This window comes from Physeter macrocephalus, chromosome 16 (genome assembly GCF_002837175.3).
Source record: "Physeter macrocephalus isolate SW-GA chromosome 16, ASM283717v5, whole genome shotgun sequence".
NCBI lineage: Eukaryota > Metazoa > Chordata > Mammalia > Artiodactyla > Physeteridae > Physeter > Physeter macrocephalus.
In genome coordinates, this window is record NC_041229.1 from 47,143,284 (window position 1) to 47,215,372 (window position 72,089).

General features: G+C 39.4%; 1 protein-coding gene across 1 annotated transcript; it reads right to left on the reverse strand.

Moving 5' to 3' along the window:
* Positions 1-11,665: 11,665 nt before the first annotated feature.
* Positions 11,666-56,399, reverse strand: CCDC83 (coiled-coil domain containing 83). Its single transcript, XM_028501022.2, has 10 exons — positions 56,163-56,399; positions 50,071-50,155; positions 43,262-43,424; positions 39,517-39,684; positions 31,234-31,325; positions 28,188-28,256; positions 22,580-22,701; positions 17,828-17,907; positions 16,932-17,143; positions 11,666-12,607 (listed from the first exon to the last, which is right to left on the reverse strand). Exons 1-10 carry the CDS (start codon positions 56,258-56,260, stop codon positions 12,446-12,448), a joined length of 1,251 nt encoding a protein of 416 aa, XP_028356823.1. The 5' UTR covers positions 56,261-56,399; the 3' UTR covers positions 11,666-12,445.
* Between the last annotated feature and the right edge of the window lie 15,690 nt (positions 56,400-72,089).

Genomic DNA, 72,089 nt, shown 5'->3' on the forward strand with positions numbered 1-72,089 from the left:
TAGTATATATTGACTGAAAAAAATGTACATATAAATGTTTTCCAGTGGTCAACTGTACTTAGGAATATATTTAACCAAGGAGGTCAAAGGTCTATACACTGAAAACTATAAGACACTGATGAAAGAAATTGAAGAAGACATAAATGGAAAGCTATTCTGTGCTCATGCATTAGAAGAATTAATATTATTAAAATGTCCACACTACCCAAAGCACTCTACAGATTCCATGCTAGCTAGCCCTATCCAATAGCATTTTTCACAGAAATAGGAAAAACAGTCCTAAAATTTGTATGGAATCACAAAAGACGCTGAATAGTCAAAGCAATCTTGAGAAAGAGCAACAAAGCTGGAGGTATCATGCTTCCTGATTTCAAACTACATTACAAAGCTATAGTCATCAAAACAGTATGGTATTAGCATAAAAACAGACACATAGATCAGTGGAACAGAATATAGAGCCCAGAAACAAACCCCGGCATATATGGTCAATTTTCAGTATAGGAGCGGAAAATATACAATGGGGAAAGGATAGTCTCTTCAATACTTGATGTGAGGAAAACTGGATTGCCACATGCAAAAGAATAAAAGTGGACCCCTATCTTATACCATATACAAAAATCAACTCAATTAAAGGCTTAAATGTAAGACCTGAGCCTGGAAAAACTCTAGAAGAAAACGGGGTAAGCTCCTCACCATTGGTCTTAGCAATTATTTTTTGGATTTGACACCAAAAGCAAAGGTAACAAAAGCAAAAATAAAATAGTGGGATTACATCAACTAAAAAGCTTTTGTGCAGCAAAAGAAACTAAACAAAACAAAAAGAAAAGGCAGCTTAATGAAAAGAGAAGATATTTGCAAATGATACATCTGATAAGGGGTTAATATCCAAAATATATAAAGAATTCATAAACTCAACATCAAAAAAAAAAACAGTTTAAAAATGGGCAGAAGGCCTGAATAATTACTTTCCCAAAGAAGAAATACAGATGGCCAACAGGTACATGAAAATGTACTCAGCATCACTAATCATCAGGGAAATGAAACTCAAAACCACAATGAGATATCACCTCACACCTGTGAGTCTGTTAGGATGGCTGTTATCAACAAGACGAGATGACAAATACTGGTGAGGATTTGGAGAGAAGAAACCCTAGTGCACTGTTGATTGGAATGTAAGCTAGTATAGCCACTATGGAAAACAGTATGGAAGTTCCTCAAGAAGTTAAAAATAGAACATGATCCAGCAATCCTACTTCTGGGTGTACATCCAAAGGAAACAGCACCATTATCTCAGAGACAACTGTACTCTTATGTTCACTGCAGCATTATTCACTACAGCCAAGGTATGGAAACAACCTAAGTGTCTGTTAACAGATGAACTGATAAAAAAAATTGTGATAAATATACACACACGATGAAATATTCCATCTTTAAGAAGAAGGAAATCCTGTCATTTATGACAAAATAGATGGAACTGTAGGGCATTATGCTAAGTGAAATAAGCCAGAAAAAGCAAAACAATTACTGTATGCTATCACTTGTATGTGGAATTAAAAAAAAAAAAAAAAGAAACAAAGTAGAAAATTGGTTTCCAGGGGCTGGAGGGTGGGGGAAATAGGGAGAGGTTAATAAAAGGGTACAAAGTTTTAGTTATAAAAAGAATAAGGTCTGAGAATCTAATGAATAGCATGGTAACTATAGTTGATAACACTATATTATGTAATTGAAATTTACTAAGAGAGTAGAATTTATATGTTCTCACCCTGCCCCCCACCAAAGGTAAGAATGTGAGGTGATGGATGTGTTAATTAATTTTATGGCAGGAATACTTTCACAATGTATACGTGTATCAAATCATCACGTTATACACTGTAAATACCTGAAAATTTTGTCAATTATATCTCAATAGAGCTGAAAAAAAAGAATGTACTAACAGCATTAATTACTTAGATAGAAGGAGTTAAGGAAGTTTTAAAAAAGAGAGAGGAGATAGGCTGAAAAATCAGCAGGAGGAAGGGGAAAGCTGAGTGGTCCGGAGTGGAGGTGAGATGGGCTGGGAGGTGGAAGAAAGGCAAATGGAGAGCCTGGAATACAGGTGTATACGGAGGACAATGTGAAGAAAATGCTCCTTTTTTGAAGAGCATTCTCTTTCCCTTCTGAAAGCATTTCCATCATTGAGGAAAGCACCCGCTGCTTGATGAGAAAATGCAGCATAGCTGTAACAGTGTGGACTCTGCAGCCTTGCTATGGGTTTAAACCCTAGTTTGGGCAAGTTACATACGCTCCCTGTGCCTCAGTTTCATCTATAAAATGGTATAATAGTGCCTACCTCATAGGGCCAATGTAGTCAATGAATTAATAAATGGAAGCATTTTAAAACAGCCTGGCACGTGATAGAAGTTCAATACATAGTTACTATGCTTACTGGAATGTGGAATAGCTTGTGGTTAAGAGCCTAGATTCTGGAGACAAAACACCTGTGTTCAAATCCTGACTGTCTCTTACTAGCTGGGAGACTTTGGGAAAGTTACTAAATTTCCCGCTGCCTGTTTCTTTATCTGTGAAACGAGAATGATTAGAGACCCTACCTCATAGGATTATAAGAAGGATCAACTAGGTTAATGTAAGTAAAGTGCATTTAATAAGTGCATTTAAGTGTTTGCCATTATTAGTATTACTAAAGAAACTTTGAAAATATCAGTCTTTGGATTTATCCAACCTGCTTTGTTTGCATAGTTGATGTCAGCGCAATGCTGGTGGAGGGTCCGTGAGCTGCTTCCAAAGCAGAACCCCGAGCCCCTGACTCCACATGACCTCAAGCAGGAGTCCCGGGTGCTGAGGCAGCTTCAGCAATACTGTAGTTTGGTGTGACAGAACACTGTTTTGAAAACAGCAAGCCCGACAAATCTAAGTATACTTAGGTCGGCAGTTTTAGATGCCCTCAGATAAAGCAGAATACTTTCTAAAGTAGTTTGAGCCCTTTTTAAAATTTATAACAGAGAATAGATACCGCAAAGACTTATTTAGTGTCCTGGAGACTACATTTTACTATTGAAAACATTGACTTCAGTGAGATTAATATTCATGTCAGTCTCTGTTTTAGGATTAGGTTTGGCTGTGTGTAACAGAAAGTTCACACTAACAATGATTCAAACAAGACAGAAGTTTATTTTCTCTCGTGAAAGTCTGAGTGGGCACGGCAGCTTTGCAGGGTTGTTAGGTGTCCACTTTTAGGTGTTGGGTGTCTGTCTTGCTGTTCCACGGGCCTTAAGGTGTTCCTCTTGTCACACAGTCCATTGTGGCTGAGCAGCAGAACTACATTCCAAGCAGCAGGATGAAAGGAGAGGGGAGAAGGGGAGGGAAAGGGATGACCCAGAAATTGTGCACAACTTTTATTCACCTTCCATTGGCCAGAACTTTGTCACGTGGCTGCAAGGGAAGCTGGGAAACAGAGACTTTAATTGGGGTGACCGTATTCTCAACTCAACAACTAAATGAATGTATTATTATTGAAACGGGGAGAATAGATTTGAAGGAAAACTAGCAGCTGCTATCGTAGTCATACATTTTTTATTAAAAGAATTGCTAATTTCTTGAACCTTTTCTGCTCAATGACTTCAAAACCCTACCATGTCACATATTGTAACTTGAGATCTGAGATATCCTAAGAAAGAATTATAGTTTATAGTTTTAGAATTTAAATATTTCAAAGGAATTAAATGCAAAAAATGTTAAAAGCTTTTAGAAGGAAAAATAAGCAAATCCAAACTGTTAGTGTTCGGCAAATGTTACGAGCATGTTGGAAACGTGTACCTTCTCACTAGATTTTAGGCCCTGCTGTATCCCAAGTTGACATTTTTACATAAATAGCACAAAAGCCACAGAAGACACTTTTTAAAGGCTAGGAGAAAATGACCCCTGCAAAATGAAATGTAGCAGTCAAAGAACATCAAAGATCTGAAGTTAATTGCACACTTGCACCAGAACCTCAAGTGAGGCCAGAGCCCACCATCCCTCTGATTTGGTGTCTGAGGGCTTTAAAGATAAAAATGCTTCGCTGGCCTCTGTTAGTCAGGCAGAAGGGAATCCAGCAGAGTTAATTTTCATTCCTCTTAGGAGGAGGGAAATGTTGCAAGGCCTAGCATATTTTTATAGCTGAGACTATACAGAAAGATGGCCCTAACCCAAGAAGGCGAGAGGTCAGTGAGTTGAGCAAAGGATTTGAGGAAGGAAATGCTGACAAAACCTTTTACTAAGAATCTTTGAGGATATCTGTATCTGCAGTCCTTTCAAACTCTTTTGCTGGCTGGAACTCTGAAAATATTTCCATATGAAGAATCTTTTAAAAGTATCTTGATGTTTTTTAGCACTTACATAGATCATAAGAACAGAATGACCTAAAACATAACCAACCTAAAGAGTCATGGTCAAAAAAGCAGGCTTTCTGGGAATTTGAGCCTCACAAAGTCACAGGAGTAGGAAATGGAAATACTTAATCAAGTTAAAGTCACTAATATTTAGAAAGCCTCCGCTGCTTGAGGGCACAGTTCCTTGTGTCTAGTGCAAAAGCCAGTTTTATTCCAAGAAAAATACAGAGAACTGTTGTGTTGAGATCTAGTAAAACAAGCAAAGATCAAGCAGGCCTTTAACAAACAGCCCTTTATTGCCACAAAAATCCCCTTGGTCTCCCTGACCCTGAATCACTCCAGTGTCTGACTCTAGGATTCAGAAAGAAATAAAATTTTACCACTGACCCACAGTGCGGAGTGCCCTTCCTCCACTGCACTCGTAAGAATTTTGGAACTGGGTTTACTACTTGTCCCTACAACCTGATGTAGATCTGCAGATCCAGGGCAGGGCTTCTTAGAGTCCTCACACCAGTGGGTGGCTGAGCCCTCTTTCCAGCCGCCCTGAAACCAATTCCCCCCTAGAAGTGAGTTCCTCTGCTGAGTTTCTGACTAACCTCTCTATCCAAAACTATATTCCTTGTTCTCCAGTTGTTCTCCCTGAAGATTGAGGAGTATCAAAGAAAAGGGGAGATTGTAATTGAGCAGGATCCTATGGTGCCTTCCCAGGACAGACCCTTCCTATGTTCTCCGCCTGCATCTTGTTTGTAGAAAAACTTTAGCCTCCTAGGCCCTCCCAGGGTCCCAAAGAGCAAATTTAATCAGAGAAGTGAGAAAATGCAGAAGGGAAAACAAGCAAGACAAAATAATAACAGTTTAGCCATTAAACAGTCCAGGACCTTTAGTTCCTCTTCAGGGGCTGTGGGTAATATTCTGAGCCATGTCCTTGACTGTTCTGCAGATACTGAAATCCCCACCAGGTGGAGGAAGTTAACTGCATTTTGACCCCAAGCACATAGACCCCAGACTGGTTGGAACCAGAAGGTTGATGATGTTGACTCCCAATTACCTCACCACCAACCAATCAGAAGAATGTCCACGAGCTGATCTTGAATGTCCACACACCTGCAACCCTCTCCCTCACCCTCTCTTTGCAAACCTTTCCCTGAAAGCCATCAGGGAATTTGGGTCTTTAGAGCATTAATGGCCCATACTCCTTGCTTGGCCCTGCAATAAATGCTGCACTTCTCTTCACCGCAACCTAGTGTCAGTAGATTGCCTTTACTGCACACAGGTGAGTGGACCCAAATTTGGTTCAGTAACAACTCCAGGACAGAGTGAGCCCCTTGATACAAGCACGCAGGGCCCAGCTGCCATCAGAGCTTTTTCAGCACCTCACAGCACGTGATGGATCAGACACGGGCACTCTCTGTGCACCTTTGAGTGAATGTGCTGTAAAGACAAGCAGAAGTCTTAGGCCTTTCTCCCAGAGATTGCTGTTAAACGTCAATTATCATTTCAACTGCCATGTATTACATATCTACTGTGTACAGGTTACATACAGTCTCTGTAATCCTTGAAACAATCCTGCAATACAGGAATTAGGTCCATGTAATACTGAGGAGAATAGGCTTGAAAGAAGTGAAGTAACTGCCCAAGATTCAAGGCACCCAGCCTGATCCCAGAGTGTTCCCCACACGCTACCCAGTCTCTTTACACCTTCTTAATTTCTTCAAACCTATCCCGTTCCTGGGCCACAGTAAGCACATTCCCAGCCTGATGCTAAAGCTGCCAACACCCTGTCCCCTCTTCCCCAGTCTTGAATGACAACATATAGAACTCACATGCTTGGTTTTTCTGAGAACTGAAACCAACATAAAATCCTCCAAAATTCATCTTAAATTTCTTTTCCAAACCTATCATCACTAAAGGTGTGAAAAATAAAGTATTCTGAGTTAAACACAACCACCGCACCACCTAGAATATCCTGTTCTGCCATTTCCCACTTTCCTTTCTTCCTTCTCTGCTGTTAGTGTTCAAGAGTGAAAGCAGGTTACACCAAGGCTGAGAGGCTCCTTGACCCATCAGGCACTTTTGCTGGACCGTGAGTATCTTGAGGAATGTTGCCTCCCTCATGTCCTACACGCAGTGCCTGGGTGCAAAGATTCATTTGATAAATGCTTTGTTGGATAAGTGACACTGATAAGAAGTTCACAGTGGTACAACTTTATTGAGATTTCCTTGAAATGTAGTCATCTAACAGGGCTACCACCCTAAGCTATTAAGAATCTAGTTTGTTGGGCTTCCCTGGTGGTGCAGTGGTTGAGAGTCCGCCTGCCGATGCAGGGGACACGGGTTCGTGCCCCGGTCCGGGAAGATCCCACATGCCGCGGAGCGGCTGGGCCCGTGAGCCATGTCTGCTGAGCCCGCACGTCCGGAGCCTGTGCTCCGCAACGGGAGAGGCCACAACAGTGAGAGGCCCACGTACCGCAAAAAAAAAAGAATCTAGGTTGTTAGGAAAATCCCGAATATTTGTTTTAGAGATACTGCTATCTGCAAATTCTAAACGCAAGGAATAATATTAACAGAAGAAAAGAAAATTCTTCCCTTTTTCCAAAGGGTGCCTTTTCCACTCTGACATCTTGGCAGCAAACAGGACTTTTAATCATTTGATATTTTCTTCTGATTCAATTTCACATTGTGAAGGAGAAACTGCCACACCTAACAAATAAATGCTGGAATCCTACCATGTTATGCCTGGCTTGTTTTAATAATCTCATGGTCTGAACTTTCCAAATGTGAAAGTCAGTTTCTGCTGACCTACTGAAACCAATGAGCTGTCATATAGGCTATATTTGTTGGTTACTGGGAGCTCTTTGGTTTGTCCTAGTGGAAAGTGAGTAAATTGTTTTTTTTCCCCTACACAAGAAAAATAAAGATCTTATCTATAAAAAGTTTACCTTTCTTTCTTGAAAAGAAAATTGGCCAGTTCACTCCATATTGTTACTAACTTTTCCAAGGACATTTCTGTTTCTGTTGACCTTTGAAAGATTGTCCTAACAAAGTATTCTGCCTTCCTGTCAGGAAACACTCTTGCTGCCGTTCACACTGTCACTTCATGGAGTGGATTGGAATATGGTTATTTGGGGGGACTTTTTTTTTTTTGGCTGTGCCACGCGTCTTACAGGATCTTATTTCCCCAACCAGGGATCAAACCCGTGTCCCCTGCAGTGGAAGCACAGGAGTCCTAATCACTGGACAGCTAGGGAATTCCCTGGGTGTGTGTGGGGGGGCTCTTTTTTCATCTTTCTGAAGTATAAAACATATCAGTCAAGTACCCAATCTTAAGTGTCCTGCTTGATGAATGTTTGCAAAGTGAACACATCCATGTTAACTGCCACTCATCAAAATTACCAGAAAACTCTTTCATGTACCATCCTCGTCATTCCCTTCCACAAAAGTAATCACTCTTCTGACTTCTGTCATCAAGATTAGCACGCTCGTCCTGTTTTTGAGCATTGTGTAAATGGAATCATACCGTATGTGTTCTTTTGTGTCTGCCTGCCTTCACTCAATATTACGTCTATAAGATTGATCTACATTGCTGCATATGGAAATAGTTTATTCTTTCATTACTGTATAGTATTCCATTGCATGAATATAGCACAGTTTACTTACATATTCTACTGCTGGTAGTCTACCACTGTTTCAAGTTTTGGCCTATTTTCAGTAAAGCTGCTAGGAACATTCTTATCCATGTCTTCAGGTAAACATAACCACTTGTTTCTGTTCCATATTAAGCCAAGAGTGAAATTGCTGGAGCATGACATACATATACACATATATGTATACATGTATACATATATATGTTCAGCTTTAATAATTACTGCCGAACATATTTCAAAGTGTTTGTGCCAATTAATACTCCCATCAACAACTATAAGAGGAGTTCAAATCACTCTGTATCCTTGTCAATATTTACTATTTTCAACTGTTATATTTTAGCCATTCTAGTGGGTGTATAGTATATCGTGGTTTTAATTTGCTTTTCCCTCAGCGCTAATAGTGTTGATCTCCTTTTTAGGCTTACTAGTCATTTGGATATATTCTTCTGTGAAGTGCCTCTTCAAGTCTTTTTTTCTACTGATTTGTACAAGTTCTTTATTTATTTTGGATACGATTTTTTTTGTTAGGTATATGTATAGTAAATAAATTCTCCCAATTTGTGGTTTGCCTTTTGACTCTCTTAATGGTGTCTTTTAATGAAAAGAGATATTAATTTTAATGAAATGCAATTTATCAATCTTTTTATGATTGGTTATTTTTATGACTTTTATTTTTCCCAGGGAGGTGGTTGATACAGGGAGCAGTAGGCTTGATGGAGCCATGTGGAACACTACCAAATCCACATTTACCCATGTACCAGCTGTAGTTTAAAATTTCAGGCATAGGCTTTGAGGATCTATTGGATGTGCACAGGGGAGCATGAAAATATTCTTATATTTTCTACTAAAAGCTTTATTGTTCTACCTTCCATATTTAGGTCTCTGATTCACTTTGAGTTGATTTTTGTGTATGGTATGAGGTAAGAGTCAATGTTCATTTTTTCCCAGATATACAATTGCTTCAGCATCATTTATTATTAAAAAAGACCATGCCCCCCACTGAATTATAAGGGCATCTTTGCAGAAGTCAAGAGACTGTAAATGTGTGGCTTTGTTTCTGGACTCTTTATTCGGTTCCACCGGACTGATTCTTCATCTTTGGGCCTGTAGTGCACTGTCTTAATTACTGAAATGTTATATTAAGTCTTGCAGTTTGGTAGTGTTAAGGTCTCCAATTTGTTGTTTTACTTCAAGATTGTTTTGGCTATCCTAGGTCTTCTGCCTAAGTTATAAATTTCTATAATAATGTTACAAAAAACTTGTTAACGTCTACAAGAAAAAGCTGGAATTTTGATTTGGATTGCACTGAATCTATAGATCAAGTTGGGAAGAACAGACATCTTAACTATTTTGAATCTTCCACTTCATGATAATGGTGTATCTCTCTGTTTATTCCATTTATTTAAGTTTTCTTTAATTTCTCTCAACAATGTTTTGAAGTCTTCAGCATAGTAATTTTGCTTATATTTCATTGCATGAATTCCTTGATATTTGATATTATTGATTCTATTATATTTTATTTTTCCCAATTGTTTGCTGCTAGTATAAAGAAATACATTGGATCTTTATTGACCTTGTACTCTGTGACCTTGATAAATTCACTTGTAAATTCTAGTAGTTTGTAGATTACTTTGGATTATCTACATACAAAACCTTGACATCTCTAAGACAATTTGCTTCTTTCTTCTAATCTCTATGCTTTTAATTCCTTTTTCTTGCCTGGTTAGAACACTCCAGTTCTAGTCAACACTGTTGAATAGAAGTGTGATGGTGAATATATGTCTTGTTCCTGACCTCAATGGGAAAATGTTTAATATTTCACTATTAAGTACAATTTTAGCTACAGGGCTTTTTTTTTTTTTTAAAAAAGATATTCCTTCTTTGCTGAGAGCTTTATCATATTATGAATTTTTATCACACTATTAAATTTTATCAAATGCTGCATCTAGTGAGATGGTCATATGAGTTACCACCTATGTTCTGTTCATTTTACCCTTGATTTTTTTATTTTGAGATAACTTTAGAGTCACATGCAGTTGTACAAAAATAATACAGACAGATCACATATACTCTTTTTCCAGTTTCCTTAAAAATAAGCATTTTTTCCAAACTTACAGTACAATGTCACAACCAGCGTATTGATATTGATATAATCCATTGATCTCATTCATGTTTCAACTCTGATTACTGAATATTAAAACAACCTTGCATTCTTTATTCATGAAATAGTATATATTATAATATTGCTAGATTCAATAAGCTAATATTTTGTGAATGATTTTGCATCTATCTTCATGAGAAATACTGGCCTTTAATTTTCTTTTCCTGTAATGATGTTGCCAGGTTTTGGTATTAGAATAATATTGACTTCATAGAATAATTTGGAAGTGTTTCTTTTTTCTCTGTTCTTTGAAAGAGTTTGTGTATATTTGGTATTGTATCTTTTTTGAAATGTTTGGAAAAATTCACCCAGTGAAGCAAGCCAGCTGGCTTCTTAAATCTTTTAAATGCAGATTGGATTTTTAAAAACATATCTAGGCCTAAATCCGAATTTTTATTTCCTCCTGTTTTGTAGAAATATTTTTCAAGAAATGTTTCCATTTCATCTAAATTGTCAAATTTATGGGGAAAGTTTTTTTCTGCTTAATTTCCTTTTATCCTTTTAATAATGTCTGTAATTCTGTAGTGATGTCTCTTTTTCATTTATTTCCTCTCTTTTTTGATTAGTCTTACTATGGGTTATCAATTTTAATTAACCCTTCAAGGAACCAGCTTTTGACTTTGTTGATTTTCTCTTTTATATGTCAACTTTCTATTTAATTAATTTCTGCTCTTTATTTCCTTTCTTCTACTTTCTTTGGGTTTATTTTTACTGCTTATTTTAGATTCCTGAGATGAAAGCTTAGATGATTGGATTTTCAAACTTTCTTCTTTTTAATACATGAAAAGTTATACATTTCCCTTTAAACATCACTTTAGCTGGTTCCCACAAGTTTTGATATCATATTTTTCATTATAATTCAGAGTATTTTTTCCTTGTGATTTCTCCTTTCACACATAGGCTTTTCCGAAGTATCTTGCTTACTTGAAAATTACAGCTTTGTTGTTGTTGTTGTTGTTGTTTTTAGTTATTTTCTACTGTGGTCAGAGAACTGTTCCATGCATTTCAACTTTTTGAATATTTGTTGTCACTTACTTTATGGCCCAGGATATAGTCTATTTTTGTAAATATTTTATATACACTTGAAAAGTATATGTAATCTACAGTTGTTTAACTTTTTATATCCTTAATGATTGGGGTTTTTTTTTTTTTTAATCTTATATCCTTAATGATTGGGGTTTTTTTTTTTTTTTTAATCAGTTATTGAGAGAGGTGTGGTAAGACCTTCAAGTCTGATGGTGAATTTGTTTCTGCCTTCTTTCTTTTTTATTGTGGTAAAATATACATAAGGTTACCATATTGCTTCTTAGTTTGGTAAATTTTGTTTTATATATTTTGAGATTATATTATTATTTAGAATTGTTATATCATCCTGATGAATTAATCTGCTTATTATTGTGACATATATTTCTTCATTTTCTCTTTATTTTCTTAACACTTCTTACCTTAGAGTCTACTTTGTCTAATAGTTTGGTCACACCAGCTTCCTTCTGGTTAGTGTTTGCATGGTGTATTTACTTTCAATCTATCTGTGGCCTTATATTTAAAAGATGTTTCAAAAAAAAAGAAAAAAAAAGGCGTTTCTTGTAAAAAGCTTTATAAGTAGAACTAGCTTTAAAATGGAAAGCTGATGCCAAATTCAGGCACAGTCAGAGTGTCCTTGGCTTGTGGTACCAATAAGAGGGAAGGAATAATGACCTTGAATAGAGACTCAGCAGTTTAGACTTGATATAGCTGATGGGAGATGGACCTCCCTATTGATGGGATATTTTTATAAAAGAAATTACCACCCTCAAATTTGTTTCTAAAATGTTTGATTTTCATTATAGTGTTAGGTTAAAGAAGAGTAGACTTGAATTGTGGACTGGCTATCTATCATTCAGCACCCTCAGAGGGAAAGATGTGTAGTCAGTGCTATGCAAACCTCTAAATTTTCTCAGAAAATTCCTAATTGAACTATTTCATATTGGCATCCTAGATTGATCAGTAAATTTTTAAGTGGTAAGCAACCTCAGAGACCATCTTGGCCCACTGTCATGCTCCTGTATACTTGAATATGGAAATATAAAGTGTACTTTCATTTTTGTCACTCAGGCCACGCAAGTAAATGAATAGCTGAATACTCAGATCTTTGATTTTAAATGTAATTATGACCTTTAGAAATAACAACTGCTTTAAAAATGGACCAAAGAGTAAATAAAATGGGTGACTGATGTACCTCAGTTCCCAAAGGAAATGTATAAGAAGTTGTTTTTACTTTGCAGATTTCAGTCTTAGAGAAAAGACTTCATCATTTTATATGTGATGTGGCTTTCCCGGCTCCTGACATCTTCATAGAATTTGACTGGAGTCTCCTTCTCTTGGAAATGGATGGGCATTTTCTTGCTCTCCACAGTCATGAGCTTCACTTCCAGGGGGCCCAAGTTTACATAATCCTGTGGTGAACAGACACAGAGGAGAATAGGAGAGGTTATTCAGCAAGTTACCAGCCTTCATAGATCAGGTTTTATTTACTATAGTTGGCCTCTATATGACAGATTTCATTGCCCTCCTAATTGTCTGAATGCTGTATAACATGTGAAATATGAGAGCTACTGTAAATAAAAACCAGTCAGTAAAGTTATATACCCAGTGGGGGCATGGTAGGCAAATCTCCCAAAGAGCAGGCAGCAAGGCTTGCAGGCTTGTCCTTTGGGGGCTTGAGCCGGGGAGGGAACATCAACTACAGTGGGGAGATATATTCTCTGCAAGCTCTTTAATTGGTAAAAGGAAGTAGGAAGTATTGGCTGCATTTATGTAGCCCTCTGCTGGCCAGGATATAACCACAGCAGAGTTTTCTATATTATTCAAGAACAAAATGAATGATCTGCAAACATCTTTGATGGTAAATATCTTTTAAAAAAAAAAATTTTATTTATTTATTTATTTATTTATTTATTTATTTATTTATTTATTTTTGGCTGTGTTGGGTCTTAGTTTCTGTGCGAGGGCTTTCTCTAGTTGCGGCGAGCGGGGGCCACTCTTCATTGCGGTGCGCGGGCCGCTCACAATCACGGCCTCTCGTTGCAGAGCACAGGCTCCAGACGTGCAGGCTCAGTAGTGGTGGCTCATGGGCCCAGTTGCTCCGCGGCGTGTGGGATCTTCCCAGACCAGGGCTCGAACCCGTGTACCCTGCATTGGCAGGCAGATTCTCAACCACTGTGCCACCAGGGAAGCCTGACGATAAATATCTTAATATTGAGCAAATCTACATGGGTTTTGCACATTTCACAGGATCTACTGTAGATATAAAACTTACCACATTCTGTCAAACTGAATATAGTTTCATATATCAACAAACAGAATTAGAAGTGTAATTTATATGAAATCCCACAGCAAACCCCAAACTGACTTGAAACAGCGCCAGCCCTACCCAATGTGCCTTCCTCTTGGAAGCCTCCCCAAGCTGTAACTCCTTCTTTTGGATTCCTTCAACACTTCAACAAACCTTTCCTGAGTGCCCACTATGTGCCAGGCTGTGTACCAAGTGCTGGGGCAAAAGACTGGTCAGGGAGACAGGTACAGGTACATTCCTCCTGTACAGTAATCAATGATTTTCTTATCAGTTTTCTACTAGCATGTACACTATTTAGGGTAGGGCCTGCCACATAGGTAGGTGTCTTTGAGACTTCATTTCTTCCTGTTCTCCCCCTTAAATTCTCAAGCATCTAACAAGTACCTGGCATATTATGAGGGTCTTAATAAACATTTATTAGAATTTAGGAGAATCAAAGAATGAAAAAGGAAGGCAGTGTTTTATTAATATTTCTCAAAAATTCATATAACTATATCTAGCTTTTAAAATACATAATTATAGAGCTACAATAAATGCGAGATAGGAGAAAAGTAAATTGATGGAAGTCTACCATATATTTCAGAACCATCTGGAGCAGGATTCTGAAGTAATATACTCTATTAGTCTGCTTGAACTGCCATAGCAAAATACCACAGGCTGAGTGGCTGAAACAACAGAACTTTATTTCTCACAGTTCTGGTGGCTGGGAAGTCCAAGATTAGGATGCCAGCATGATTGGGTTCTGGTGAGAGCCTCTTCCTGGCTGGCAGATGGCTGCCTTCTCACAGTGTTCTCACAAGGCAGAGCCTCTTCTTATCAGGTCACAGTTCTATCAGATTAGGGCCCATCTTCATGACCTCATATAACCTTAATTAACTCCTAAAGCCTGTATCTCCAGATACAGTCATATTGTGTGTTAGGGCTTCAACATATGAATTTGGGGGAGGGGCGGGGACAAAATTCAGAGTGTAGCACATACAATACCATTTCCACCACATCAAAAACTTCCGTGGAAAGTAAGGTCTTAGAAGAGAATGTAGGCAAAACATTCTCTGACATAAATCAAACCAGTGTTTCCTTAGGTCAGTCTCCTACAGCAATAGAAATCAAAGTGAAAATAAACAAATGGGACTTAAACTTACAAGCTTCTACACAGCAAAGGAAACCATAAACAAGGAAAAGACAACCTACAGAATGGGAGAAAATATTTGCAAACGACACAACCAACAAGGGCTTACTTTCCAAAATGTACAAACAGCTCATACAACTCAACAACAAAAAAACAAACAACCCAATCAAAAAATGGGCCTAAAGGGACATTTCTTCAAAGAAGACATACAGATGGCCAATAGGCACATGAAAAGACGCTCAACATCATTAATTATTAGAGAAATGCAAGTCAAAACTACAGTGGGTTACCACCTCATGCTGGTCAGAATGGCCATCATTAAAATGTCTACAAATAACAAATGCTGGGGAGGGTGTGGAGAAAAGGGAACCCTCCTGCACGGTTGGTGGGAATGTAAGTTGGTGCAGCCACTATGGAAAACAGTATGGAGGTTCCTCAGAAAACTAAAAATAGAATTACCATATGATCCAGCAATCCCACTCCTGGGCATATATCCAGACGAAACTATAATTCAAAAAGATACATGCACCCCTATGTTCATAGCAGCACTATTCACAATACCCAAGACATAGAAAAAGCCTAGATGTCCATCAACAGATGAATGGTTAAAGAAGATGTGGTACATATATACAGTGGAATACTACTCAGCCATAAAAAAGAATGAAATAATGCCATTTGCAGCAACATGGGTGCTACAACAGATTATCATACTAAGTAAAGTAAGTCAGACAGAGAAAGACAAATACCATATGATATGCGTGGAATCTAAAATATGACACAAATGAACCTGTCTATGAAACAGAAAATCAGGGACATAGAGAATAGACTGGTGGTTTGCCAAGGGGGAGAGGGGGTGGGAGAAGGGAGGAGTGGGAGTTTGGGGTTAGCAGATGCAAACTGGTATACATAGAATGGATAAAGAACAAGGTCCTACTGTATAGCAAAGGAAACTATATTCAATATCCTGTGATAAACCATAATGGAAAAGAATATGAAGAAGAATGTATATATACATATACATGTATAACTGAGTCACTTTGCTGTACTGCAGTAATTAACACAACATTGTGAGTCAAATAAAAAAGAAAGTTAAATAAATTCAACGGATAAAAGCAAAAAAATAAAAAGTAAGAAGGTTTTTCATTTAACCAAATGGTATGCAAGTTTGGAATTTTATAGACAGTTGTCCACTAGCGTGAGGTTATTGTAACATACAAGGCGTCATGATTCCAAGATACTCATGGGGGTGTTTGAGTGTTATAGAGACTAGAGCTTTAGTCTTTAAATTATCACTTGATGGTAGCAGGACTGAGTTGTACTTAGTTAAAATGGTTTTTGTTGATTTATTCAGTTTCTTTTGCTTTCTTAATCACTCTCCTACCAGACTTTAAGTTCTAGGAGAACTTTCAAGGTTATTGGTAGTACCAAGAGGGAAAACAGCAAGGGGTGGATGTGAAAGTGACTGGAATGTACCAAAAGGTTTTTAAATTAAAAGGTTTGATAATCTAGATTTCACCTAATGGTATATGTGACTGTTTGTACTTTCCAAAGATGGTCATGCTAATATATATCCTATCCCACATGATTTTCTTACAATATGATGCTGACCTTCCTCTTTCAAGATGCAGGAGCTACATTGTTTCTCTTTGGGTGGAACTTTGTAGCTACATCAACAAATAGAATTTGATGGAAGTGTTGGTGTAAGATTTCCAAGGCTAAGTCATATGAAACATTTGGTCTCTGGGACTGATTGCTTTGGAAGAAGCCAGATACTGTGACAAAGGGACAATAAAAGTGCCCTGTAAGGAGGCCCATGTGAAGAAGAACTGAGGCCCCCAGCTTAGCCGGCATCAACTTGCCAGCCATGTGAGTGAGCCACCTTGGAAGTGGATCTTCCTGCCCAAATCAAGCCTTCAGCCAAATATAACTGCACCTTCTAGAGAACCCAAGTGAGGACTGTCCACTGGAGACCGTCCCAAATTTCTAACCAACAGAAGCCCTGAAAGAGAATAAATGATTTTTGTTATAAGCCACTAATTCTTGAGGTAATTTGTTATGTAGCACTAGATAACTTACATGGTATACTAGTAATGGATGTCTATAAATGAATATATGTAGTAAGTTGGGCAAGGGTAGGGGTGAAAATAGTATCTAGTGACAGACATGAATGGTTGGCAAATTTTACTAATAATGGCAAATAGAATTTTTCAGCATCCATACTTCAGGTTAATTTTCTCCACTAACTAATAAAGCAACATTTTCTCTAGTAGTCAAGATGTTTTCTCATGAATCTTACCTTGAAATCCCGCTCATCCTCATACAGTAAGTATTTCATGTCAGAGGCTCCAATCTCTATACTGGAACTCTCTTCTTCATCTGTCTTCAGATGCTGGCCGTATCTGCTGCTATCCTCATGACTAAGATGTAAAGCACTGCTCCCAAGTGATAAGCTCAACAAGTCTCTACTTTTTACTTCTGCAGGTTGCAATTGTGACTTTTCTGGGATGAGTGCAAAGAAATTAATTATGTATAATTTTTGAACAGATTAAAAATAAAAATACAATACATACTTTGTCACATTTTTTTCAGTTTTAGTTTTTTTTGAATTGAAATATGGTTGCTTTACAATGTTGTGTTAGTTTCTGGTGTACAGCAAAGTGATTCAGATATATATATATATATATATATATATATATATATATATATACACTCCTTTGTCACATTTTAAATTTGAAAGACCTTTGAGAATCTCCTGGAGGAGAAGAATTTGAGAATTAGAAATGTAGAATCTAGGTATTAAAGTGAGAGTAAGTCCTATTATTAGAAACCACATCTAGGTTGTATTTCCTTCTGTTAGCTAATAAGTTATAATAATCACGTGGGGACCTGTGAGTGTGTTGGTGTTTTGGCTGGTTGGCTAAACTGGAGCACAAACCATGCCAGTGTAGACATCATTCCATCCCTCTCTACCAGTGTCTATTTAATTCACTGTGACACATGGTGACTTTGATTTGAAAATAAGACTAGAGAAAGGAGATGGGTTAGGTAAGCTCTGCAAGAACAAGAGAAATATGGAGGAGCTGGCAGGCATCTATTCCCTGAATAGCTCTCTGATATAAGGTTCCTGTCCATAATAAGCGCAATTAAGTGTTTGTCAACTTTTAAAAAATCACCTTTACAATAAAATAATACCTATATATGTTTCTGGCAACTCCAAAGGCATTTCTTCATGTGGCACTTCCTGTCCAACAGCTTGAGCAAGATATAGTCGCCTAAAAACAAATAAGAAAAGTAGTCTGTCAGTCAACAAATATTGTACCACCTGCTCAGTAGTGTCTTATCTCTCTGCTGGGTGCTGGAGACACAGATGAAAAAGGGGCATCAGGCCCAGTGGGGTGGCAGACAGGCTCACAGTGTTTTATGGTGATGGTTTGTACCATGATGGGTAATTATGTGAGGAGCATAGTGTCAGGAGTGCCATGGGGCAGAGAGAAGCAGCACCGGATTTAGCCTTAGGAGGTAAGGAAAGGTTTCCAGGAGGAGATGAAACCTGAGTTGAGTCTTGAAACACCAGGGGCTGTTTGCCAGTGAAGAGCTTGGGGTGAGGGGAGGGCATCCCATGATTAGGAAATAACAGATTTAAAGTCCCAGAAATGAGAGTGATCATGACACCAGTTACGTCACTGTTGCAGGGAATCCAGATGAGAAATGGGATGGGATTTGAGATAAAGAGAAAAAGAGAAAGACAGTTAGCAGTAGGAATCCAAGATGACACCTAGGTTCTGGCTCTCGCTGAGTGGCGTGTTCCAGCTCCAAGCCTGGTGAGTTTGCGTCTGCTGTTGCAGCTCTCTGCGCTGCAGAGGCCAGTGGAATTTTCAGTCAGAAGACATGATACCTTGAAAGCTCCGTACAGCATTGCCATGAAGTTTGCCTGAAGATAGTATGAAGCAAGTGCCCCTTGCAGATGCGCCAGCCACACTTCATGCTTAGCAACTCAGCATCCAGAGTGAATCCCCTGGATTACAGGCTGTCAGTTACTTAAAGACCACGAAGGAAGTGTTATCTGAGATGCTTAAAGCTCCAGCAAATAATGTAACTACATACAATATTTATATCTTAAAACCTTCTTAAGAGTTAACTTAGTGAAGCTCTGGTCTGCAGGTGGACAAGTCTGAGGCCACAGAATTCTCTTCTTTCCTGGTTTTACTCTTTTGAATAACTTAAGACCTTACTAAACGCCGTAACCTTCTGAAGTCTGGCTTCTCTCTTAATCATTAGTTTATTGTCACTTTTGTACCACCACAGGGCAGCAACACTTGTTATAGAAAATATTTTACAGAACGTTATCATATGAAACTAGCGTTAGATTTGAGGTACTGGTCCACCTAGCCTCAGCTCTGCGGCACGGGAGTCCCTGGGCAGTCACCTCTAGCTTATTCAGCTCATCTAATGTATCAGACAAATACTATGATGTTCTATGGGAGTCAGGAAGGAAAGACATTTGGGGAGCTCTGGATGGGAAATACAGTAACTCTATTAGGTAGAATACCCCATTCTTCATCCAAATAGGGAAGTTTTTATATGTTTACTGGGTACTGTTCGTGTCTATTTCTCACCCTACCAGAATATATAGGACTCAATTCTCAACAAAGAGGTGGAAAGGGCAGTTACCATAAATTACACAGTATGTGTTAACATTTCTTTGACTTGAAAATAGATACAGGAAAAGCTCCTGAATTTTTCCTTCTGGATAAGCATTGTAACAGATAATTGAGGGTTTACACAATTCTCTGTTTCTTTATTCGGGTCTTTCTAAGATGTCCTAAACACTTGTCTCAAGGACAATCTAGCAAGGAAGCAGATGTTTAAAAAGTAGTCACTACTGTGATAAATGCTAGTTACAAAGGAAAAGTTCAGTGTGCCATGGAGGCATATACCGGGCACCTAACCCAGTTCTTATAAACGTCGCCCATGCTGTTTCTTTTCCCTCGGAAAGATTTTGAATTAATCTCTCCCAACTCTGAAGCAAAACTAAGCACTCAGGTCTCTCACACTAAAGAAAACCAACCCACAAAGCATTGATGAACAATGTGGATTTTACTGAAGATTTCTGTGGGGAGGCTAGAGGATAGGTTTAAATTGCGTACAATACAGCAAACAACTTAATGAAAATCACCATTAAAAGTTTCTCATCTCCCTTTCCTGTCCTTGCCAAGCTCTCTCTGGCCAATGAAAGATTTCCCCTTTATTATAATGAGCACTTCACATCCACATCAGCAGCAAATCAGGTGCCCTAGACTGAGCTGACCAAAGCAGGAAGTGGGGTTGGCAGTTTACAGGGTAGCTCTTTCCTAAGGGTTGGCTGGCTTGGAAGAGAGAAAAAGAACACAGCAGACAACAGGTGGAGCAGTGGCTAGAAGGCACAGCTGGCAGAGATTGGGCGTGATCACAAAGAAAGTGGTGGCAGCAGCAGGTGCTTCGGGGTAGAGGGGGGACGGGAGTGTGGAGCTGGAGACCTGATCATAGGGAGGGAGGCTGGCAAAAGAGAGCATTGCCTGCTGGGGGGACAGTGAGGCCCCCCCACCCCCTAGGGACCCCCAAGGGCATCAGCTCAAGAGACTGGAAGTACAGGAGTCCAGTAATCAGCCAATTCATTCAGCCTGACTGCCTACCTCATTTACACTGCTATCTGTGGCTCCAGGGCAGCACACATAGACTGTGGAAGGGAGGCAGGTGGTCTCTTTCTCTGTCCTGCCCCACCCCGTGTTCAGCCTACAAAGTAATTGCACCATCTCCCAGTTTCTCCAGTCTTGTATCCCGACAGCCATCCCTTAGCTCAGCAAACAAAAACCCCACAACTTGTATCCACCCTTCCTGGAGCACATTAGGAAGTTTGCCAACAATAAATATTTTATTATGTCTCAAATAGTATTTTTTCCATGCCACACAAGCAATAGACCTACTCAGGTGGAAATGTTTTCCTGACCCTTCCACCATGTTGAACTTCTCTGCCCAGACGCAGATGTTTCTCTCCCATCTTGCACATGTACACCTTACATTTGTGTGATTTAATTCCTCTATCTTCCTAAGCATGTTACTATTTAGGTTATTTCTTGTTTCTGACTACTTGCCAAATTATGAATGCCACTTTGGGTTTTAATACCACATTCCAGGGCTCTAATTTTCCATCAAGATTGGTATATTAAGACTTTTTTTTTGTCGGGTAAGAAAAAGAGATAACCTAAACTACAAAGCCATATACATATTTGATTTCTCTCATGCAGGAATAAATGTGACTTGGAATGCCAGGCTATTTTCTCTGCCTAGAAAGTAGTTTGCCTGTTTCATTAACTATCAAAGGAAACGATTCTATAATCCACAAGGTAACCAGATGCTCAGAACATCTCCAGGAGCTCCCCTCAAGTTGATCACTCCCTCCTGTGTGCTGGCTTCGAACCCTTACCTCTTCCGCTGTACTGTTAATGCATTTATTTTTATGCCCAATTCCCCTGCTGGCCCAGAGGCTTCTGAAGGACAGCAGTTGTGACATTCATGTTAAGTGTTTGCTACTATGACCACAGTGCATTGTTAGAAAAAGCAAGTCGAAGTCTGCACTGGACCAGTGGTCAGTTGTAATGATCTTATACCTTCCCCATGGCCATTTTGTGAGTTCCTTTCTTTTCAACTATTAAAGAATTGTCATCTTAAAAAAAAGAACTTTTTACAGATACAAATGTTTAAAAAAATACTTTCTAGATATGTAACGACTCTCACCTGGGTATTTTGAGATCCACAAGTCTGCAGTTGAACAGCTGATCAATAAGCACCAAATTTTCTCCTTCCAGCTCATGAATAGCATGTTCCAGTTCTTCCACTTCCTTCCTGTAATTTGCGATCTATTCTCAGGAAAAGAGAATGGGTGTTAGTACTTATGGACTTAGTTCTATCTAGTCCTCTATAAAAAATTCAACTTTTAAAAGTGCATTTGTGGTACTTCCCTGGTGGTGCAGTGGTTAAGAATCCACCTGCCAATGCAGGAGACACGGGTTCGAGCCCTGGTCCAGCAATATCATCCTACATGCCGTGGAGCAACTAAGCCCGTGCGCCACAACTACTGAGCCTGCGTGCCATACTCAGGTGGAAATGTTTTCCTGACCCTTCCACCATGTTGAACTTCTCTGCCCAGACGCAGATGTTTCTCTCCCATCTTGCACATGTACACCTTACATTTGTGTGATTTAATTCCTCTATCTTCCTAAGCATGTTACTATTTAGGTTATTTCTTGTTTCTGACTACTTGCCAAATTATGAATGCCACTTTGGGTTTTAATACCACATTCCAGGGCTCTAATTTTCCATCAAGATTGGTATATTAAGACTTTTTTTTTGTCGGGTAAGAAAAAGAGATAACCTAAACTACAAAGCCATATACATATTTGATTTCTCTCATGCAGGAATAAATGTGACTTGGAATGCCAGGCTATTTTCTCTGCCTAGAAAGTAGTTTGCCTGTTTCATTAACTATCAAAGGAAACGATTCTATAATCCACAAGGTAACCAGATGCTCAGAACATCTCCAGGAGCTCCCCTCAAGTTGATCACTCCCTCCTGTGTGCTGGCTTCGAACCCTTACCTCTTCCGCTGTACTGTTAATGCATTTATTTTTATGCCCAATTCCCCTGCTGGCCCAGAGGCTTCTGAAGGACAGCAGTTGTGACATTCATGTTAAGTGTTTGCTACTATGACCACAGTGCATTGTTAGAAAAAGCAAGTCGAAGTCTGCACTGGACCAGTGGTCAGTTGTAATGATCTTATACCTTCCCCATGGCCATTTTGTGAGTTCCTTTCTTTTCAACTATTAAAGAATTGTCATCTTAAAAAAAAGAACTTTTTACAGATACAAATGTTTAAAAAAATACTTTCTAGATATGTAACGACTCTCACCTGGGTATTTTGAGATCCACAAGTCTGCAGTTGAACAGCTGATCAATAAGCACCAAATTTTCTCCTTCCAGCTCATGAATAGCATGTTCCAGTTCTTCCACTTCCTTCCTGTAATTTGCGATCTATTCTCAGGAAAAGAGAATGGGTGTTAGTACTTATGGACTTAGTTCTATCTAGTCCTCTATAAAAAATTCAACTTTTAAAAGTGCATTTGTGGTACTTCCCTGGTGGTGCAGTGGTTAAGAATCCACCTGCCAATGCAGGAGACACGGGTTCGAGCCCTGGTCCAGCAATATCATCCTACATGCCGTGGAGCAACTAAGCCCGTGCGCCACAACTACTGAGCCTGCGTGCCCCAACTACTGAAGCCCGTGCACCTAGAGCCCGTGCTCCGCAACAAGAGAAGCCACCGCAATGAGAAGCCCACGCACCACAACGAAGAGTAGCCCCCGCTCGCCACAACTAGAGAAAGCCCGTGCAATAACGAAGACCCAACAGCAGCCAAAAATGAATAAGTTAATTAATTTGTTTTTAAAGTGCATTTGCCTGAGGGGAAGATGTATCCTGTATTATTTATTACTGGGTTTGCTCTAAGAAGGAACTGGTGGAACTTTTTTCCTGGTCATTTGCAGAACTTGGTTGCATGATTAGGCAGTTATTACTGAATGGCAGGAGTAGTCCTTTCCTACTCTTCAGAAACATCACTGGATTTATCTGAGCTGGAGGCAGAGATAAATAAGAAAATAAGACTAATTAATTTATCAGTCTGGTGTTAGTAGCTAAAAGAGGCTCTATCTAAGTTTAATTATAAACAACACAATGAAAATTAATAACACTGGGAAAAAATCTTTATTATGGCATTTAAAAAAGAGAAGTACAGGCCTAGGAGCCCTTTCTATCAGCCTCTATAGGACAGTTATATTCTCTCTTGAGTGTGCTGGAGTCATTCTGAGAAACATCAGAGAGATGAAATGTTGTTCGTTCATTCATTCATGTAATTGTACGGTATGCCTACTATGTGTCAAAAACTATAGTACACTTTGGGAACAAAGGATCAATAAGATACAATAACCTTCAAGAATCTCTTAGTTTAATGGGAAAGAGTGATAGCAACAGAAAATAGTGTGATAAAATCATAATGGAAGCCATCCGGGGACTGTGGGAGAGAGAGGGGTTCACCCTATATCTGCCAGGTGTGAGGGGGTAAGGGGGAGTTAATGGAAGAGATGACCTCTCTTCTGGATCTTGAAGGCCAAGTAGAGATTCTCTAGCAGACAAGAGAGGATATATTCTAGGCAGAAGGAACCACATGGATAAAGGCACATTTTGGTGTGGATAGAAATAAAATGGGAATGGGGAGAAGTAGAAGAACTGGACAAGTAGGGGAGCCAAGTAATGCTAAAGAGTCTGATTTCTATCTCGCAGGTGATGGAAGGTCCTTCATAGATATAGCAGGCTTAATTAACATTTACTGAAGAAATGTGGCTAACTCAAACATGAGCAAAATTTGCTGGTTCTGTTGATAAAGTTCCCATCAATCTTTAAGAAATGTATTTTGAGGCTTCCCTGGTGGCACAGTGGTTGAGAGTCCGCCTGCCGATGCAGGGGACTCGGGTTCGTGCCCCGGTCCGGGAAGATCCCACATGCTGCGGAGCGGCTGGGCCCGTGAGCCATGGCCGCTGAGCCTGCGCGTCTGGAAAGCTTGACTGTGGGAAGAATATATAGAAGAATGTGACTAGAGCGAATCCCCACCTTCCCTCTCTGCCCCCCAAAACAGCATGAGCTGGATTGAGAGGTGCTCGTGCAGAGAAGTCAGGACAATAGAAGAATAAGAAATAAGACTATAAAATAGAAAGTGATCGGCTGGTGAGAATGATAAACTGGAAAAAGGAACGTGTCTCCAGGGAATACGATGAAATAAAGGCACAGGGTAGGGGTTTCGATTCAGTATCTCTTGTTAGGAGTTGCCAAGAGCATAACTGAGATGAGTACTTAGAAGGAGATGACTAACATTTTTGATTTGTCATTGAAATCATTGTATTTTGGAATCTGGAAGCACTCAGTATATTACCAGATGGATATCCCTTTCACATAAGTCATTTATTAAATGCTTGAATTCTTACCATGGGTAAGGCTCTGTCCTAGAGGTAGACGGATACAAAATCCAATAAAGTGTGGCTCCTTCCCTCAAAAGGGAACAAGTATACAAATCCAGTGAACGAATACACAAATAATTATAATATAAAACAGTACCACTGTCATAGAAAAGGCTCAAATATTGCTGCTGGCTTAGAGATGGAAAGAAAAGCATATATTACTTACCAGCCTTAAACAATTTCACAAAACCATTTAAGTCCATAATTCTACATTACAGAGCTAGGTGAAGGTGCTTTAGGATCTCATGTTTTTAAGAGATGATCAGCTTGATTACAAGCCTGAATGCCTTAAGGAAAAGTTTATAATTTTCAGATGTCAAAGAATGAGAAAAAAATCATAGTTAGAGGTTGTAAAAGAAGGAATTAATAGAATGTGTGACCTAAGGGTTTGGCATACTTGGGAGGCAGCACACACAATTCTTGGTCTCCTGCCAAAGCTGGGAATGAGGGCCATTTGGGGAGTTAAGTCCAATCTTTTAAGCTATGGATATCCTGTGACATCACCTACCCCTGTAGAGTGCTAAGTAAGGTTCTCATCAATTGCTATCTCCCTCCCAGTCTTTTGAAATGTTAGGGAAATGAAAACTAGTTCCTTTTTATAGCCATATAAATACCTTTAGTTTCTGGGGTAAAAAAGTATAAAGAAGGAAGTAGAAGACCTCTTTTCCTTCCCCGCCCCTGCTTCTCCCCAGATACCCAAGAAATATACTTAAGAAATTGGGCAAGATAATTTAGTTAAAACTATTATAAGTCAGGGACCTAGGATCCTGAATAAATTGCATGCTCTTGAAATTTTCCCCTGCAAGATCCAAGTTAGCTTTATGCCTCCTCACGTTTGAAACTCTGATTGCTAACCTCTTTGAATCCCTTTGCCTAGTTTTTCCAGCTTTCCATTTGTTGTTAGTCCAGGTTATTTGGAAATTTGAATTTTCTTCATTTTCCTAATAAGCATGCTAAATAAAACCAGATAATAAAAGTCATGCAATGGGACATCTCATTCTTCCCAGAGATGTAAGTTTTTGGTTATTGTTGAAAGATAGTTAAATGGAGAAATATTTGGGGGAGTTCCACTGTTAAATATCCCTTATTACTCATTCTAAGCCTTCCTCAAAGAAATTAATTGACATACATTGTTCTATTTCCAGGCAATTTTCAATTCTTGTGATAGTACTTATAACCAAAACTGGTTTTAATTAATTTTGTGAGTAAATTTAATAACAGCAAAAATGAATATTTATTGAAATAAAGAGAAATTAAATATTTTGAATTATATGATTTGTTCTTTATTAGTGAGCTCTTTTTGCTCATGAGTCAGTTAAACTTGACATTTTTTCTGTCTTTTATTTCCACTGAATTATGAGAATTAAAAAATGAAACAAAACACAATGTAATTTGTGGCTTTAGTAGGAAGGACCAAGGCACAAAATGGCCTTTCTTTTCAGTCGAATATAAACTTTTGTAGTTATTTTCTCTGAACCTAACATCTATGATATCTTATAAAATTTAAGGTTTGAATTGTTAAATTATTATCACTAGGATCATACTGTTATATTTAATAAAAGTATAAGAACCAAGTTTCTCCCTAATATTCTTTAACTATTGAGCTCACCTTGAGTTTTTTAAATTAATACTTATTTTTTAAAATTGAGGATTCATCTTGATTAGTTTTGGAAATAGTATGGATTCCTACTCACCATGACTTTATAAAGGCAATTTCAAGATAATTGTCAATATCATAGAAAGCATATTGATTTTTAAATTCTTTTGTTTCCTAGACTAACCAACTCTTTTCAGTCAAATGGGAGCAAGGAAAATGGAAAAGAAGCTGATGGTGACATTTTTACCTCGGGTGTCTGAGCAGATGGTAAAAAAAGAAATGAAGGAAAAGAATAAGAAGAAATTTAATAAATTATGCTTCAGGTATGTTGAGTTTGAAGTGCCTTTGCGACATCTATGTGGAAATATTTGGTTATTTAATTGTATGAGCTGTTTGTATATTTTGGAAATTAAGCCCTTGTTGGTCACATCTTTTGCAAATATTTTCTCCCAGTCTGTAGGTTGTCTTTTCTTTTTGTTCGTGGTTTCCCTTGCTGTGTTTGATTAGATCTTATTTGTTCATTTTGCTTTTATTTCTAGTGCCTTGGGAGACTGACATAAGAAAACATTGCTATGATTTATGTCAGAGAATGTTTTGCCTGTGTTCTCTTCTAGTTTTATGGTGTCTTGTCTTAATATTTAAGTCTTTAAGCCATTTCGAGTTGTGTGTGTGTGTGTATGGTGTGAGGGTGTATTCTACCTTCATTGATTTCATGCAGCTGTCCAGCTTTCCCAACACCACTTGCTGAAGAGACTGTCTTTTCCCCATTGTACATTCTTGCCTCCTTTGTTGAAGATTAATTGTCCATAGGTGTATAGGTTTATTTCTGGACTCTCTTTTCTGTTCCATTGATCCACAGGTCTGTTTTTGTGCCAATACCACACTGTGTTGATTACTGTAGATTTGTAGTATTTTCTGAAGTCTGGGAGGGTTATGCCTCCTGCTTTGTTCTTTTTCCTCAGGATTGCTTTGGCAATTCTGGGTCTTTTATGTTTCCATATAAATTTTCTGATTATTTTTTCTGGTTCTGTGAAAAATGTCTTGGGTAATTCTATAACGATTGCATTAAGTCTGTAGATTGCTTTGGGTGGTATGGCCATTTTAACAATATTAATTCTTCCAATTTAAGAGCATGAGGTATCTTTCCATTTCTTTGAATCATCTTCAGTTTTCTGTATTAATGTTTTGTAGTTCTCAGCATATGTCTTTCACCTCCTTGATGAGGTTTATTCCTAAGTATTTTATTTCTATTTTTTGGCACAATTTTAAAAGGGATTGTTTGTTTGCATTCCCTTTCTGATATTTCATTGTTAGTGTAAAGAAATACAACCTGCTTCTGTATGTTAATCTTGTATCCTGCTACCTTGCTGAATTCATTTGTCAGTTCTAGTAGTTTTTGTGTACAGTCTTTAGGGTTTTCTATATATAGTATCATGTCATCTGCATATAATGACAACTTTACCTCTTCCCTACCAATTTGAATACCTAAAGAGGCAATTTAAAACAGCAGAGAATGAGGTTAAAATGATCCTTAAACCTGGCTCCCATCACCCATGAGGAAGTAGGGTCCAGAGGAAGGCCAGATCAGTTTTAGGACATAAAGAAGCTTTGCACACTTGAGTATGTTGTATCAATTGTAACACCAAAGATGATTTCTGTTTATTATTGAGATTATTTATGGTGTTCATTGAGTAACAACTTGTAATAAGATTAGGACTCCACTTGAATTTCATTTTACCTCAGTCAGTCACGGTTCCATGCTTTTCCCATGACTTCAGCTCATAAATAAAAGTCATTTCCAGTTCAAAAAAATGAGAAAGAAGACATTGTTTTTGTTTCTAAAAATTCCACTTACCTCTTTTTTGAGCCAGTCATTCTCCCAGATCTCTCGATAGCTGCCCTTGTCAATGAACCTTATAGCATTCTAAAAAAAACAAAAAATTTTTTTTTCCATATTAAAGAAGAGCTGCCACATAGCATTTAAGAGTTTTAGCAATGGGGATACACAATCAACTTATCTGATAATTTAAAATTATGTTTTGCAATTACTTTGGAAATATACCTAAAAACTTTTGGTGCAGTTGTTCTTTCATTATTATCCTATTGTATTGTTTTTGCTGATTTACATTGCCTAACACAGGTGATTGAGAGAACTGGACAATGGTTGTCCATTCAATTTGGCCTCTATTGTGACTGAATCTGACTGCCGTGGTGAAATCAGTCATTAATTTATCTGCTCCACAATTAAGATGATTAAACTGCAGTGATCAAACTTTCTTCAAGTTTATGGTCACAGACATAATTCAACATATAGCAAAGGCATGAATAGATTATATAACTACCTTTTTAATTTGAAAGATTTCTGCATGTCAATAATAACAATATACATACTTACAAACCTAATAGCCAGTAGTTTCAGGGTAGCAGGCTGTAGCTAGATAGTCTCCTGGAGAAAGGCATTTTAGACAAAGCAAACAGGAAAATCCTTATTTTATCAGTAGGATCTTAAAATGTAAATTCATATTCAGTTACTAGGATATTTACAGTTTCACCCAAAGGAACTTTATAATGGATGACAGATTCTAGTTATATGTGAGGTACTTTTATATGGATACCATGCTACAAACGCAGGAACTGAAGGACATAACCACAAGAAGAAAAATTAAGAAAATATTCTGGTTCATAAGCATGGATTGAAATAATTTAAACTATGTTAAGGATAAATTTGTGTAAGTCTTGGGCTTCCCTGGTGGCGCAGTGGTTGAGAGTCCGCCTGCCGATGCAGGGGACACGGGTTCGTGCCCCGGTCCTGGAGGATCCCACATGCCGCAGAGCGGCTGGGCCCGTGAGCCATGGCTGCTGGGCCTGCGCGTCTGGAGCCTGTGCTCCGCAGCGGGAGAGGCCGCAGCGGTGAGAGGCCTGCGTACCGCAAAAAAAAAAAAAAAAAAAAAAAAAAAATTTGTGTAAGTCTTTAAAATAGGAAGATGTGTAATAAATTTCTTTTCTTTAAATCATGGTAATTGACCTAAGAGTGAACCTCCATTTCCTAGGAACCAGGAATTTTTATACTTCAGCTCCAACTGATAAGTCTAAAGTTTATTTGAACATAGAATTTTCTTTGAACAAAAGTAGGAAGTCACTCATAATTGAATTTAGTTGACTAATGGCTTAATTCACTAACAATAGAGTAGTGTTTTCAGCTTTGGCTACACATTAGAATCTCCTGGATATTTTGAAAAATCCAAAAGCCCAGGCAACATCCCAGGCCAATTACATGAGCATCTCTGTGGGTGGGACCCAGGACTCACCTGGGTTAAACAAATTTCTCAGGTGACTCCAATAAGCAGCCAAGGTTGCACAAAAGTAGTAGATTTTATAAGTTAACACATAAGATGGCCGGAGAAAATGAGGAAAATTCGTTCACGTGTGTGGGTGTTTGGCATTATGCGGGGAAAAGAAAATGTACAATGTAATGATTAAGAGTAATGATCTGAAGAAGCTATCTTAACTCTATTCTGCCACATGCTCTGAGCAAGTTACAAAGTTTCTCTGTGCCTCTGTCTTTTTATTAGCAAGTCTTCCCCTTACAGGATTGTTGAGAGACTTCAATATAAAATGTTAGGAATAGTATTGGGAACAGTCTTCATTATATATTGAATGTACATACTGAGAGCATATTTGATCTACATATGCATTTTTAATCATCTTAACTATGATCAGGTTACTTAATTGTTGATTTCACCATTTAATCATATTCAGTAACAAAGGGGCTGAATTGCATGGGCAGACAAAACCACTGGTCAGTTCTCCACATCCTCTGTATTTGTGTTAATCAGTAAAATCATGCAGTAGAATAGTAACACTGAAAGAACAATTGAACCAACAGGGAAACAACAAACAAGAGCAACTGAAATTCAGTGAAGAAAAGACCAGACGTTTATGACTCTGAAGAAAGGATGTTCCAGATAAAGAGACAATCCCAGCAGGGACCTCACTGTTTTAGGAGATAGTCTGGAGACAGGGGAAGGGCAGTGAAAAGGAAAGAAAGTCAGGCATTTGGGGCAAAACAAAGATTAGAAAACATGAATTGGAAATTACATCTCAAACATTTTTTTATATCCCCAATTTTTAAAGCTCCAACAATGTAAAGTGTACTCTCTTAGGTTTGCATATGTAAGAAAGTACTTTTTAGACAAATTATATTTCATCCTATAATTCATCCAAAATCTAATTTAATAATTTGTTGTAGCCATTATTATTGTACTTAAAAATAACTGAATATTAATTTACTGAGCTCTTGCTCTTATGAGGCACTATCAATCCTCATACTATTCGTTAAAGGTAAATATTATTATTGTCCCCTTTTTATACATTAGGAAACCGAAGCCCAGAAAAGTCAAGTATAAATTCAGTTTATACACCCAGTAAGTGGTAGAACTGTGATTTAAACTAAACTGCCTAATTTCAAAACACGTTTCTGACCGTTATAATACACCATGAGAAAGAAATGGGGGTTGGGAGCTTTATTTTTTAAGGAAATGGAAATACAGACAGGAGAAGGCTTGGGGTGGGTGAAATAGGTGAAGGGGATTAAGAGGTACAAACCTCCAATTATAAAATAAATAAGCCATGGGATGTAATGTACAACATAAGGAATATGGTCAATAATAACTTTGTATGGAGACAGATGGTTACGAGACATCATGGTGATCATTTCATAACGTATGCAAATGTCAAATCCCTAGGTAGTACACCTGAAACTAACATTTCAGTTAAAATTTTGAAATTCGGGGTGAGAAGAATTATACATCAACTACATTTCAGTTAAAATTTTGAAATTCTGTGTGAGAAGAATAAAAATCTACTATCAGAAAAAAGAAAGAAAGAAAATTGAGATATACCTCTGTGGCCCATTCCTTCTTTTGGTTCAGCTGCAACAAAGTTTCTCTGATTATTCTCTTTCTATCATCTTCCAGGGTGATTTTATACTGTTCTTTAAAAAGAAAATTAGAAACCTTAAGATCCTAGGTAAAACTATGAAGTTATAAATTTTATTTTCCAAGATCCCCACCTCTCCTTTCTATGTACTTTTTCTTTTCTGAATTTTCCAGGTACATTCTTACTGAAGCATCTAGTACCTCCAATTAGAAGAAATGCTCCAATAATTTACTAACACCTTAATGTGAATTCGTTTACGATGATATCTGTCTCATGAATAGTCATAGTTTTAAAGGATTGTCTCTCCAAAGGGAGAATTTCTAACACTTTAGTACCTATGCAGCCATCTACCTTTCATATCACACAACTTCTGATTCTACCACAAAAATATGAAGAGATTTGATTACACACTTGAGTGGCATCCTGTACATCTAACTCCTTCTAACTAATTTTCCAATATTCTTGGCATGCGTTTCCTGGGGCAGGAAAGACAGAATAAGGAGAGAGAGTAGGAGAGGGGCTGTGAAAGTCAGTAGACCTGTTCTGAGTTGGGTTCAGAGCAAGAAGGGAGAACAGAGATGAAGAAGTGCAGGATTCTCTATCCTCTCCAGATTTTCTTACATCATAAATGTCAGAATTGAGAGAGCAAAGGATCGTAGAATTGGGGGCCTTGAAAGATGCTGAGAGATCATATAATCAACACTCCCGTTTAAGGAAAGCAAGATGTAGTGACATGAAGGCTGCTTTAGAGAGTGGAGAGAAATAAAGCTGGATAAATGAGTCCAGTTTGTTCATTCTTTTATCCAACAAATCATCATCAAGTTCTTTTGATGTGCATGACACTATTTAAGGCACTGGGAATGTTGCCAAATAAGAGACAAAACTCCTGCCCTTATGACATGTACATCGTAGTGGGGAAGCGAATGAATAATATTTCAGGTGGTGAGGTGTGTGATGAAGAAAAACTAAAATTCTGTTTTAGATAGGGTGATCAGAGAAAGCTTTTTTGAGGAGGTAGCATCTGAGCAAAGACTGAATACAGTGAGGTAGTCAGCAGTGTGCAACGGGAGGGCAGTGTACCCTCCAAATCTAAGAATAGCCAAAGTTAGTTGTGCTTTATGATAACATCTATGTTATGTGTCCCCATTAGATGTGCTTTATTTATAACATTTGAAGCATAATTAGTTGGAAGTCAGAAAGTATCTTCCCATACAAACGATGTTGACAATTACGGTTGCTAGATTTCTGGACTGGTCCACAGAGACCCATTTAACTTATTCTATAATGAAACAATAGTATTGTACTGAGAGTGTTGTGGAACATAGCTGCCATTTAGGACATTGTTTCAAAGGGAAACATTTCTTCACAGACCAAGTCAACCAAAGCCAACTCTAAGAACTCTCGAGGATCTTAGGCTACAGGGAAGGAGATCTGCAAGTCTGATCTTTCCATAGTTTAGAGCCAATCTAAGGCTCTGGAAAGCGGGGCAGGGAGCTAGGCAGGAGTTATTCAGCCCTCCTTGTATTTTGTACTGGCATAACTGCTTCCCCTATTCAAGGAAAACTCTGAGCAGAGTGTAAAAACTTCTCTTCCATATCCTTCTATTACCGCAGTCCCTGGAACACAACAGATACTGAAAAATATTTTGAAGAAAATGAACTTTGGCCAACTGCAAGTCTTTGGCAGGCAGTGATCTGAGCCTTCAGCTCCAGGATAGAAGCAGCAAACAATGGCAACTTTGGTGAGGGAAAGGGAGAGTCGAAGGAGGGAAGGGGCGAGCTCTCCCAGGCTGTGGAGTGGCCAGAAAGGGGGCTAGGAACCATCAGTTTCTACCTCTAACAGAGCTGGAACAAGAGTGGCTGAGGTTTATAAACAAGAGTTCATTGGGTTTTGGGTCTAGTCTAACTTGACATCTGGAGAATAAGAAGATGGACATCTTCATTATTCCAACCTACACACACACACACACACACACACACACATAACTTGACATCTGGAGAATAAGAAGATGGACATCTTCATTATTCCAACCCACACACACACACACACACACACACACACATATACATGGATATGTATATATATGGATATGTGTATGTATATGTATGTATGTGTGTGTATATCTATCTATATATATATATATATAAAACCTGTGTTTTTCTTAATCTCATTCAAAGTAATTGCTTGAATGTTTTAATCATTCCAATCTCATTTCTGATGGATTTTTTTTTTTTCAGTTCAGGATCTAGTCCACTAGACTAATGCTAGATATTTATTTAAAATTTCTACCACACAAAATACAACAATCAATCTAAAAGTTGCAATGCATCAGGAGTTGAGCTATAATGGATTTTACATTCTTAGCATCTGAAAGAAAACATAAAAACTGGAGCTTGATAACATTATATATTAATTATTTGCTATAAATCATAAAAAATAGATTACCAAATATGCTCTGGGTAAAGTTGTAGCTCTCCCTCATGTTAATACTGAAAAAGCTGTAATAACATCCAACTCTGTTCCAAATTCCATATACAACTCTATGGACTGTCTTTCTTCTTAAAAGCAGAGTAGCTAGCACAAGGGAGGATGTGAAAATCTCCCTGTTATCCTTTGAAATTCAGATGATGCTTCAGGTAGCAACTATTAACCACACATTTGTGAATACGGCCATAGAAACTGGGAGTATGTAAAAGTCTCCTTCCCAGAAAAGTTTGGAACACTGTAAATGGGAGCTTGGGAGATTATGACTTTGTGCCTTTAGACTCCTGGCTGCTCAGATGCCCGGTCTAATATGGTCACTTCTCAGAAGCTGACCACACTTCTCAGAGGCTGAAGCTTGCTTTGCATTGTGCTCTTTTCCTTGTTGTGTGTGGCTCTGCTTTGGCTCTGCTCCACGGCTTTTTAGGAGTCTGTTCACTCTTCACACACTTCCGGGTGTCACACAGCTTCACTGTGCCAATGGCTTCCTTTGAACCCCCTCTGGAGAAAACCAAGCAAGGGCAGGTGGCAACACTGGCCATGTAGCAGTTTCTTCAGGCAGAGTGGTGTTAGAGAGCCCTCCCTACTTCGCTGCATCACAGAGCTGGGAGGACTATTTGAAGCACAAGGGTTTGGGTCTGACACACACCCAATGTGTTCAAATCCCATTTCCACTGCTTACTAAATCTGTGAGTTTAGTTAAGGCAATTAACTTCTCCAGGCCTCTGTTTCCTCATCTTTAAACTGGGCACAATGGTATCCAACTCAGAGGAACTTGTAAGAGTTGGATGAGATAAGGTATAGAAAAGCAGGTGCTGGGACTGTGAGTTCTCTTCGAGATCTCTGAGGTACTCTCATTTTACAGGCGAGGAAACTAGCATTCAAAGAGGTGGACATGAACCCAAGTCTTTTAACCCACTGTTGTGTACAAAGAAACTTTTCAGGATCCCTGTCCCATGCACCTGGTCAAGGACAAAAGTAAAAACTCTCTGTGACTCTCATATCTGATGATTTGTAATAACCCCATACTTTCTCTGTTCCTGGGCCTAATCTAAGGTTCCCTTTCCTTTCACTGAGAGAAAGAGCCTTGTCCTGGGTATATCAGTGACTGTGTTTTCTACACCCAATATCCCTACATCTCCTTCTAGCTGAAGTTCAGGGAAGCAGCTCCAGGTTCTTCCTCCCCATGCCCCCAGGGCTCAGGGTGGCTATTGAATAAGATAGGGTGGACAGCTGACCAAAGAATGGTTTGTGCTGGGGCCAACTGATGACCCATGAGGAGGCATGGACGAAGGTCTTTGGTCACCTTTGACTAGGTAGGTGATCACACCGGCTCTTTTCAGAATCTGGGTTGGAGAATACTGCAAGAATTGGTCTGTGGGAAGCAAGAAGAGAATGGGGACAGGCACAAAGAGCAAAGCAGAGGTGCCACAAGAGGGACAGTCACAGACCATGAGTGACAAATATAAGGAGGAGCATCCCTAGAGCCACCACTGATCTGATGGCCTTCTGTTTCCATCTTCAGGCCTCCCATTCTTCAATACAAGTGTTACATCCAACAAACATGATCATGGGACATCAAGAAACCTTATTTTTCTCTCTTGCCTTTAAAATTCATACTGTGAGGCTAGTAGCTCTCTCTCAGTAAGATACATGGCAATCCTATGACTTTTCTGGTTCCTTTGTGATAATAAAATATCTTCCAATCAGAAATTAATATGTCTAGTCTTTATAATAATTGAAATTTTAAGCTTCAGTTAAAGTTATGGCTGTCCCCTTCCTAGCTTAAACCTACTACCATTTCCTCTGACTTGAACTTCTATGCCTTCTCCCTCAGGGCTGAAGGGGAGCCTGGAAAGGGACAGGAAAGCACTCATTTGACTGATACTATCTCAAGCTGATGTTCCATTTTCTGGGTCTAGTTAGCATTTAAGATTGATTCTCCTCTCTTGGAGGTGGTTTTCGTAGGTTCTCCGGAGGACCGCCTCCCCCATTGCTAGTTATATTTCACCTGCATGCCCTTGATACAGGGGAAATACTGCCTTTGGAGGTTGGCTAATGACTCTTCCTTTGGCCTCTGGGTCTCAGTTTCCTCCTCCCTCCCACATAGACAGGCTCCTGTTTCTCTTTGGGGGCACCATGGCCCCTCTCATCAGCCCCCAGGCAAGATTCAACAGGACTGCGTTCCAGCTCTCTTTCACAACCAGTCCACAGGAAACACTCCTTCTCTCTTTGCCACAACAAACTCTAGAAGCGCAGGCTGCTACAGGCTGAAAGTCTGTGACCCCCCACCCGTGCCTGCCCCAGATCCTTAAGTTGAAACCTAATCCCCAATGTACTGGTATTTGGGTGGTCATTAGGTCAGGAGGGTGGAACCCTCACGCATGGAATTAGTGCCCTTATGATAGAGACCCCAGAGAGTTGCCTCGCCCTTTCAGTACGTGAGGTTACAGCAAAAAGAAGCCATCTATGAACCAGGAAGCAAGCTCTCACCTGGCACCGAATCTGTCAGTGACTTGATCTTGACTTCCCACCCTCCAGAACTGTGAGAAATAAATTTCTGTCATTTGTAAGACACCCAGTCTATGGTACTTTGTTATAGAGGCCTGAATGGACTAAGACACAGGCCCAGCCCAGGGCAGCAGCTGCCTACCTCTTCTTTGCTCTGATGTTACAACAGTTTCCTAGTCAGCCATTTATCCCATAGATTTTTTCAGGGATGAGTCATAAACTAGATCTCAATGTCCCCTCCCCCTCCCCCCAAACTGCAGGGAACACATGTTGTACAATCTGAAGAATTTCCTTTAAAGACCTTCCGTCTTGATTTGAGATGAAGGAGGAATTACCCTTCACCTGCCCCTTTGGGGGACTGTGTACAACTTACAGCACACCAAGAGCTCTTTCCAAAAACTGTCCCCTTATTTCCAACCGTCTTTTCATGGCTTCCTCGACTTCTTTTATAGACTGGAATTCAGTGGTTGAAGGTGTGAAACCAGTTTTCTGGCTCATCATATTGGCAGTCTGCCTAGCGATATCTCACTTTACTTTGAAATGTGGTATCCACTATATAGACAACCAGGTTTAAACTGAGACTAAAAAAGTTTCATTTTAATATCATGTTTCACTTACAATAAAGCCCCTTTCTACTAAAGTACTTGTTCCTTGCAATTAAAGCAGTCTAGCTAACACAAACTCCATGATCATGGGTGTGGGAGGAGAATTCTAGAAAAGTCATGGAAGGAGAGAGGTGAGAGGAAAAGAAGAGATGGTGGTAGTAAGACTTAAGATAAATTAATTTAGGAGTTCTACTCATATTAATTGTGCCCAGTTAGTGGCTCCCAAGGTGCTTTAATCATCCCCAGGCAGAATTGCTGCTGCATGGTTAGGAGAAGTGCCTAAAACTAATGGCAAATAAGATAAGCCCATAACAGCCATTATCCCGTGACACTTAAAACTGGCTATACGCCAAGGCTCAACCAGCAGCATATAAATGTTATTACCCTCACCCCAAAGTTGGATACAATAGCATGAAATTTTCAGCTCAAAGAAATCATCCAAATTTCTAATCAGGATAATGGGTTAAGTTTATATGAGAAGATCACTCTTCTTACTTAAAAACCACAAAATGAAGGAATGCTGGAAAAATTATTTAAAAAATTTTAAACATACTAGAACAGTAACAATTTTTAAAGTGTGGTATTGTTGCACAAATGCATAGATCCATGGAACAGAATAGAAAAGACAGAAAGAGATTCAAATACACATGGGAAATGAAAGTATGATAAAGTTAGCATTTTGGATCATAGGGTAAAAATGGCTTATTTAATAGGTGATGTTGGGAAAACTGGAAAGCTATCTGGCAAAAAATAAGGTTGGTTTCCTATCTCACACAAAAAAATCAGAGATTAAATATAAAAATGAAGCCATAAAAAATTCTAGAAGAAAATATTAGAGAATGTATTTGTAATATCAGAAATCATAAAATCAAAGTGATAAATTGGGCACTATAAAACTATAAAATTTCCTCATACAAACACTGCATAAACAAAAGGCTAATGACAAATGGGAAAAATATTTGCATCTTATATCACAGTTAAAGAGCTAATTTCCTTGAAATGTAAAGAGCTCCACGGCACGATAGAAAAATGGGCAAAGATTTGAACAGAAAGGAAATTCATATGGTTCTTGAACTTATAAAAAGATATTCACTGTTGCTTATAGTAAGAGAAATGGAAATTAAAGCTACAATGAGATACCATTTTCTACCTATAAGACTGGCAAAGAACAAAGAGGTGGATCACATCCCCTGTTGTTGAAGAAGTGGGAAAACAGACATCCTCACCACCACCAGCCAGAGTACACTTGGTACAACCTCTACGCAGGGCCATGCCTATCAGTGTAAAAATGAATAGGCTGTTTGGGCCAGCCATTTCCCTTTAGAGATACACATAAATGAAATTACATACATACAAGGGTATTCATCATAGTAAAATGAGATTGTGTAAGGATAGTCACTGCAGTATTATTTGTAATAGTAAAAGATGGGAAACAACCTAAATGCTTATGAGTAGGGGACTTTAAAAAATTATGGTACAACAAAACAAAGTAGCCATTGGGAGGATGAGGAAGTATTAATATGTACTCATCTGTAAGGATGTCCATATTGTTACATGAAAGAGCAAGTGAAAAATTGCATCTGTGGCATGCTGCTTGTGACATATATATACATACTGAAACATGCATGGACTCTTTCTGAAAGGTTACATAAGGAACTGGTAATAGTGTTTTTATCTAGAGAAAGGATCTCAGTGGCTGGGGGATTGACAGGGGTAGGAGGGTGTCACTCTTACCTTCTTCTTTTGGGGAGGAGAACCTTTTGAAAAATTGTAACTCTAAGTCCAGACTGATTTGGGGCCAAATTTACACTACCACTGTGGTACAGAGGCCCTGAGCTGAGAAACTTACATAAAAATTGGTCTAGAAGCAGACTGAGTGGACAGAGCCTCAGAGGGGATAGTGGGAATGACCCCGAATGAATGCTCCTTCCACAAAACAGGGTACCATTACCAGCTGGGCTCAGAACTGCCATCCACCCACAGTGTTCTTTCAGACCAGATTTCTCCTGTTTGTTCTACCCTAGGACTTTCTTGTTTCTGAGTCTCTGGTGTTCTTTTAAGCCACTATGCCTCAGTGACAGACAGCTGGCCCCATGGTTCCCACATCTGATCTTGGTAAGATGCATTATGCCTGATGCCATCCTGCTCCGTACCCTCTTCACTTCCTGTCTCATGTTTGTTCTCCAGTTTTTTTCCCGACTGCAACTTAGCATTTACTTGGCCATTTTTCTATAACGATTCTGGTTGTCCAGCCTGGGCGGGTTGCCTTAGCTTGCCTCAGGTGAATTCCTTCTTTAATATAACCCCTTCCCAGGACCCTCCCACCTTGGTGGAATTGGCCCAGACCCAGGTGTGAGAGCATACAGACACCACCCACTGAATGAAGCTTCTTTCTCAAAGTCGGTTGCAGGGTTTCTACACACACATAGGCACATATTCCCATCCCTTTACTTCCCCTTCTCAGTTTCATAGGTGGTCCTGGGATAGTTTCTTTACTTCCTCCCTTCACCTAATCCTTAGGCACATAGTGCTTGTGCTGACAGCTGAGAGTAACGGATGATTCAGGGGGTACCCGTTTCTGTCTTCCACCAAATGTCTGCCCCTGAAAGATTTTTTTATTGAATCTGAACCAGCTTTCTTGCAACTGACCTGACATTTTTTCAGCATTCTCTTTAACTCTGTTGATGTCATTCTGTAAGGAGGTAATGAGTTTAGCATGTTGTTCACTCCCTACATTCTTGTACTCCTCCCAATATTCTTTCTCACTGAGTTTCTCAAGAAATAGTTTCTCAGCGTTATTTATTTGGATGTGCATATCTGTTGAAAGAAAATCAAGACTTTCTGTCATTTCTATTGTCCTTGCAACCATTATATGTTGCAATCTTTTTTTGTGAAGTTAAGGTCTGATATGAAAATAGCAACTCATAAATACTATTTTATATCTATAATTTAGGGAAATCTAAACTATTCAAACTATTGTTTATCTATCCCTCATGATTCAAAATCTAAGTAAAATTAAACTTCCAATTATAAAGTAGTTGTGTGGTTTGGGGCTGCGATTGAGAGCTGTAACATGCAATCAACCTATATGCCTAGGGACCCACAAGCTTAAATTATGCCTGTGATAGCTTGATGAGTGTCCTGTTTTGTACAATATATTATGTCACATATACTTTTTATTAGTAAATTGTCATTTTTCTGGTCATTGTGTGTCTGGGCAAAGTGATTTCAACTTAACATCCTTCCACAGTACTTGGCGACCATTTTTGTTGGTAAGTTGTTTGATTCCATCATTTAAAGTTCAATTGTTTGGGCTTCCCTGGTGGCGAAGTGCTTGAGAGTCCGCCTGCCAATGCAGGGGACAAGGGTCCGTGCCCCGGCCCGGGAAGATCCCACATGCCACGGAGCGGCTGGGCCCGTGAGCCATGGCCGCTGAGCCTGCGCGTCCGGAGCCTGTGCTCCGCAACAGGAGAGGCCACAACAGTGAGAGGCCCGCGTACCGCAAAAAAAAAAAAAAAAGTTCAATTGTTTGAGCTTCCCTTGTGTGAAATGATAGCATATGATAGTCATAATAACCTGCCTTCCCCTAACCCCACACAGTGAGACTTCAGAGTGAAAGATAAGTTCCCCAGTTACGTGTGTACAAATATGGAGCCCTCTCAATCATATAAACTTTCAGCTTGCCCTGGTGTACTTCCTACACATGATATTCTACTCAGTCTTTAGGCTGAGTATCATGCTGCTGAATATTCTGGAAAAGGCAGCATTACAAAAAGCCAGGTCCAATGAACTGAATGGCTATTTGGCTCACTACCACGCACCATCTTGTTTGAGAGCCCCTGAGGGCAAGACCACATCTTATTCATCTCTGTCAACCCAGCACTTAGCACAGAGTCTGGCGATTAGTTGGTGCTCAACAGATGTTTATGGCTGAAGCATTCCATTCAGGCCAGAGAGGTGTTCTTCAGTCCAAAGGTCCAGAAGGACTCCAGACATGTCTTTTTTCAAGACATGATAATAATATATTTTTAATATATATATTTTAATATATACTTAATATATTAAGAATATAAGATAATATATTTTAAACTCCCTTACAAATGGTACTTGTTATTATCATTAAACAATTAAGAACACTGCACCCCACCAGTGATCAGCTGTCCTCCGATGTGGGCAGACTGTTGCTGTCTCAGCCCTGCATCATGTTCAGTCTTTGTGGGGAGGGTTGATTGATGTCACTGAAGCTTTTGAAAGAGAGGGGGGTGTAGTGGCTGTTGCTCTACTTTCCCAGAACCCCTCTCTCCCTTCCCGTCTAGTAACACATGTCTCCTGTCCCTTGTCCTATAAGTAGACCGATTACAGTCGCCCCTTCTCCTGGCTTTAGGGATTGGTCCAGGGCTGAGCAGGTGCCCCAAGCTAGGCAGATGCTCGGAGTCCTCCCCTAGAAATCTTTTCACTGGTGGAAAACAGGTCTCTTTTGTCTCCACTTTGAGGTTATAAGGATGTAAGTTCAGAGGTGTCTCTGGTCAGAATTCCAGCCTCACGGGGAGAACATTCTCAGAAAAAGGAGCCAACTTTCAGGAGGAAGGCGGAGAGAGAAGACGGGTAAGAGGAGGAGCAGGTGGAGGGGGAGGAGGTGGGGAAAAAGGAGGGAGGGTGATGAAGGGGGAGAGAGGGGGAGCAAGAGAGGGAAATTTAAAAAAAAAACGCTGAGATCTGACAGCATGTGAGGCTCTGGGTCCAGGTCCGTAGCACCTTGCCTTTTCTGTTTGGTTACATGAAAATATTAACATCTTCTTTACGCTTGTACTAGTTTGGATTGGATTTTTATCCTTGCAACTGAAAGAGTCCTAACTAAACATTGGAAGAAGGGAGTTTTGTCAGCACTTCTCAAACTTTACTGTGCCCAGGACTCCCCTAGGATCCCGTCCAAATGCAGACGCTGATTCAGCAGGTCCGGATGAGGGTCCGAGGTTCTGTACTATCACAAGCTGCCAGGTGACGCTCCAAGAACCAGACTGAGTTGAAAGTGACTGACTACCTTGTACAAAATGTCAGTGCCTCAGGGATCCTTTGTAGACACATCTGTTCTCTTTCCCTCTCTTCCTCAGCATCTGTGGGCTTCTTTCTTTCTTGGACCACTGCACATGCCCAGCCCTCCTGTTCTTAGTCACCCAGCACGTCCCCAGTCACCCACATAACCCAGCACTCAGCCCAAACCACAGACAGGCACACCTTAACTAACCGGGCCCATTCCCTTTGAAGGCAGTTTAGTGAGCACATCTAAGTATCTGCTTTGGTCTTACACCCATCTCAATGGTGTGAACTTCTTAAAGCATTCCTTCCAAACATAAGCATAACTCTCCTGGACAGGAGCCCGACCAGAAAATACATCTACCACCTCATGACATCACTGTTGCCCACACAGGGACTTGGCAGGAGGAGGCTTATGGGAAAGTTTTAGAGACCCCCTAAAAATGAAATTTGCTGATTGACCTTTGGTGTCGGTAACTATTTCTTTTAAAATAACAAATATCTACAAATGGAATGCCTGCTCTGCGCCAAGCGCTTGGGTAAGGAGGCTCTCTAAAATGCTTGGGGAAACTCAAGAAAATCTAGTCCCTTTTTTCACCTCTCAGATTCTAATACTGCTTCCTGAGATCACTCAAGTCTCTCCCTTGTTTTCCAGCTTCCTAGCTGAGATGCTATTTATAGAGGTTTTGGCAAAAGTTTTAGAAATCTGAGCAGCAAGTTTATGATGAAGGGATAGGATTTTTTTTTTTTAATGCACGTGTCAAAACTGTGTGTGACTTACCCTCAGAACCCTGGTACTTCCTGAGCACATGACAAGACTATGTCCTGGGTCCTTCATCTTCTGTACCAGCATCATTTCTATCCATGTCCTACAAACTTCCCCTTTTCCAATTCTAATCCCTCTTTCCCCATCCAAAGAGGGGGCTTAGCTCCCTTAGAGATATTGGGGGTGGGGAGGAAGCCTCATGGTTACACTCACCTTACCATTCCCAAGTCTTAACTGGGGCTGAAGCCTGTGAAGACACGAAACAAGAGAATTTCTCAAAAAAAGAACAGATCCCCATTGCAGGGAGTTCAGGGTGGTACCTAACAGGATATTGTCTGGTGTTAAGGGTCAGAGGGGTTTCTTCTGTCTTTGTTTTTGATCACTGCCCTTACTCCTCCTCCTCACTTGGCTTCAGTATCTCTGCCCACTTTATTTCCCTCTCTCGTCCACTTACTTATGTGTTTGTGGTTGTGGTGATGATGTCATTTGAAATGTGTTCACAGCCTTTTGAACATATTAGGAGACAAAAGCATTAATACTTTCAAGAAATAACTTGATACAGCTTTATGATAATTTTCTAAGTTTCTAAATCACCTTTCAAGTTTTGTTCCTGGTCTCTTACAAACTTCCATTTTTCCTTCATTGCTTTTTCAACTTCCTCTCTTGTTACAACTGCTAATCCCTCTGACTTCTCTTCACTCAGTTCCTTCAGTAGGTTCCTTATGTGCCAAATCTGTTCATCCTTTAAGCGTTTATTCTGTCATGAATATCAACAGTTGTTAATTACATCTGCTGAAGTATTTCCATTGATTTCCCTCAAATAGAGTTACACATTGAGGTTTGCAAAATGAGAGACATTTAATGAAATAAGTTATTCAATAACATCTCTAAAGAACATATGGAATGTGGAAGACTCAAAATTAAACCCATCGATACGGTAATCACTGAAGAGAAAGTTACATATTAAAACCTGCGTTATTAATCTGCCAGTCTATCACCCTATCATAGGATCGGTGAACATTAAAATTAGATTTCAGAGGTCAGTTTCTTCAATTCCCACAAACACCTTTCTTTTCTAGGAAATATCATTCATTTAGTCAATATTTATGGGGCATCTACCATATGCCAGGTAGTCTTCTAGACACTAGGAATATATCAGTGAACAAAATAGACAAAAGTACTGCTCTTGTGGAATTTACATTATTCTTTGTTTTTCTCACAAATGACCCTAATTCTCTTGTTCTGGGGTGATGGTTACTATTTCAATACTCCACACCTGAAGTATGGACTGTGTTCCTTTTGTGACTGTCCCACCTATGTTTCCAAGTTTCTTACTTAATCAACTTAGAGTTTATTCTTGCCCTTGCTAGCTTATTATGTATATGTAGAGATATTTTACTGTGTGTGAACTTAATACCTTTTCCTTGTAATTTTCTTAGCCTCCCTTTAAATTTCAATCCTTACTTTCCTGGTGTCTCTCCTTCAATTTCTTAAACCTAATAAAATGCATATACTTAAAATATTCTAATACTTCTTTTAAAAATTATTTTTCCGATAATTTAACATTTCTTCACTATAGCTTTTTCAACATTATATTTTATTTCTGATATTCATGTCTTTTATCCTCTTAACCTACATGAATACTCTACTGTAAGAGTATTTTCTTTCCCAAAATTGATTCTCTGGGCCAGTGCTTCTCAAACTTCAATGTGTATACCCAACACTTGGGGACCTTGTTAAAATGCAGATTCTGGTTCAGTAAGTTTGGTATGAAGCCCGCAGTTCTGCACTTCTGATAAGCTCCAGGTGATGCCAAGCCTACTGGCCCACAACCCACAGTTCGGGTAGCAGGCTTCTTTCAGGTAATCCAAATATCTGTGATTTATTGATAGTGCTACGGCCTACTAAAACTCAATTCTTTAACACTTAATCCAACAAACTTTAAAGTTGAGGGCTGAAACATTTGATTTCTAGTTTAATAAACTCCCTGGACAGGAGGATTATGTAACCTTAGTGCTCTTTAAGTTATTCCACAGGCTGTGTGACATTATTGCCCTTTCAGTGCATTAGAATTTTAATTTAAAACTTTGATAGGCTGAAAGAAAGCAACAGACAATTAACTTTATGATGATGCTCAGTATTGAGAAATACAGGCAGAAAAAAAAAAAGACTGGGACTGGATAGGCTTTGAGTGATTAAAGATTAAAAAGATATGATATTCAAAATTCGGTGGTTTAACTTCTCTGATCTTTTGTTTGTAATATTCTAAAGTATCATAATTCTGTCTCTGAAGAATTTTTAGTACCAAAGCATTCATAATATGATATATCTGAAAACTGAATCTCTTTCCTTCTGTGTAAAATCTTGTTGGGCATGATGTAAGCAGGAATGGTCGAGTAAGAGTTCCGAAAATCCTCTCCTTCATAAAAGCAATGAGAAAAAGTTGGCAAAAATTGTCAAAATCAACTTTTCAGAACTCTTGAAATTAAAGGCTTTGCAGTAACTTCCAGGGAGTGTTTATTCAAGAAAAATGGTTGAATCTTGGTAAGGACAGTGAGCTTTGTGGCATTTTCACTTGCTCTAAAAGCCAAAAGCCCCACGGTTATGGTAAAAACCAGCAACTTAGCAGCCTGGGGTTGAGGGTCATGGAGAGAAGTGAGGGGAACAGAACTCTTCCAAAGCCCAATTCCCAAATAACAGTCATTATTTGACCTATCTGGTAATTCACTGGAAAATCCCACTGGGAAACCTTGTCTTTATTTGACCTGAGTCAGAGCTTACCCAATGCGTGACCAGCCTTTTCCCAGATTGATGTTGGTCAAAAACAATCAGAGGCAGATGTTTGTCAAAAACAATCAACAATTGTTGAACATTTACAGCTCCCTGAGGCAGTAATAAAAGTTGAGGTAAACAACAAGCTGACAAAAAAAACTTTAAAAGAAAGCTGCAGATGAGATATCCATAGAGAGCTTTGAAAGCTCTGACATATTCCTGGGAATCTAAAAGGCCACATGCATGTATAGGGCATATATATAAATTTAATAACATCTATATTAAACTTCCCAAATCCTGTATGAATTTCAAATAGAAAACAAATGTGTCTGACAATGTTATAAAATTCACTATGTCTGAAAAATTATTTTGAGCTACATACCAAAATAAAATTTATTTAAATATATCCACCAATATGCTAAAAAATGACATTTATCTTACGAAGTGAAGTACATTTATTATTTGAGGTAAGAATAATTATCACATTATAAAATAGAAGAAAGGAAATTTAGTAATTAAGCTACAAAGAAAGGATTAATTTTGTTTTGCTATAAGGCCATCTCATGGCCTTTTTTTTAAACTTTTTAAGACTCACAAGAACAAGAATAGAAGTTGCCAAAATAGGACACACAGTTCCCATCTACTATTCACCTAGCTTTCCCCAATGATAAAATCTTATATAATGATAGTACAGTATCAAAACCAGAAAATTGACATTGGTACAATGTTATTAACTGAACTAGAGACTTTATTTGGATTTCACCAGTTTTTACATTTTTTTAGTGTATAGTTGTGATATTGTAATCTATAAAAATATATTTATTTGGTCATTCAGATGACTAAGACATATTTCTTAGCTATATTTCGTTTTCACCCATAGTTCCTGGTCCACAGTGCCCAAAACCCTTGGAATTTCTGCCATCACAATTGGGTTTATGTTAATGAAAGTGACTTTTGAATCCCACAGGTGGGGAGAGAGGGAAGGGGCCTGGTTGCCAGGAGAACCAAACAAGTTATTAGAGGGTTGGAACTTTCATTCCCTCCCCCTGATTTCCGGGGAAGGGAGAGGGACTTGAGGTTGAATCAGCCGCTATTGGCCAATGATTTAGTCAATCATGATTATGTAATGAAGCCTCCATTAAAACCGTACAAAGGAGCGTCTTTTGGTCCTTTTTGAGAGAGCTTCCATGTGACACTGTGCTAGGCCCCAAGCTTCATAAGGACAGAAGCTCCTTTGTTCAGGACTTTGTTCTGTATCTCTTCATCTGGCTGTTGATTTTGATTCATATCCTTTAATATCCTTTTCATGATAAATCAGTAATCTAGTGAGTAAATGGGTTTTCCTGAGTTCTGGGAGCCATTCTAGCAAATTAATTGAAACTGAGGAGGGGTTGTGCGAGCCTCTGATTTATAGCCAGTTGGTCAGAAGCACAAATAACAACCTGGAGCTGGCGTCTGAAGTGGAGGGTGGTCTTGTGGGACTGAGCCCTTTACCTGTGGAATCTGATTCTATCTCCTGGTAGGTAGTGTCAGAATTGAGCTGAACTCTCAGACACCCTGTTTGTGTCTGAGATTCGCTTGCTGGTGAGAGGAAGCCTCCACACATACAAGCTGGAATTGGGTCAGGAACCCTTTCAATAGGATTATGGGGCTTCCCTGGTGGCGCAGTGGTTGAGAGTCCGCCTGCCGATGCAGGGGACACGGGTTCGTGCCCAGGTCCGGGAAGATCCCACATGCCGCGGAGCGCCTGGGCCCATGAGCCATGGCCGCTGAGCCTGCACATCCGGAGCCTGTGCTCCGCAACAGGAGAGGCCACAACAGTGAGAGACCTGCGTACCGCAAAAAAAAAAAAAAAAGAATTATGAATTCTGTCACATATACATATGAGAAGTATCACCATGAAGATGGCATTTGAAGCCATGATGTTAAATAAGATGATCCAGAGAGTTTAAAGTGAAAGAGAAGGATTGAGATCAGAACCTTGATACATACCCTAATTAAAGGGTGGTTCTAGGAAAAAAAAACAATGAAAACCAAGAAGAAATGGTCAGAGAAGTAGAAGGAAATTTAAGAGTGATATCCTGGAACCCAAAGGAAAGAGAGTTTCAAGATGACAGGAGTGACTGCTGAAGGAGTGAGGGGTAAAGAAAGGACTACAAAGAGTCCATTGAAGCTGGCTAACTGGTCATTAACAACTTTTGCTAGAGCTGTTGTAGGGGGAATAGCAGGAGTGAAGGTATGTATCGGGAAGTAAGGATGTGGACACACTGAGCTATGAAATACCTAATGATGTAGTGGAGCAATGAATGCAAACAGAAAGAAAGATAATAAGTGAGGTGATCATCTAAACAGAACTAAACACATAGGAAGAGATGATGGGTAGGAAGGAAGAGGGGCATTTCCGATTTCGACATAACTGAAGAGAAAAATATATCTTGCTAATGAGTCATGTTTAACTTAGCAATTTAAATATCTGTGACCTCAAATTTTTTTCCTCCCACTGGTGTTTGTGTGAATCAACTCAACATATATTTATTGAACATCTACTCATACTGGGCCTTTCTGGAGAAACAAAGATAAGATTTGATTGCTGCTGCCTAAAGGGCTTTCAACTGAATAATGGAGAAATATTTTTACACAACACCCTAGCTCAGATGGGGGGAATGAACAGGGGCTAGCCAAGAGAAGAACATTTTGGGAAGAGGCAACAGCCTTTTTGTTGTACAGGTTGTACATAGTAAGGTTGTACTATGTTGTACCATAGTAAGAAAAAGATCGGGTTTTCTAATATTTAAAAGAAGCAGGGGTAAGCAAAGGGTGGGGCGGCTGGAGACAAGATTGGAGAGGTGAGCAGAGGTCAGCTTTTGCAGGGCCTTGAAGACTTTAGGAAGGACTATGGATTTTACTTTCTGTGCAGTAGGAAGCCACTGCAGGGTTTTGTTTTTTTTTGTTTTTGTTTTGTTTTGTTTTGTTTTGTTTTGCGGTACGCGGGCCTCTCACTTTTGCGGCCTCTCCCGTTGCGGAGCACAGGCTCTGGACGCGCAGGCTCAGCGGCCATGGCTCATGGGCCCAGCCGCTCCGCGGCATATGGGATCTTCCCGGACTGGGGCACGAACCCGTGTCCCCTGCATCGGCAGGCGGATTCTCAACCACTGCGCCACCAGGGAAGCCCCACTGCAGGGTTTTAAGCACTGAAAAGTTTACCATATTCCAAGGGTAATTCTGGTTGCACTGTGGAAAATGTACTGGTTAGAGGAAGGATGGGTAAGAGCTGATGGTGGCTTAAACTGTGGCAATAGCAGCATAAATGGAAAGAAATAGATACATACCGTTGAGCTAGAGTCTGCATTACCATGCTCCTCACTGCTGGGTCCACTAATGACTCCAAGAGCAAACTTAGACCTATCGCATTCTTGAGCTAATCCTCATGGAAACAAGAACTTTTTTTCTGGCTCCAATTGATGGGTTATGGGAAGTGATTCCTCAGTCCTGATCTGTTGTCCTTTCCACAACCAAATGGAAATCCCAAAGCTGGCCTGGGAGTTCCCATGCTGACCACTAGGGGATGTGCATTGGCCCCTTGATGGCGGCTAACTCTCATGTGCTCTGGAATCACATCATGTGGAACCTGCCTCCAAGTGCCTAAGCCAGACTTCCCCTTACCACTCTCATCCACAGACTTCAGTTTCTTAGGTCCTATTGCAAGTGACTGATTTTTCAGAATCATGACAATGTCAGGGTCACAGTTATATCACCACCAGGGCTTGTCTTGCCCAATATCTATTTGCTGAACAAATGAACAAATTCACCCTATAAGGAAGACAGGAATCCTCATTTTACAAGGGGGAAATTGAGGCTTACACCAGTTTGGCCCAAATGACATCAGCAGTAAGTTGTACAGTCAGGATGCAAATTTAGGTCTCTGGCCCAAATTCTGTTAAAATTTGTAGATATAGTCTTTTTGGACAAAAACCAAATAAAACAGGTGTGGAAATTTCAGGGTACATATAAAATAAATGTTTTAATAGGAGACACCCTCAGTATTTCCTCACTCATGAGACCCTTAAGGACTAAGTTGTATGCGTTATCATTTACTGCTTCCCAACTTTATTTCTGTTGGTCCTGATAGTCATATACAGCACCCCTTTGATAGTCGTTTTATTCTAATTTCATAAAAATAAATCACTTAAACAATAAATTAGTCATTTTAACAACCGAGATTGTACTTTTCAGATAATATTTACATATGCACACACTCTGAAAATCTAAAGGAAAACAGATACAGAAATTTAAAATAGAGAACCAATGTTTTATAGTGCAGTTAAATAAGAAATTAAAAGATAAATGTGGTTGCAGAGCTTTAAAATTTTCAACATAAGATTCAGTGTCCGCATGATCTAAATAACACAATTCAAGCTGACTTCCTTTGACATTATAATTAATATAATAATAACAGCAGTATCCTCTTGTCTCCCATGTACAAAAATATATTTAAATATAGTGTAAATTTATCAACTCCAAGGGCTAAAGAAGATAATTTCCTAGAGTTCATTTCATCATAACTCACAATTTTTTAAAGCATTTGTGTAAATGTTTAATGACTAGATATTGGCTTTAAATTTTATACTCACTCTTTCATGATACTTTTGGTTCTTTTCTCTAATTTTCTTTATTTGAGCCATGAATCGTTCTACTGCATTTTCCTTTATTTGACAGCTGATAACAAAGACAAGATGTATTTTACGATTATTTGCCTTAGGAAAAACTAATGAGATAAAATTTAAAAATTAATCTAAATTAATTTGAATTGAAATAAAGTATTAAACATATTATAAAGACCCATTTAGGGATAAGAATCTTAAGTGATTTTGTGTTTCTGAGTATATTTTACTCACTAAAATATGTATTAGAAAGATAACTTCAAGTTTTTAAAAAATCAATCCCCATTTGTATTTCATAGTTATAATTTTCATACTTTCTCATTATACATAATTCAGCTTAAAGGGAAGGGCATCCAGAAAACATGTTTTCTAGGATTCCAAAAACATTCATACAAAAATGACAAAACAAAGAATTTACAGGGGCAAGCACAGCTTCTTGAAACAGTGAGGTAAACCAGGCTGACCTACTGGTTCAAGTTCATTAGTATACCATCTCTTCTATAAATAGTAAAAGCTTCTTTCTTTCTTTCTTTCTTTTTTTTTTCAAAGCTTCTTTCCTGACACAAATACATTTCTTTAACACCCAACAAGTATTTGTTGAATGTCTGTTAGGTATGAAAGAGAGATAGAAAAGTACAGAAAGACTTTGGTATAGGCACTTGATAGCTGTTTGAAGTGTTAAGTGTATCTCTATTACCTGATAAATCTTACTTTAAATCTGAGACAAAAATAAAGGAAGAGGAATAGCTACATGCAAACCCCTTGCCTCAATTAAAAAACAAAACAAAAATGTAGCACTTCTGTGGTACAGTGAACAGAGGAGTGGTTAAAGAATGAGAAACTCTGGTTTTCGATCTTGTCCCTATCACTTCTTACTTTACATGACCTGAGACAAGTCAATTCTCTGAACCTTAATTTCCAAGCCATCAAGGGAGAGATAACAATACCCAGCTCTACGTATTTGTATAAGGATTAAAATAAGAAATCATATGTGAATGTTTCTAGTATAGAGTAAGTGCTTAGCAAATTTCAGTTGAATTTGAATCTTACATCTCAGTCCTTCCCCCAGAATATTTATATTCGTGATATTGTAAACTTAGTAGAGAGAAAAATAAGGCTCCTTCTTTCCAAATGAAGAAAAAAACAAAACATGAAAAAAAAGTGAGCAAGTCCTTTAGTGGCAAAAAGCTCTGTTTGGATACTACGAAACTTAGTTTTTCGGCCTGGTTCTCCACCTAAGGACTCAACCATTCTAGGCCTTGGTTTATTCTTCTGTAACTAAGAGAATTAAAGGAGATGAACTCTGTGCTTCCTTCTTGGTTCCAAAATTCTGCAGTTGATCCGAGTTCCCTTTCATGCATCAGACACACAACACAGGTCTAACGAGCGGCTGCTATGTGCCCAGCATTGTTTTAGGCAGTTTAGAGATAATGACAAACAAGATATTCATGGCCCTTGCCCTCAAAGAGCTTATGTTTTACTAACCATTAAAGAAAAAAACACACGAAAATATTACTTACACACTGTGATAAATGCTGTGGGGGAAATGACAAGGTATGAGAAGGCTAGTAAATGGAAGGGACCTCTAAAGATAGGGTGGTCTCCAGCAACGGTAAGAAATAAGACTATAGGTAAGGATAAACCATCTTTTACTTCTTACCTCAATAAAGCTTAGATGTGTACAAATTTGAAGGAATGCCTTCTCTACCTCCCATTTTTAAGGGGAAAAATAAAGTGTTATAAATGAAAATTATCTGAAAAGAGCCTATGCAGATGCATGCTAATTACTTACATAATTTCTGTAATTATAAATACAGTGATCCCAATTTTCTGCATGGGTTGGGGGAAGCAGATAAATGAATCACAAGTGTGTGGTCTCCATTGGTTGAAACTGAATCTTTGAACAGGCTGGTTCACAGACTGCCTCCCTGGCTTCAGCCGAGAGCCTGCCTTGGTGATGGATGACTAACTGTGCAAAGACCAGGCTGGAGACTACATCCAGTCTCAGGCCCAGCTACTGCAGAGGACACACTTATACTAAAAAATCATTTGTTGTTTATCCAAAATTCAAATTAAATTGGGCATCCTGTATTTTTATTTGCTAGGTCTGGCAACACTACCCTCAGCCCGCCACCCTTTCCCCTCTGAGAAGTTAGAAGCAAGCAACATACGACTTTGTCTTGTGTTCCCTCTGCAGGGGGCAGTTCAGAAAGGTCTAAGTGGCATCAGCAAGCCTGGGGGTGGGGTGGATTCTGAGAGGCCCTAAAGGCTTTGGCTGCTTCATCAGGCCCCCTCTGGAGCATATGGTAGTTGCAGGTGTAACTTCACCTAGCCTCTCCTTGGAATTCACTTCAGCCTCCTCAGGCCTCAGAGACGGATTTACCAGGATGCAGATGAAGCTGAGCCTCAGAGCTCCACACCATTAGCCACTGTGGGGATTTGAGCCTCACTGTTCTCCATATAATTTTTCCTTTTCACATCTCCCTTATCTATTCAGTGCCCTAGTAACCCACACGTCACACTAAATGCTGACGCAAATGGGATGATAAACCAATGAGGTAATATACAATAAAGTGCTTTGAAAAGGGTATCACACTGTTCTAAAGAACAGCGATATGAAATTAATAGTAATGCAGTGTGTCACCTTGCCCCTTCCCTCCTTATTAAAATGTTAGTTGATGAAAGAAATGTTCACATATTGAGGTATGGGGAAGTCATCCTGGCTTATACATGCTTTGGCTTGAACTTTATGCTAACTAGAACAGCCTGTGGCCTGTCAAACATGCATTGTACATCTGCTTTAACCATGACAGAAGAGAATGCATTTAAAAATCAAAATGGAGTAATCGTGGTTCAGGCATTCAAAACGGAGTTGGGTGGTCATTGTGGATGTGGTTTCACATACATTCCTGCATCACTGACAACCTGAATTTTCTGAACTGTATCAAACTCAAAGACACCACCAGACATTTTCAAAACAATATCTGCCAGCAGCTGCAAGCTGCAACCTTATGGTCTCAAGGTCTCCCCTTATAACTATGTGATGATTTTGGACCCCAACCAATCCTTGCTTAACAAGCACCCTTACTTCTTGCCAGCTCCAATCCTAATTCTTGACAAACAACGTGTAACTGTGGTTTTTTGCCTATATAAGCCTCCCCATTTCATAGTCAGTGGAACACAATTCAAGTGCTTCTTGAATCTGTGTCTCCTGGGCTATAGTCCTCAGTTTGGCTTGAATAAAACTCTTTTCTATTTTTATTACAGGTTGTTTATTGAGTATTTGCATCAACGTAGTAATGTGTCAACTTCCTTCTTCCATGCAATTTTACTGAAAATTCTGAGAAAGAAAACAAATTTGGATTCCAAAAAAGAATCTATAATTTTATCTACTTTTTAAACCCACAACTATATCCACACCTATTTCTATATCTATGTCCATACTCATTGTAGAAAACTGGGTTTGGGGGAATAAGTATAAAGGAAAAAATAAAAACCACCATTACCTAGAGATGATCACTTTACAGATTTAGCATTATGTAATAAGATATTTTGAGAGAGGGAAAGACCACATTCACATAACTTTTAATACAGTATATTGTTATAATTGTTCTATTGTATTATTACTTATTATTGTTAATCTCTTACTGTGTCTAATTAATAAATTAAACTTTATCAAAAGTATATATGTATAGGAAAAAGCATAGTATATAAAGGGTTCAGTACTACCTGTGATTTCAGGCATCCACTGGGAGTCTAGGAGCGTAATCCCTGAGGATAAGGGGTGGGGGGAGACTAAGACATGATCACTTTATAGGTTCAACATTGGCAGTCTCAGCTTTTCACAAACAACCATATAGGTTCATGACTTTATTTTCTTGAGATAGATTTTTTTTAAAGTTAACTGTTTGGAATTGACTACCTACTGTGTGCCCTCAGCTCTTTGTCAGGAGCTGAGATTGTATAAGAGAAATATAAGATGCTGCCAGGGGACCCTTGGATAATCCTTCCTCAGATGGTGGAGGGAGGTGTCCTGGCTATTTGTCATGTGACAAAAGTCCTGTCACCTCGGAACACACGGAATGAGTAAAGCATCACCAGAAGAGCACAGTAAGGCCTAGGCTGTTCCAGTCCATGAGATTATTTATTTAGTTTTAACAAAGGAAAGAGAACAAAAGCATGGGAATATTCAACTTGTGTCTCTCACTAGATCATGAGAATTTTTAAATGTGTGCCTCTTTGTAAACCTCTGTTAAAGAGGAGAAAGACTGCCCTCTGGTTGACCCAGAAGAGAGAGAAGGAGCTGTAATTGAATGTCATCACTGTGAGCCATGGAAGCAGATTAGAGACCAGATTGTAATCACAGAGTTGGACTTTTTGTCCACCTCTGCTAAGACAAGATAAGCAAAGTTTTCAGTTATGCTGAGAAATGAGTGCAGGTACAATCTGGTCATCACTTAATTGTTATCTAGAAAATAAAGGGAACTTCGTTAAAAGTCCCTTCCCATGGATGTTTCTCCCTCAGTGTTCTGACCCTTTCACTCACTATCTTCTAAAAAGAACATATGAATAGATTTGGAGTCTTGCAAGGAGATGGATTTTCCCTGAACGCTGTTAAAAACAATTCTCTTAAACAAAGGCCTAGTCACCAGCAGTGTGGACTCCTGACTTTCAACCTTGTTGCCCTCCAGTAAATGGCTTCCCATTTCCAAAGCCCAAGTGTTCCACAGGGGTCTGCTTATCTGACCCTTGCCTAAACCCCCAGAGTCTGCTCTGCCCTCTCCCTCACTCTGCCATTTCTCACTTCCTAGACTGTAATCAGCTCTTCCTCACCCCAGCCTTTTTTCCATAACCCCTTCTGGCCATCACTCTATGTCTCCTTAACACCTGTTCCTCTTTCAGAGATTAGCTCAACATTGCTTCCTCAAACAAGCTTTTCCTGATCTATTTCAAGTCCTTCAGTTACACCATTACCCAGCACCCTACACTTTTTCATAGAATCTTATTTAGAGCTGTGTAATTTTTTGAAAAGACTGGACTAGGTATTTAATGTCCATCTCCCATGCTTCGTTAGGGCAGGGACCATGTGGTCCTGTTCACTGTGTCCTCCAGTGCCCAGAACTTGCCTTGTATTTGGTAGACATTCAAATACTTGTTCAATATGCATGAAGTACATTCTTATTTGAAAAAAGACTGACACTTACTCACTCACTCCCTAAGCGTTACACATTAAAACACCTACCCTGCGCCCAAAGTTGAGGTTCAAAAGCTCTCAAGGGGCTTCCTCTCCGTTAGTTGGATAAAACATAAATACAGGATATGTATCACCCCTACTTTTGTCTCCATCGCCTGGGACAGAGACATTAAGAAATATTCTTATTAAAAATAATTATCTCTAGGGCTTCCCTGGTGGCGCAGTGGTTGCGCGTCCGCCTGCCGATGCAGGGGAACCGGGTTCGCGCCCCGGTCTGGGAGGATCCCACATGCCGCGGAGCGGCTGGGCCCGTGAGCCATGGCCACTGGGCCTGCGCGTCCGGAGACTGTGCTCCGCAACGGGAGAGGCCACGGCAGAGGGAGGCCCTCATACCACAAAAAAAAAATAATAATAATAATTATCTCTAAATCACTTGGATTTGATCTACAGGCATTTGGGGATAATGCAAATTGGAATGTCTAGAAATAAAAAAATAAAGAATTGTCCTCTTTTACTCTTCTATAGATGTACACTAACTATTCTATGCTGTATTTGAAGAGGTAAGCCTGCAAGCTGCTGTGTATATGTGGAGGAGTGACCAATAATACAATGAAGGGAGGGAGGGAGCCAAAACCCATTTATGAATGCTGTTTCATAGCTACTGCTTGGCTTGTGTTATAGTCAATTTGCAAAAACTTTAGAAAATATGCACATAGCACAAGAGTGCAATTATGCCTCCAATCCACCTCCAGTCCAGCTTCGTTGATACCTTTTGAGCACTTCATTTTCCATTGGAGTCATATGAGTCTTAGCAGCAATGATTGCCACTTATGTATGGGAACTTTGGGATTTCATAATCTAAGCTTACTGATAGTCGAGAAGTGCTTCACCGATAGGCAATTTGACTTCTTTTGGCGGTCCATCTTGAATATCCTTTTTATTTGTTTTCGACGTGTTTTCCATCATGTTGCTTAGCTAGAAAGAAGAATACCTGTTTAAAAAAGAGACATGGGAAGAATAAATAAATTCTTTGTCCCTCTACTTGTGTTTACGAGATAAAGCACTGCTGGGACTTAATTTAAAACTGGCTCTTCCATCCAGATTGCTTTCACGTCCCGAGAGCTAACATCCACCGCAATGCTGGGACCTCATGAATCAATTGGATTCTTGAGTCTGGTGAGTTCCATGCTTAGCCCAGGTGCAGCATTCCCCCACCCAAAACTGTCTGAGACTCACTCTTTTACATTATCCATCAACAACTGTTGCCCCTGTCAAGCTTCTTTAAGAGCAAGGGCTAAACTTTTTCAATCATTTAATGTCTCCACAATGTTTGGTAGAGTGCACCACATGTAACAGCAGCTCAATATATGTCTTTTAGTTTTTAAAAAGTAAGACAAAACAAAAGCACAACTTTCTATGAGCACCAAGAGACTAGGCTCCAAAAGAATTAGAACTGGGATCCAAAAGAATTAGGTTTGGCCAGGATTGTTATAAAGAACAAATAAAAGGACACATTAAAGTGTTTTTTAAATGGTTAAGAGGTTTACAAATGCAAAATAATAAGAAGAATGATAATAATAATGTTATCATTAACAGTAACTGTTCATCAGCTATTAATTGCTTTTGTAACTAATAATAAAAACTATCAAAACTAATATTTTTTAAACGAGAAAATCAGGCCCAAGGTTCCTAGATTTTTATGGTAAGCAGAAATAACTTTGTGGACTTGGTATGGATACTAATGCACATCTTTTAAGATCATAGTCTTCCTTGACAGATTTTTATCTTTTGCTTTTTATTAATCTCAAGAAAATAAGTGCCTAACCTTCAATCAGTGTGTTAGTAGTTGGGTGTGGTAGAAAGAACATAACCTTTGTAATTATTGTTAAAATGGCCGGAAACTCCATGAGAGTGGGGATGATGTAATTCTTGTGCATTACTGTATTTCCCCACCTAGCACAGTAGATGCAGTCCTTGTCAAATGAATGAATGGACAGGTGGATGAATCAGGCAGACATATTTTAATCCTAGATCCACCATGTTTTACCTGTGTGACCTTGAGTAGGTTACTGAATCTTTTTGAGCTTCAGTTCCATCATTCCTAAAGTGAGAACAAAAATCTTATTCTAAATGCTGTAGTAAAGATTAAATAAGTTAATATTTAAAGCACCTAGCATAGTGTCTGACATATAGAAAGAGCTTAATAAGTATTCTGCCCCTTTAGTTATGGCTCCAGATTATGCTTCTTTAAATTTCAGGTAACTAAAGCAGAGGATGTCTGCCTGCTGCCAAGTATGATGTGAGGTGAAAAGACTAATCCATGTGGTTTGCTACTGTCAGCCTTCATCACTGATTTGGATCACTGAGTAGGCAGTCTACATAGGTCATTCAGATCCAAAGTGGAGAAACTCTCTGAAATGAAAACACACTTTTCCCCTGCAGACATGCTGCTTACATAACCAGACCTCCAGCAAGGCTCAGTCTTTGTGGCTGAGACTTTTCTTTTCTAGCCAAGCATGTTCATCTCTGCATCCTAATAGATTCTAGTATTCATGCATGCAAATATACTACAATACTTTTTAACTGAAAATAACAAAGGTGACACATCAGAAAGATTTAATATATTAAGACACAGCAATATATTAAGTGATATCTTCTCAGATATGAAAGTATTGAGAATAATTCTATAAGCTACATACCAAAATGTTTCATTATACCATCACAGGTCACAGAAGCTTATCAGCTAGGAAAAAAATTTGTTTTCTTTTGTTTCAGATGCAGAATTGAATTTTTATATTATTTTCTATTTTAGAATTAGAATGTTTAAATTGACTGTTGCACAAAAACATAGCATGCTGTCAAGTGTTTCATTTTATAATAACAGTATTTAACAAAAACTTTTACTATAAAATATTTTATTTAAAAACTAAAACAACATTAATTTCTAATTTTCTTTCTGAGTCACATAGAAGAGATCAAGAGTTATGGTTCTCACCTATGGTACCCATCTGGTGTTGGAGGAAAAATGACCTCATCTTGCTCAATTACTTCAGTTACCTGGCTCTAATGTTTTCAACTCTCTGACCAATGTACAATTAGTTACCTAACTGCAGCTCACAGCAGAGGATTTTAATAAAATATGAGTGAAAATATAGATCCATTAAGCACAAATGATTTGTGCATTAACTATATTAAGATTCATTGTTTCACACACTTTACAGAAAATTAGTAAGCCAGTTGGATTGCCTGCTTAATAGCTGCCTTTTTGCAATAAGCTAATGACATTACCTCAAAATGTACTTTTGCATTAATGTACTACAAACTACGGGGATTTTAATAAACATTTACAAGGATTTACAGTTCCTGACCACCTAGAGGATTTCTATCTCAGCATGCCTTTTTTTTTTTTTTGATGTGGACCATTTTTTTATCTTTATTGAATTTGCTACAATATTGCTTCTGTTTTATGTTTTGGTTTTCTGGCCCTGAGGCATGTGGGATCTTAGCTCCCCAACCAGGGATTGAACGCTCACACTCTGCACTGGAAGGCGAAGTCTTAACCACTGGATTTCCAGGGAAGTCCCGGATTTCTATCTCAGTAAAAGGTGAGAATTCTAGAAAAATAGTCACAAAGTAACGTAATTATCTTCCAGGAAGATTTCACTTAAAATAATTCCTGACAGACACCTAATCGGCTTTGTCAGTAATTTCAAACATCTATTTAGTGCCTGTTCTCTGTGTGGCAATTTTCCTGGCCCTTGGTTATAAAATGTAGAAGAGGTGAGATCTCTACTCAGACTGATAGGAAGAAAGAAGCATACTCCAGCAGAAGCTAAAAAAAAAAAAGAGCAACTTTAAAAGGCTTGAGAAAACCATACAAGTAATGAATGCTAGAGAGATCTTCGCCCAGGGCATGACCTTTTGTGCGTGTCTGTTTGTCCTCTCCCAACTCTGTTTGGGCATCAATAACACACACTATATAGTGAGGGCAGGTGAGGAGGGTGGGTTTGAAGGACTCAGGTATCCAGCCTTTTCAGAGACTATTTCATAATCATTTTCTGTCAGAAAATGTTTCAAAAAATATTCCCCAAATGCTTCTCAGTGAAAAGTAAGAAGTCTATTTAGTAAAAAGGGACATATAGTAGCCATCTTCTTCAAATGAGCTGTTATCCCATAATGCTTTACTTGACTTTGAAAAATTACCCAAAAAACAAGGAGTGTGTCCCTTCCTGCACAGTCTCAGGATCCTGGCTCAATACCTAGAAAGCTCCTAATGACTTTTTTCATGGCTTTGTGGAGCCATGAATATCCAGAAGCCTCCTAATGACTCCTTTCAAATTTTGTGGAGGCTGGGAGGGATGGCAATTCTGCCCTAATACCTTTCCAGACGTTTGAAATGGATCCTGATGTTTGTTAGCTAATGTTTTATAGAAATGTAGATTAAAATGGAAGATGTTTACTTAATAGCATTAGTAATGACAAAAGTTCTGAATAAGATTCCATCAGGGGTTGACAGCACGATTTAGTTAAAAGGTCTCTATATGGGTGCCGGAAGTCTTAAAGTCTAGTCATGGCTTTGCCATTAACAAGCTATAACATTACGTAAATCTAACAACAACAACAATAATAATGCAGTACTTCCAAGAGCCTTTGTTAAACAGCAATCTAACTTAAAAGGCACACATCTAACTATCAAGGCACTCACCTTCAACAAAACATAACTCCTTAAATACTGAATCGTAACTACTTCAGCAACTCATATCTTTGGGAATTCAAACACAGATGTTGGCACATAGGTCAGCATCTCTCATGGGCACAAACTAGATGTTCAATAAATGTCTGATGTGAATGACTGACTGACAAATAATGCATGCTCACTTTCTTTCCTAGTGGCCCTATTTATTTGCTCATAACGTTGTACATGCCCTGAATTTGGAAAGTAAAATAACTTTTAAACTCAAATTCTCAATTCGGCTAGAACACATTTTCAATACAATTGAAAACATTTTAGAAATGCTCTCCAGCACATGTTAAAAAAAACAAAAACAAAAACAAAACCTGAATGCATTTAAAGCCTCTTAGTAGTGATATCACCTAACAGTTTTACAAAATTTCAGACCCATCTCTTTTTGTATAGATTATGTATATATAGCCCCAAACAGCTTTAAAATGTAAGATAGAGCCAGTTTGGAGATATGTTAAATAACGATACATTCAAATCAAGGTCTTTAAAAATATCTAGACGGATGACATTTTCAACTTTCACTTGCACGACTGACAATGTGCATTACATTAGCATGTATTTTCTTTACCAATACAAATCCTTTGGTTAGTGGCACATTTTTGAACTACAGATCTCAAATTATATTGGATTCTTAGCTTAAAAATTGGTGTCTTTTTATCCAGAATTGCTAATAACAAATAGTTGGAAACGCAGTATATTATACTAACTTTTCTAGCAACCGGAACTACATGTTTTTCAATTCCTACTGTCCTCCAATTTTAGAAGTGTCAAAAAACAAAAGAAACATAACTGTGAAGAGAATATTGTAAGGATAATGGAAATACATGCAGTACCTTTACACTCTGATGGTGGAGGAGAACAAAAAGCCTTCTCTCCTTCAAAGAGCAGCGGTGAATAAAGATGACCAACTGGGGCTGGGTCTTGGGGCTGGTGGAAAGGAAATCTATGAGCAATTATTACACACACTGATAAACACTCAGTCTTATTATTTTCCTTCTCTGCCTTCACAGAAACCTTTTCTTCCTCCTCAGATGGGACATCTCCTCCCACCTCCCAACCGTTTCCTCAAGTCTCTCCGCCCAGCAGAGCGTTATGGGGTAAGAAGGGGAATGAGGAAACAAATAAGCCGCTATACAAATCTAGCAAATTAATAAAAGAAAGAGACCAAGTGTCCTGTTTAGAAGGATGCTGCCAGCAGCCAGGGCAAAAAGCCAAAACCAGCCTATGGATTGGGTGGGTGAGGGTGAAAGGCCATCAAGCCCACACGGAGCACTTATAAGGTACCTGCAGTGGGAGGGGTTCTGTGCTGGTACGGAGAAGGGTTCGAGCGTTTGCGGGGTACTCATTCTAAAGGCATTCACCAGACTGGGAATTCAGTGAGAAGAGCACTAAGAAGATGAGTCTAGACCTAGCTCCTCCACCAGTGAGTTTTATAACCTCGGACAGGTCTCTAACCCCCTCCGACCCTCAGTTTCTCTTCCATCTTTCCTACTTCCTGTCGGAGTTATTAATGAGGCTCTAATGCTTTGAGAAAATTGTCAAGTGATAAAGCCCCATACAAATGGAAGGCATTAGTTTACTGAGCATCTACCGTGTGCTAGAGACTGTGAGGGCAAACCTGAATCAAATTCAGATCTGAAAATCTAGAAGGGCAAATAAGCAATGTATCCAGGGGTTCTATTGCAAAGCGGAAAAAGAGATGGGTTAATATGCCGATCAGATCAAAAGTTCTTCCTCCCTCTGTGTCTTCTGGGTGAAAAGGAGGGGTCGGCCTATGAGAATCCTTCTCAGCGGCTCCTAACCGCCCAGAACTTCTCCCGGCGCGGGACCCCAGAAGGTTGGGACCCCAGGACCATTTTGTGGCGGAGTAAGCAGCAGGGCCGTTGGGGTGGGGCGGAGATGCTCGTAAAGTCTTAAGTGTCAGACTGCAAGGAGTCGGGGCCGAGCGAGGAGGCTAGGCAGCCTTCTGACCTCCCCTCGACGGCTTCCAGGTGCGGATACACGGTAACGGGTGCGGAGGTAGCACTCGCGTCAGGCCCGCTGACCAGGCCCACTCACTCCACAGCCTTCGCCGCGGCGCCCTCCGTTTCCAAGGCGACCGGCGAGATAGGGCCTCCCCCGCCCACCACCAAACAGCCGCGAGCGGTGGGCCAGGCGCGCCACCTGGTGGCAGCAAAGGGAACAATCAGGCCGAGGTCCCGCGCTGCCTCTTTGCGGGTACCGCGCCCTCCCACCTTCTTCCCGCGGGGTTGTCACCGCCGCAAGCCACCCAGCTGACTCCACAAGACGCGCTCGCCCACGTTGCCTCCCTCTAGTGGCAAACCGGGAAGTGGTGAGAAGCGTAGAGACTTGACGTCCGGGCTCTGTGTTGTGACCGTAAGCGGCTCACTTGTTTCTTCTACTGTAAAATGAGACGTCAGGACTGGTCTGTGGTTTTCAAGCAGCGCGTAGCATCCTACGATGTTGGGATGTGGGCGCGTGACGGGGATTCAGCGCGCCCCCGCCACCCCTACCCGCCCCTTCCACCTGGGCAGCTTTTCTCCTACTTTTGTTTTGTGTAAGAGTTCTTTTAGCTCCAAACAGAAGTGCAAACCCCTGGTCTAAATGCTTGTAAGGTAACTTACAGCTTTAAAAGTCCTTGATCCGACTTGTTTTCTTTCTCGTTTTACTTTTTTGCTTCTAAACCTTAAGAGAACCAGTCTAGATTTTCTTTCCCTCTCTTTCCACTTTTGGCAGCTCTTTCCTAATTCAGGGGGAAAAAATATCACACACCTTCAAACCTCTAACGTTCCTCTTTTCCTCATCTGCGTTCGTTCTCATTTTCTGCCTCAAGACAATTTCTTACATCCTGAGAGCACTTAGTTAGAGTCAATTATTCATCCTTTTGTCCCCAGAAGACAAAAATGAGGCGCTCTCTTGGGCCTCCACTCTCTGCATAAGTCTCCTGTTTGGCATTCTTGAATTTGATTTAAAAATATACATTTTCATATGTTTTATGATTAATGCTGTTACATTAATACATATTAAAAACTTAAGGAAGGGAACTGAAGCAGTGAATAAAAATATTAATTACCTTTTGGTTAAGGTAGTTTTTCTCATCAGTAAAAAGTCATCGAAAACCTAGCCAGTTTGAGATCATTTATGTCTCCTCGCTTACTCGAACCGCCCTTTATACTACTAGTGTTATATATTTCTTTAGTGCCAATTATAATAATAACAACAGGTGGGGATATGGGGTAAAATTATTGAATAGAGTTCGATGCAAGAGGGACAAAAGAAAGCTACCACCAAATTTTTTAAAGCATGGGGATTTTTTTATTGCTGTTCAATGGAAAAACAATTTTGTGATTCTTCAGTACTTTTGAATTCATTCCTAAATCACTTTCTATAAATCTTAGGCCAGCTTTTTTTGCTAGAGCCTGGGCCCATGGTCAAAAATGTACTTTTACCCTATCATTTATCTCCTGTGCAGTTTTTCTTATGGTGTTTGCCAGTTTGTGGTCAAACAGTGAAGCCAGATAAAAACCATTTGCTGAGTTTCCTCATTTGACCTTGATTTTCTGTTAGCTTTGCCGTGTTGAATGAGGCAGAAATAGAGGCAGGAGAGTTTCTGTGGTAGAAAAAGCCAAATATGTTGTCTGATTTTGGCAAAAACACAAAGAACTTGTTTGGTATGTTCTGTTGCTAAGCGTTTTATACTTTAAAACCTATTTTCATTACCTCTGCAAATAGACCATAAGGCAATCAAATAAATGTATTAATATTAAATCTCACAATAATTTTTAGGAACACAAGCTAGTGATTAACCCATTGGCTTTGTAAACCAGTTCAAACTTCTAGTAAATCAGAGCTTTTACTGACAACAAAGTTACTTTTGAGAAGTATAAAAGCCCTGCTATAACTTCTTATCCAAAAACCTTGTTCCTGACAAATTTGAAACAGTTAAATTGGTGTTTTGCCAAAAAAAAAAAAGTCATAAAGTAAAATATTCTCTTGAGGGGAAAAGTTTACATCACCTTTAAGCAGGCATGGTGACAAACTCATAGAGGAGCTTATGTTTTGACCCATCATTAACAGCATGATGAGTCTCAAAAGAACTTAGCTAAGTGAAAAAGCCGAGTGTGAGAAATTATATACTATATCACATGAAATGCTAGAAAATCCTGAAAGCAGATCACTGGTTGTCTAGTGCTGATGGGGGGAATGAGGGGATTGACTACAAGGGGGCAGGAGGGAACTTTTTAGGATGAAGGAGATGTTCTATAACTTGATTGCAGTGGTGGTTACAGGGTGTATGTATTTGTTAAAACTCATCAAATTATCTTTAAATGGGTGCATTCTATTGTATATAAATTATATGTTTAAAAGTTAATTTAAAAATAGCTAAAGTTATTTGACAACCCCTCTCATCAAGAGATGGGGTCTCTGTTTCCTCTTCTTGAATCTGGGTGGTCTTTATGACTGCTTCAACCAACAGAATATGGCAGAAATGACTCTATGTTACTTCCAAGGCTAGGTCATAAAAACTCATGCAGCTTCTTCCAGGTTCTTTTGGGATACTTGCTCTGAGGGAGGCCAGCTGCCACGTAAAAAGTCTACTTTGAGACGACTATGCTAGAGAGAGCACGTGTAGGCTCTGTGGTTAACCAACTGAGTCCTGCCTTCAGCCCACAAAGTGCCAGGCCTGTGAGTGAAACCACCTTGGATGCTCCCAGCCAGCCCATGCATCAGCTGATTATCGCTGAGTTGATCTCAGTTGATGCCACAAGGAGCAAGAGATCACCAATTACTAACCTACAGAATCTGAGATTCGGTTGTTCTAAGCCACTGAGCTTTGATAGTGCATTAGTTGTCCATCGCTATATGACAAATTACCCCAACGTTTAGTGATTCAAGACAACAATAATCACTTATTATCTCACGGTTTCTATGCATCAGGAATTTAGGAGCAAGTTGACTGGGCAGTTCTAACTTGGAGTATCTCATGAGGGCAGATGTTGGACAGATTCTGTCTCTGCCTGAAGGAGCTTTCAGTCTAGGAAGAGGGAGGGGCAGACAAATTAATAGGCAACTGCAACAGAGCTGGATAACCCCCGGAACAGGGGTAAAAGCAGAGTGCTAACGGAAAACCGACCCCAGCCTTGAGGGTCGAGGAAGAATTCCTAGAGGAAGTGAGGTCTAAACAGAGTCTTGACAGTGAGCAGAAATGAGTCAGTTTGGAGGGTGTGAGAGGGGCTGGCACAGAGGCATGGGCATGTACAAAGGCCTAGAGGTGAAAATGAGCTGATGAGTTCCTCATGGAGCTGAAAGAAATTTCCTAATGGTTAGATCATAGGGTCCTAGAGAGAAGAAAGGAGCGAGAGGGGAGGCTGGAGAAGCAAGCAGGGTCAGATCCTGATGGGTCCTCTGAACCACGCTCTTTTATGATAACAAATGTTCACTCTGGCCACAGTGTGGAGGAGGATGGGAGAAGTCAGGATGGGGACAGTCTCCAGGATGACCTCCACTGACCACAGTTCCTCTCCCTTAGGTCTAGTTTCTGGTCCAGGAAACATGTCTCAGGATCTGCCTTTTGCCAGATTGCAGCGACTGGCAAAAAGAATGACCTCATCTTCCTGGCTCAAGTTATCAGCTTGCCTAATCTCTGGAGCCTTCTGTGACTCAGGTGAGATGCCTACCTCCACACCAGGAAGTAGTCTATGAAGCTCTACCTCCAGCAAACATATGAAAGGAATTATTATTATTTTTAACATCTTTATTGGAGTATAATTGCTTTACAACGTTGTGTTAGTTTCTGCTCTATATCAAAGATTGGAGTATAACTGCTTTACAATGGTGTGTTAGTTTCTGCTTTATAACAAAGTGAATCAGCTATACATATACATATATCCCCATATCTCCTCCCTCTTGCATCTCCCTCCCACCTTCCCTATCCCACCCCTCTAGGTGGTCACAAAGCACCGAGCTGATCTCCCTGTGCTATGTGGCTGCTTCCCACTAGCTATCTATTTTACGCTTGGTAGTGTATAGATGTCCGTGCCACTCTCTCATGGAGTAACACTACTTCATATCTGGAGAATAGGGCAGTATAGATAATAATTTCCACCTTTTAAGAACTGTATTTATATAATTGTTTTCCCCTTGATTTTTTTATTATTATGGTAAGAACACATGAGATCTGCCCTCTTAGCAAAATCTTAAGTGTATAATACAATATTGTTAGCTATAGGCACCATATTTAACAGCAGATCTCTAAAATTTATGCATCTGGCATAAATGAAACTTTGTTGAATAGCAGCTCCCCATTTCCCCCTCCTATGAGCTTGATTATTTTAGATATTCCATATAAGTGGAATCATGTAGTATTTGTCCTCTGTGACTGGCTTATTTCCCTTAGCATAACGTCTTCCAGTTTATCCATGTTGTTGCAAATGGTAGTATTTTCTTCTTTCATTAAAGATACATAATATTCCATTATAGGAATGTACCATGTTTTGTTTATCCATTCATTTATCAATGGACATTGAAGTTGTTTCCATATTTTGGTTATTGTGACTAATACTGCAGTGAACATAAGAGTGCAGATACTCTTTGAGATCCTGATTTCAATTCTTTTGGATAAATACCCAGAAATGGGATTGCTGGATCCTATGGTAGTTCTATTTTAAATTTTTTGAAGAACCTCCATACTTTTTTTTTCCAAATTTTAAATTCACAATTCGGTAGCTTTCCTGTCTATCAGAAACACTGATTTAGAATAGACTATGGGAAAATGTGTCATATAAAAATATCACAAAAAGAACAAAGGGTTTAACTACATACTGCTAGCATATGTTCAAAACCTAAATAATAATTTTTTTAAAGTTCTCAAAACTTTTGACTTAGCATATTGCATTGGAAAGGAAATGCGTGCCTGAAGAGAAAATATATAACATTGAAGAATGTCAGTTCTTTCCAAAGAAATGTATAAGTTTAATGCAGATCTACAAAAAAATATTTGTTTGCAGAAGGGAAAATAATTGGGACATTTTCAGGACTGTAAATCAATATTAGCACATCCAAGGTAGTGTGCTGTATTTTTAAATGAAAAGAAATAATGAGGTTTTGGGTTACTCCCTACACTTCATATGGTGTTGAAAACTACTAAATATTTTACCTTTTATACAGCACACTAGCTAAGAAAATCATTGCAAAAGACCACATTATGTGATTCCTTTTAGAAGATATTTCCAGAAAAAGCAAATCTCCAGAGACAAAAATTGAGAGACTTCAGTTAGGGCTGTACACAGTAGGGTCACCAGCAGGGGGACCACTTGGAGAGAGAACTGTCTAAATGAGGGATGTGTAGCTCAACAGGGCGCTGCGGAGAGAAGTCTTTGGGTGCTGAAATTGAAAGATCCTTCTAGTGAATGCACTTGACTTTGCGAATTGCTCATTGTGGTGTCTAGAGAGACTGAGAGACATAAGATACAGAACCACCCTTTGTTGATGCTTATTTTCTTTAAGAACATGAAATTTGGAGTAAGTCCAGAGTTTTTCTGAAGCTGCTCACCAGCTGTGTGACCTTGGATAAGTTACTTCTCTTTTCTGCACCGCAATTCCTCATCTGTAAATGGAGATAATATTGCATACCTCTCTGGGCTGTTCGGAAGATTAAATAAATGCCTGGTACAATTCCTGGCACATAGTAGGTTCTCAATAAATATTAGTTCTCCATCATACTCCTTCTAAAATATTATTTTAGAGGGAATGCCAGAAAGTAGGAAAAGTGGAGCTCTTCTGGGTCGTATTTCCCATGTGGCTGGTCTGGTGGGACCCAAATATGCATCTCTGACCCAGCTGCAAACCTGTACACCCAGCTGCCTACTCAACATCAGTTAGATGTATCACAGGCACATCATGCCCCAAACTCAGTATCTCCTACCGCCTCTAACCTGCCTCTTCTCCTTGAGGCTGTGTCCATATTCAGTCAATAGCACTAGCATCTACTTAGCTGTTCAAGCCTGAAGATGGGGAGTTATTCTCAACTCTTTCCTTTCCCCAGACCCTAGACCTAATCAACCTTCGAGCTCTGTCAGTCTACCTAGAAATTCGGTAGATTGAACCCATTCATTAATTTTAATCAAAAATATTTGTTGAGCAGCTCTCTTTGAACTAAGCACCATGTCAGGTTCCGTCTTCACTGCCTTCTCCCTAATTGACTGAAGAAATAGGTTCCCAACTAGTTGCCCTGAATCTACTTTTTATTTACTCTAATCCTTTCTCCACGTTCTTCCAGAGATTCATTCCTTTGCTTAAGACCTTAAGTGTCATCCCACAGAGCCCTCAGGAAAGAATTACTGACACAGCTGGTAAGACCTTCTAAAATCCAGGCCCCCCACGTCTAGGGCAGGTTCCCTGCTATGTGCTCCAGTCACTGGTTGGGTTCCCCCAGAAGCACACCCTGAGACTGAGATTTGAGTGCAAGTTGTTAATTTGGGAGGTAGTCTCAGGGAGCTCTGGTAGGAGGATGGGGAAATGAGGAGGGAAGGTAAAGAAGCCAATTCAGCATGCATTGATGAACAAGTTACTGGGAGATGGGTAACTGGGGCTCAGCTTCAGTGGAGAACTCTGGGAGACAGTGTATGCTATGGACGGAACTTTGTTCCCCCAAAACGTGTATGTTGAAGCTCTAACCCCAAATGTAACTGTGTCTGGAGATAGGGCCTATAGGGAGGTAATTAAACATCAAGGAGGACCTACAGTGAGATGGTGAGGGTGGGGCCTTGATGCAAGAAGATTAGTGTCTTCAAAAAGAGGCACTGGAGAGTTCTCTCTCTATCTCTCTGTCTCTCTGTCTCTGTCTCTCTCTGTCTCTCTGTCTCTGTCTCTCTGTCTCTGTCTCTCTCTCTCGGCACACAAGAGGTCATGTGAGCCCACAAACCAGGAAGAGACGCTTCACCGGAAACCAAGCATGCTGGCACCCTAATCTCAGCCATCCAGCCTCAAAGAACTGTGAGAAAAAAATTTCCTGTTGTTTAAGCCACTCAGTCTATGGCATTTTGTTAATGGCAGCTCAAGCTAAGACAGCATGGAACAACCTCAGAGTTGCCAGGGTGCTCTGGTCTCTGTCTCTCTGTCTCTGTCTCTCTGTCTCTGTCTCTCTCTCTCGGCACACAAGAGGTCATGTGAGCCCACAAACCAGGAAGAGACGCTTCACCGGAAACCAAGCATGCTGGCACCCTAATCTCAGCCATCCAGCCTCAAAGAACTGTGAGAAAAAAATTTCCTGTTGTTTAAGCCACTCAGTCTATGGCATTTTGTTAATGGCAGCTCAAGCTAAGACAGCATGGAACAACCTCAGAGTTGCCAGGGTGCTCTGGAAGCCAGGTAGTTAACTCTCAATTCTCATTTGCCATTGGTTTAGGGCTGCACCTGAAGGCACTGATTTCCCAGCTATCACGGCCTGCACCGTGCAAGGGCTGATCTCCTGTTCCCCTGGGCCAGAAAAGTTCTCACTCAGCCTGAGAGTCCCTGGTGGGAAGAAGCCTCTGGCTTGCCTGGTGAGCACTAAGGGATATGGGCAGGGCAATAGTGTCTACCATAGCTCCCAGAAAGCATTTTATCTCTGCTTTGTGGCTCTCTTTACCCTGTAGTGACCCATCAGCTAATCTGTTAGTTCTATAAGGGTGCAGATGATACCTCTCTGCTTCACCAATATACCACCAGGGCTAAGCACAGAGCCTGATATGTAACAGGTGCTCAAGAAATATTTAGTGAACGTGTGGATAAATGAAATATGGTGATCCTTTCAGAAAGTAACCCAGTCACGGCATGCTTTGTATTTAACAGAGAAATTACACATGCAGCAAAAAACCCTCTAAGTTATTGTTACATCTGAATCCCTATATTCACATAAATCACTGAAATTTCTTAACAATGCCAATTAAGGGCCTTACTAGGCTTTCTAAATAAAGCTTAGGATGTTCATTTTTATCCCTTTGCAGCAAATACAGTCCCGATATCTTTTTTCTAGGCCCAGGTCCGCTCCACACGTTGTGCTGGGTCCAGGGAAGATGCAACGCTCCACACGTTTTTCTGGGGCCGGGCAGCAGCTTGGCTCAGCCCTGGGAGCTGGCTCCCAGCTGCTCATCAGCATGAGTGCAAACAGGTGGAGCATACAAAGGCGGCCTTATAGAGTTTGGACTTCATCCTGTGAGCACTGTAGAGCCGCGGAATGTTTCCCAGCATACCAAAACAAGACTTGAGAACAATGAATGGAACAGTGATATTTAGGCAGGGATGGAATGGGAAGAGACTGGAGGCTGGGGAACAAAAAGAGAGGAAAGAAGCCTGAGACAGCGTGGCTGACAGAAACTTTCGAGCTGTGTGAAACTTTCCACTGTGGGTCACTAGGCTGATTGGTGGCAGAGAAATCACAGTGGTGAATGAATCAAAGTATACCCCTTCCTGTTATGTTCTCTTTGAAGTTATTTCCTAAAGCACCAAAGGGGTGTTTGTAAGAAGAGTAATAGGCAATCATAAAAGTTCCCTGTAAACAATCAAGCATGCAAGTTCCCATAGCTGTGTAGGTTTAAAAAGGAGGCAAAGTGGCATTGATTTTGGTGTGTTCCTGGGATAATGCACGAATGTTCCATATGTACCGCACTTGGCTTTCTCTGAAACTAATAAACTTTGTGCTTTTAAGGGTAAAACTTTGTCTAAACTTAAAATATTCCTTGTCACATGTTCTGTATCTTGATTGTAGTGGTGATTACTTGCTGATATTCATGTATCAAAACTCATCAAATTCTACATTTAAAATTGGTGAGTTTGTAAGTTATGCCTCAATAAAGCTGATTTTTAAAAATTGAATAAAGTTCAAATATACCCAGAGATTAATCCAGGCAAGTAATACATATGTATGATTCCATCTACATAAAACTCCAGAAAATGCAAGCTAATGTATAGCACGAGAAAGCAGATCAATGGTTGCTTTGTCGTGGGTAGGGTAGGGTCAGGAGGCAGGAATTACACAGGATCATGAAGACTCTTATAGTAGTAATGGGTATGTTCATAATCTTCAGTGTGCTGTCAGTTTCAAAAGTGTATACATATGTCGGAACATATTTCAATGAAATGGCATATCTCTTTACCCCTGCCTGTAAAGTTTATGATGTTGGGAACCATGACCTTCACTACTATATCTCCAACATCTAACCTAGAGCCTGGCATATATTTGTTGAATAAATTAACGGTTTGGGAAATATTAGCATAGTGGGATGAATCTAGTTCCCAGCTCCGTCATGTTCTAACTATGTAAGTGTCGCTAAATCACTGAATGTCTCTAATCTCAATTTGCTCACTGGTGAAATAGAGTTAATAATATTGATCTCATAGGATTGTTGTGAGGGTTACAAACGATGTATCTAAAAAGTTACAAAATAGACCTTGGCAATGATAGATGCTAAATAAGTGGTAGCTTTTATTATTGTTTCTAAGACATGCCTCATAATTTCTGGGCATTAGAATGTATTTATTATTTTGCACGTATGCACTTTGGAACATACTCATATAGCCATTTCAAATAGAGAGTAATGTACAGAGCTTTAGCCCATAATGGATCACTGCATAAGTGTGATAATTAATGGATTATTCCAGAAAGTGGATTTTAAAATGATATAGACTTAAAACCAGGTAGAATTGCTTTCAAAAATAAGCCAGCACAGGGGTTTCATGGGTGCATACATATGTCAAAATTTGTGCAGTTTATTATATGTCAGTTATATTGCAATCAGGCTGTTTTCTTTAAAAACTTAAGTCACCAATGAGTGGAATTAAATAAATGAAATAGCTCTATTATTTAGGATGAAGTTTGATTAATTTAATTATTTTTTTAACCAAAGGGATCTGTCTCCATTATTTGGCTTCAATTTGAGGACAATTTGTTTCTCAGACAGTTCTTTTTTTAATTGAGATTTGAACTGCAGTTTGACAAATGTCAATGACATCACAGCTGAAACTGCACTCTTTACATGTAAATATTTGCTGAAAGTTAATCTTGCTTTGACA

Bases quoted from the DNA above. Each gene is read 5' to 3' on its own strand.
- CCDC83 (XM_028501022.2), bottom strand. From the start codon at position 56,260: ATGATGGAAAACACGTCGAAAACAAATAAAAAGGATATTCAAGATGGA. The intron at 31,326-39,516 runs GTCAGTTGCAAG...TTCTTTTTAAAG, and splicing joins GAATGCTGAAAAAATGTCAG to AACAGTATAAAATCACCCTG. The intron at 12,608-16,931 runs GTAAGATTCATG...TGTTCACCACAG, and splicing joins AGGATGAGCGGGATTTCAAG to GATTATGTAAACTTGGGCCC.